This window comes from Nicotiana tabacum, chromosome 2 (genome assembly GCF_000715075.1).
Source record: "Nicotiana tabacum cultivar K326 chromosome 2, ASM71507v2, whole genome shotgun sequence".
Lineage (NCBI taxonomy): Eukaryota > Viridiplantae > Streptophyta > Magnoliopsida > Solanales > Solanaceae > Nicotiana > Nicotiana tabacum.
The window spans coordinates 74,969,773-75,041,861 of record NC_134081.1 but is presented as its reverse complement, the minus strand read 5'-3'; the positions used below and the strand labels follow the sequence as shown (position 1 = coordinate 75,041,861).

General features: G+C 37.6%; 3 protein-coding genes across 3 annotated transcripts; 1 reads left to right on the top strand and 2 right to left on the bottom strand.

Moving 5' to 3' along the window:
• Nucleotides 1–26,962: 26,962 nt before the first annotated feature.
• On the top strand, nt 26,963–39,083 carry LOC107794736 (enhancer of mRNA-decapping protein 4-like). Its single transcript, XM_075234531.1, has 12 exons — nt 26,963–28,020; nt 28,893–28,942; nt 29,017–29,173; nt 29,254–29,472; nt 30,070–30,198; nt 30,494–32,125; nt 35,529–35,888; nt 35,961–36,080; nt 36,361–36,531; nt 37,514–37,672; nt 37,805–37,930; nt 38,450–39,083. The coding sequence occupies exons 1-12, from the start codon at nt 27,208–27,210 to the stop codon at nt 38,753–38,755; spliced, it is 4,242 nt and encodes a 1,413-aa protein (XP_075090632.1). The 5' UTR covers nt 26,963–27,207; the 3' UTR covers nt 38,756–39,083.
• An 8,575-nt stretch (nt 39,084–47,658) lies between these two features.
• On the bottom strand, nt 47,659–48,156 carry LOC107794735 (chaperone protein dnaJ 11, chloroplastic-like). The gene has a single exon (XM_016617259.1). The coding sequence runs from the start codon at nt 48,154–48,156 to the stop codon at nt 47,659–47,661; it is 498 nt and encodes a 165-aa protein (XP_016472745.1).
• Nucleotides 48,157–52,534: 4,378 nt separating this feature from the next.
• LOC107794740 (chaperone protein dnaJ 11, chloroplastic-like) lies at nt 52,535–53,032 on the bottom strand. Its single transcript, XM_016617262.2, has one exon. It carries the CDS (start codon nt 53,030–53,032, stop codon nt 52,535–52,537), a length of 498 nt encoding a protein of 165 aa, XP_016472748.1.
• Between the last annotated feature and the right edge of the window lie 19,057 nt (nt 53,033–72,089).

Sequence of the window (72,089 nt, the reverse complement as noted above, 5' to 3'; positions counted from 1 at the left end):
TAAGTCTATGATAATATTTTTGAAATTTTCGAGTTAGTCACAAACTTTTTAACGGAAAGTATTTTCTGCAATCTTACCCTTTTATTAAGGCAAAAAGTTTTCCTCACTTTGTTTAAAATTGTCCTTTAGTCGATCTATTGCGACGATGCAATTTCTTAGCCTTGGACTATTTGATTAAATTAAGAGTTCTCAACTTATTTAAACATTTTCTTGTTCTCTTAACTTGAGACTCTCTAAGTGATTACTTGTATGAATTAATTCTTGGATGCATGTAAGTTACGGTCATACATTAAACCAGTTGAGAATATAGATTTTCATAAAATTTGTACGTGCTTTGGTGGAACCAACTATTCCTTGAGTTTTTCTCTAAATATGTACGAAGGTGCTTCTATACAGTTTTACTAAGTTTCCGAATTGATTATATGCATCTACTTTTATTGTGAATACTTACTTTCATAATTCCTACAAGGTTATACTACCCTTTTGATGATGACAAAAGGGGGAGAAAATATATTTTTCTCTAAATATGTACGAAGGTGCTTCTATACAGTTTTACTAAGTTTCCGAATTGATTATATGCATCTACTTTTATTGTGAATACTTACTTTCATAATTCCTACAAGGTTATACTACCCTTTTGATGATGACAAAAGGGGGAGAAAATATATGAGTATAGAAAGCTGAAAAACAGAATGCATGCAGTCAGTGAAGGATTGTGGGAGTTGTTCACAACACGCAACGGAAGACAATAACAATCCTAGTAAAATCTTTTCGTGTTTACAATTTATTTATATGTCAAAGATCGGATCTAAGACGTACCTGGTGAAGAGAGTCTCGATTCAAAAATTCTTCGATAGTGCGAATACTCTATGCGTATCCATACCGAGGCTGATCTTTATTACTATCAACTCTTTGATCAATGAAAACCGTGAATAAATTGAACGAAAAATATTGTGTTGAAATTTTCTCAAAAATCTCAACTCAAAGGTAGAATAACAAGAAATAATTTTCTCGCAATAATATTTTCTCTTAATTTTTTTGGGGCACACATACACCTTATAGGTTTTCATATATCATTCAAGTTCACAAATATATCTCTATATATAAGTGAATGAAAAAGGAAGAATTAAAATGGTGTTTTAATTCCTTTCCAAGTCAAAGTTGAACTTTAGAAAAATAATTTCAAGGAAGAATTAAAATGGTGTTTTAATCCCTTTCCAAGTCAAAGTTGAACTTTAAAAAAATAATTTCAAGGAAGAATTGAAATGGTGTTTTAATTCCTTTCCAAGTCAAAGTTGAACTTTAGAAAAATAATTCCAAGGAAGAATTAAAATGGTGTTTTGTGGACTTTGAATTAGTCACCTTATTAATATTTAATATATATTTCATATATAAATAAATATTAATTATAAGTACCAAATATATATATCACACATATATATATATTTCAATCAAGAGATATAATTTAATTTTCTATTCCAAATAGAAAACTTCAATTTGTTCACAATATTAATTATATTCTCTGTCTAGCAAAGAATATAACAATATTTCATTTGGACTAATAACCAAATTTATTTGACTAAATTAAATTCTTTAATTTAATTATCAAATAATAAAGTAATTCATCCTTTAGCAAAGATCAGAACACTCGTTAGTGTGCGACCCCATAGGTTCAATACTAAATCGGTAGTAAATTGATCATATCAATATACTAATTAAGGGTGGTGTCTAGCAACATTCCTCAACGACCGGATAGCGTGAAGTATACAATTTACTCTCAAGAACCCGTAGAATAATAATGCATTAATTTCTTCTATCCTTATAGCTCTAGGTCACCCTAGGATATGGTTCAACTTTCAAATCCTAATAGGCGATCAACTATGTGTTTATGTCAAAAATAATCGATTGTTGAATGATCTAAGAAACTCTTTTCTACTTTCATTCAATCGCCCTGGCCAAGGTCTTAATTTGGTCGGTTATAATTCATGATAACATGGAACTTAAACTCATTACCAAGAGTTGACAGATTTCATCTTGATCAATCACTAATTCTACAAGTATTTAATCGTACCCAATATTCTTTCAACTATCGCCCTAGGGCCATAAGTGTCAAGTATCAAAGTACAATAAATAACTTGTCAATTACTATGATGATATCTATAACGACCTTACCGGCCGTTTTGAGTATTTACACTCTTTTCAACTATTTGAAGTCTTGAATAACTTCCTACGAGGTATTATGACTTGTATGAATTATCGATTTTGATTTTAAGGTATTTTGGAGTTAGCTTGGAAGAATGAATTTCGTATTGGAAGCTTAAGTTAAAATAGTTAACCGGATGTTGACTTATATGTAAACAACTCGGGAATAGAGTTTTGATGATTCTAATAGCTCCGTATGGTAATTTTAGACTTAGGAACATGTCCGAAAAATTATTTGGAGGTCGGTAGAGGAATTAGGCTTGAAATGGCGAAAGTTAAATTTTTGAGAAGTTTGACCAGAGAGTTGACTTTTTGATATCGGAGTCGAAATTCAGTTCTGAAAATTTTCATAGATCTGTTATGTCATTTATGACTTGTGTGCAAAATTTGAGGTCAATCGAATTATTTGTGGCTAGATTCGAGGCGTTTGGAGGCCAATTCACGAGGCAAAGGCTTAGCGGAATAAGAATTTCACGGTTTGAGGTAAGTAACAGTTTTAAATCTGGTCATGAGGGTATGAAACCCCAGATTATTATATTATGTGAGTATTTTAGAGGTGACGCACATGCTAGGTGATGGGCGTGTGGGAATTGGGACTTGGTCCATTCCGTAAAACTGGAAAGTTGAATAAGCTTGTCGTTAGCTATGTGCCCTTTTTGTACTATAAATTTTTTATAGTGAAGCATGCTTAGGCTATGTGTTGGTGCTGTAAAGACCACAGAGGTCTTGTACATGTTGAATTATCTGCTAAATTGTTGTTTTGTACTCAGTTACAGTTTACTTGTTTATTTTATCTCAGTCTCTATTGTTCATTATTGATGCATCATATTATTGTTATTTGGGCTGAGTATCATGATTATTGAGAGCCCGAGAGACTGGAGAGATTTATGACTGAGTGAGGCCGAGAGCCTGATTGTGAGATATTATATTATAGCACGTGAGTTGTCCGTGCAATACGTGAGTTGTCCGTGTGAATTCTTATATTATACTATAGCACGTGAGTTGTCTGTGCAGCACGTGAGTTGTCCGTGCGGATCCAGATATTATACTATAGCACGTGAGTTGTCCGTGCGGATCCTTATATTATACTATAGCACGTGAGTTGTCCGTGCGAATCCAGATATTTACACTATGGCACGTGAGTTGTCCGTGCAGATTATAGCGCTTGAGCTGTAGGAGGCCCTCCGGAGTCTGTACACCCCTAGTGAGCGCGGGTACCCATTGAGTGTGAGTGCTGAGAGCCTAGTGGTTGAGTTGTTGTGACGAGTTGAGTAATTATTGCCCTGAGAGGTTGTACTTGCTTTTCATTTGTTATTACACTTAGTTGCTATTTGTCATTGTTGTGAAATTCTCTAAAAGATTTTATATCCGGATTACATGAACTTGAACTGTATAAAACTGATTTGACTTAAACTGCTGGAATTGATAGCATGTCTACTCTCTGCTGGAATTACTGAAAATGAACGGTAACGGTGTAGCTCGTCACCATCTTCAGTTCCTTATTTATTATTGTTACTTGTTGAGTTGATTGTACTCATATTATACCCTGCACTTCGTGTGTAGATCCAAGTGTTCCCGGATATAGCGGGCGTTGATTCTTTTGCACAGTTGATTTTCCAGAGATTCTGAGGTAGTTGCCGTGTTTCGCAGACCTTGCCTCTCCTTCCTTATCTTTTTATTTACTGTATTTGGTCTCAGACTGTTATGGACCGTATTTTCCAAACTTGTATTCATATTAGATGCTCATGTACTCAGTGACACCATATTTTGTGAGTGTTTGTATCGGTATTTGCGAGATATGTGGATTGTATTTAAATATTATATTTTCAAGCTTAAAAGAAATTGTGGTTTATTGAGATTGTCGGTTTGCCTAGTATCGAGATAGGCGCCATCACAACAGGTTAGAATTTTGGGTCGTGACAAGTTGGTATCAGAGCCTAGATTACATAGGTCTCACGAGTCATGAGCAAGTCTAGTAGAGTCTTGCGGATCGGTACGGAGACGTATGTACTTATCTTCGAGAGGCTACATGACTGTTATGAGCACTTCCCTTCTTGATTTTCTCATCATGCGATTTGATTCTATTGAGGCTTGTGCCTTTATTTCCTTCCTACTCAATCTTATGCGACGCGAAGAGCTTGTTATCATTTGGGCGTCGAGGAGTTGTAGTGGTATTGCAAACGTGGTGCAGGATGTTTTTCCCTGCATGTTCGGGCAGGCTTTTATCGTCGCCTTGCAGAAGAATGTTCTTTTATTCCAGCTCAGTATCTGTATTGAATGTTCTTTTATTCCAGCTCGGTATCTGTATTTTCTATGATTTCGAGACTATACACGGGTTGATACGATGGCTATGCGTTGTTATTACACAATATTGGTGTAATGGTAAGGTGCTCGTTATGTGTTGAGGTGGTGAATGGCTAGAAGAGAGGATTCCTCAGTGCATGATTAAGGGGTTCAGCAATTAATTCCAGCGGAGGAAAGGCAATCGCACTATAGATGTCCAAGTTTAGTTGTTAAAGTAACAAGACTTGGTATTTGCGAGCATGGTCGAATTTTTATCATGATGCGGTGTCGCCGTCCTTGTTTGAATGCATTATGGTCCGCCGGTGTTACGGTCTTCTTGGATTTTGCCTTCGGGGTAGGGTGTTATGAAATGGTGCATGAGGGGAGGTTGCCAGAGATAGCTGTGGGCAACGGTTCAGAATCGAATGGGTATTTCTAATATTGATGGCTCGAGAAATATGATCTTCGAAGAGGCTTAGAATCGGTAATAATTTATTGGTTCAGGTGCTACAGAGATGCATTTTGATTTGATGCAACAGTTGGGCAGCAAAGTATGAGGGAAGATATGGCGAGAAGTGTTTCGCGGTGGTTGAAGTACTAGCAGGTCAAGTAGGAGAAGTAGAGGTTGAGAAGTTGCTTAAAGGAGATGGTTTAACGGAAGTAAGAGTGGCAGATTAGCATATGGATTTTGTGGTAGGGTAGTCGTGCGCCTTGAGAAAGTGTAGAACGGTTTGGAATCGCGATAGAATGTGATTTGGCCTACGAACTTTATTTGGAGTGATGGTTACTGTACGAAGAAAGATTGAATATGGCAAAAAGGAGTTTGTTTGAAATGAAGAAGGATGTGAAGATCTGATTATCGTTTCAGGCACAATATGACTTGAGTTCGGAAGGTATTGTTGAACTTTCAGTTGATGTCAATAGGAAAAGTGCAGACTTATACAAATGGTGGGCGAGCATGAGCTCAGGAGAATTTACTGATTACGTTGTCGTTGCACCCAGTGCAGTGTCCTTGGAAGATGTCGGTAAGGAATTCCACAGGCGGGTTATCTCTTGTGAGCAGTTAGCGGTGGTATGATGTTGATGAAGCTTCTGCGAGGAATATTACTTGCTACCCGATAAGAGGTCGAGTGTGTGACTGTGGCTGGTGATTCAGAATGTTTATGAAAAGCTTAACAAAAGACTTCGAGAAGTCTGGCGGGTTAACGGTGCGAGATCATGGTAATTGAGAAGGAAAAATCCTTGCGGGTTCTAAGTTTATATAATTGCAGCTTAAAGCTAAGTGGGGAAGCCTGCTATTGACAATTTGATTTTATGGTTATGTGTTAAATTTTAGTTTTGGTCAGAAACATACTTGTGGATCAGTTATGACTTGCAGAGATGGAGATCGAGAATGACTCGAGTAAGGAAATTCCTGAATACGGGTCATATGGCACTTTATAGAAATACAAAAATCATGGAATGATTAAATTATTATTTTGAAGAACGTAGTGCGCACGAAGTATGAATTTGATTGGTGGTGTTAAGGCATGATTACTTCTTTGGGGGTTGTTGTGCTAATGGAGCTTGTGCCTTTCGGCCCGTTTGGGCTGTGCAATTTAGATTTGAGCAAAGTGGGTGACTTCCAAGAAAATTCTAATGGGTTTGAGAATTATATATAATAATTAAGAATGTTTCCGGACTTGTGTAGGGATAAAATCTGAGATTTGCATTTGAAGGTGTCGGGACTTGCAGTAATTTTGTATGACTATGGATTCTAAATTTCAGTATAAGAAAGGAATGAGGAATAATTTTAAATTCACATAAGGTATTTCCAGAGTGAGTGTTACGGTTGTGGTATTTATGGGGTAATTATGATGTTGTGAGACTTTACAGAAATTTTGGTGGCAATATTCTTGGGTTTGGTGACCTGCGTGGCTTGGTCGAGTTAGAGGGATTCGGTTCTGATAGCTTGGTTATGTGCAAATGGATTTCAAAGTATTTTTAATGGTTTCTACCATGGGTTGAACCGGATATATTCTACCGGTGTAGGGAACGTGTTGTGTATTATGAATTCCTCCTGGAAAGAAGCAAGATGAAGGTTACTGAATGACCGGGTATGTAATTTGCTGGTTACCCAAAGTTGATAATGAGATTCTCGTACTTGTCACATGATGGCATGATAGATGTGGTGTGTGGCGCGCGATTAAGATTTACATGTACAAGGTGGCAGTTTATTCTTGAAAGGAAGATCACGAATTTTGGACAGAATGATCAATTTCAGATAATTAGATGAATGTTATAACTGCTCGGTAATCCCTGAGAAGGGTGCGCATTTCAAAAGATGCATTGTGTTTTGACTTACGGATGTTCATTGGTATTGCAGTACTCACCTGGTTGATAAACTACTGATATTCAAATTATTGCTATGTGGCACGGAAGAATTATGAAAGTATTCCTTATGGGAAGATCGTGAATGAAAGATGTGTTAGTCATTCTAGTGCTGGAGTTGGGATTAGTTACGGTGATTCATGTGTTTGATGAATTTGGAGACTAGGAGTTCTCAGAAGTATATTGTTTCGGGTTGCGGCCTGTTTGAGGTGAGTATTTTATTTTAACTCAGTAGAGGCACTAGTTGCGTTAATTATTTGTGATAGCTATGTGCTATAAGTGTGCATATATGTGAGGTTTGAGCCAATGTGCGGGTATCGGGGCAAGTATTCATACTCAAAAGAATGCTTAGGCAATGATATGCCTAGAGTTGACTGTTAAGCGTAAAGTTATAATGTTTCTCATGTTTGTACCTTTGTTGAGAACTATCTGGGCTACATTTGAGGTTACAAAGAGGCTAATTCCCCTGAATAAATGGGGTAGTTACTATTTCTGCGTTAACTTGCCGATTTGAAGTGTGATAGCAGACTTTGCACATGCTTACGCTATGGCGTGTTATTTATACCAGTCCAGGAGCATGAGAATCTTATTTCATTATCATATACATGTGTACTTGTTTAATTGCTCATGTATGATATACTGGGACTGGAGGCCTGTGACCATGCCAGGCGATTTATATTATTGGCACGTGAGTTGTCTGTGCCGTGTGTGGGAATTCTATTTCTATGATAATTTATCTGATTTATTAATTTTCTTCCTCTACAATTGTGAATATGTGCCTACAGTTATCCTCTTTACGAAATTTGAGGAGTTGAATGTAACATTGCAGTTGTGGTGGTGCTTGTTGAACTTGCAATATGGTTCTCTTCCTTGAGACATCTCCCATATTTGGGTACACGGATTGCACAGTTATGGCTTGAGTTATATTGATGTGGTGTGCCTGTGGGATAGTTGTGTTTAATAATATACGGTCACTGGACCTAGAATGGGTACTATCAGGTTTGATTACGGTATACTCGGGAGGATAATATTGAAAGTTGACTTAGAAAGTGATTATGGTTCTGGTTGGGGCGAGAGATCTCCATGACTTGTTTCTTTGATAAGGGGTCATGAGATTTTTGCATGTTTCTTTTATTATCAGTAGTGTACGAAGGTTTTGGAACGAGGTTGGCTTGGTATGAGGTTTAATACTTGTACTTGGTTGGTTTGGAGTAATTATTGTGATCGGGAATGGTGTTGCGAGCCTGTGAGTTGTGTAGTATGTAATGTGATTATATCTGGGGTTATGGCTATGGCTTGATACAACTTGTTCAGATTTATACGGCGTGTGAGATTTAGATCTTGGAAAGACTTCTGGGTGTTAGAAATTGGGCTCCAAGTTTTGGACTAAGGTTAAATTAATGATTTTCAGTTGTGTTATATTGTCAGGCCTATATAGAATAGGGCGACGTGGGATCACCCCCAGGTATGTGCATGGTAAGGAGGAACAGTGATTTAAAAGCTTAGGAATAACTCTTGGCACGTTCGAGGATGAACGTATCTTTAAGTGGGGGAGATTGTAATGATCCGACCGGTCGTTTTGAGTATTTACACTCCTTTCAACTATTTGAAGTATGTGAATTATCGGTTTTGGTTTTAAGGTATTTTGGAGTTAGCTTGGAAGAATGAATTTCATGTTGGAAGCTTAAGTTGAAATAGTTGACCGTATGTTGACTTATGTGTAAACGACCCGGGAATAGAGTTTTGATGATTCCAATAGCTTTGTATGATGATTTTGGACTTAGAAGCGTGTCCGAAAAATTATTTGGAGGTCAGTATAGGAATTAGGCTTGAAATGGCGAAAGTTGAATTTTTGGAAAGTTTGATCATGGAGTTGACTTTTTGATATCGGAGTCGGAATTCAGTTCTGAAAATTTTCATAGATCCTTTATGTAATTTATGACTTGTTTGCAAAATTTGAGGTCAATCAGAAATGATTTGATATATTTCGACACAAAATATAGAAGTTGGAAGATTTGAAAACTCATAATTCGATTCGATGCGCGATTCGTAATTTCGGCGTTGTTTGGCATGGTTTGAAGCCTCAACTAAGTTCGTATTGTATTTTGGAACATGTTGGTATATTTGGTTAAGGTCCCGAGGTCTCGGGTGGATTTCGAAAGGTTAACGGAATGGATTTCGGACAAAAGGAGCTGCTGGAATTTTTCTGCTGCAAAAGCTGTTTTTGGACAGCAACTGGTGCAATCATAGAGCTGACTTTGGAAGCTTATATCTCGAAATCTATAAGGAATCTAAAAAGTTTCAAAACATGAAAGTTGTAGCTCTTTGATTATAATTTCCAAAAAGTTAAACCATTCATCATTTGAACATTTGTACAGAAAGTTATAGTCGACTGAATGAAGGTGGGTAAAGTAGTTTCGCCAGAAATTTCTGTTTTGCCAGAAATTTCTGATGCGTGGAGCCGATTTTGGAAGCTTATATCTCGAAATCTATAAGGAATCTGAAAATTATCAAAACATAAAAGTTGTAGCTCTTTGATTCTAGTTTCTAGAAAGTTAAACCATTCATCATTTGGATAATTATACAGACAGTTATGATCGACTGAATGAAGGCCGGTAGCAGTTTATATTTGCCCGAAAATCAGGCAAAGTCGCATTTCACACATGCGACTTTCCTGGGCAGAATGCTTAAAAACGGGAGTTAGCCATTTTTACTCATTTTTGAGTTTTGAGTCTCGGATTTGGGCGATTCCAAAAAGATTTTTCACGACTTCAACTTGGGTAAGTGTCCTATATCTAAAATTTATTATATTTCATAAATCCATCATTATATTCATCATTTATTTCGGATTTAAATGGAAGAAATCAAGATTTTTGCAAAACTTTTAAAGAACGAAAATTTTAGAATTGGAGGTCGAGTTGTTATCGAAATTTGATAAAATTGATATGGGTGGACTCGTAATTGAATGGATTATCGGATTTTATGAGTTTCGTCAGATTCCGAGACGTGGACCCCACATGCGATTTTTGAGTTAAATTCCAGTTTTTTATGGAAAATTTGCATTTTCTTATGGAATTAATTTCAATAAATTTTATTGGCTGAATCGAATTATTTGTGGCTAGATTCGAGGCGTTTGGAGGCCAATTCACGAGGCAAAGGCTTAGCGGAATAAGAATTTCACGGTTTGAGGTAAGTAACTATTTTAAATCTGGTCCTGAGGGTATGAAACCCCAGATTATTATATTATGTGAGTATTTTGGAGGTGACGCACATGCTATGTGATGGGCGTGTGGGCATGCACCATGGGAATTGGGACTTGGTCCATTCCGTAAAACTGGAAAGTTGAATAAGCTTGTCGTTAGCTATGTGCCCTTTCTGTGCTATAAAATTTTGACAGTGAAGCATGCTTAGGCTATGTGTTGGTGCTGTAAAGACCACAGAGGTCTTGTACATGTTGAATTATTTGCTAAATTATTGTTTTGTACTCAGTCACAGTTTACTTATTTATTTTATCTCAGTCTTTATTGTTCATTATTGATGCATCATATTATTGTTATTCGGACTGAGTATCATGACTATTGAGAGCCCGAGAAATTGGAGATATTTATGACTGAGTGAGGCCGAGGGCCTGATTGTGAGATATTATACTATAGCACGTGAGTTGTCCGTGCAGCACGTGAGTTGTCTGTGCCATCACGACAGGTTAGAATTTTGGGTCGTGACAATATCATGTCAAAGGAAACTCCTACATCACATTCTTCAAGAGAATATCCTATTGACAGTTTATGGTAATTCTAACCATTAGGAATTATCCAATGAATCTGTTCAATGATTATATTTCTATATGCATCATCTATTTATATGATTTAGTTAACGAGATCAACTAATCTTTATCCCATAAAGACGATCGCATAAATATTGATCTAACCGGATTACCAATGTCCAAATTAATAATTCTATGATCAAGAACAAATTTAGATTAAATTATTAAGAAACTTCACTCTCATTAATATGATCTCCATCACGATGACAAGTCTCAAAATTTAATCAAGGACCTTATTAAATTAATCAAGCAACTAATAATAAATATGATAAAAGAATATCAAATGCCATATATTTTTATATCAAGTAACTTTCACATAAATATGTTCAAATCATCAATTATGAGATTGGAACTAGGGTATATTTAATATATCTCTAACAATCTCCCACTTGCATTAGAGCCAATCGCTCTTGTATTTCATTTCCAATTTTCACTTGTGCTTGTCAAACTCCTTTGCTCCAAGAGCTTTAGTGAATGGGTCTGCATCATTTTCCTTTCCGTCAACTTTTTGAATCTCGACGCCTCCACGTTCAATGATCTCTCTTATCAAGTGATACCTTCGCAGAACGTGTTTGGATTTTTGGTGTAATCTTGGTTCTTTTGCTTGAGCAATGGCTCCAGTATTGTCACACAACAATGGAAGTATGGAACTGCACCTTCTATTGAAGGAACCACACCAAGTTCAGTTAAGAACTTTTTCATCCATACAGCTTCCTTAGCAGCTTCACTAGCTGCTATATATTCTGCTTCACTCACTGAATCAGCTATTGTAGCTTGTTTGGAACTTTTCCAACTCACTGTACTACCATTTAAGGTGAATACATAACCAGAAATAGATTTGCTACCATCTCTATCTGAAGAGAAACTTGCATCAGTATAACCTTCAAGTTTCAACTCAAAATCTCCATAAATGAGGAATTGGTCTTTAGTCCTTTTTAAGTACTTAAGAATGGTCTTCACCACCTTCCAATATTCCTCACCAGGATTTGCCTGATATCGGCTAGTCACTCCAAGTGCATAAGCCACATCAGGACGTGTATATGTCATGGTATACATGATAACTCCCAATGCACTAGCGTATGGGATCCTACTCATGCATTCTCTCTCTTCAGGTGTTTTAGGACAATCCTCCCTACTGAGAGTAATTTTAGTGCCTATCGGTAGATAGCCTCTTTTGGAATTATACATGTTATACTTTTCAAAATGGTATCAATGTACAAAGACTGGGAAACTCCAAGCAGCTTCCTCGATCTATCTCTATAGATCTTTATTCCTAATATATAAGCTGCTTCTCCCAAGTCTTTCATGGAGAACTGTTCAGATAGCCAAATCTTGGTACTTTGTAATGCCGGTATGTCATTCCCTATGAGCAATATATCATCAACATACAATACTAAGAATATAATTATGCTCTCATTAACCTTTTTGTACATACAAGGTTCTTCTTCGCATCTAACAAAATTGAACTTTTCAATTGTCTTGTTAAAGCGAATATTCCAACTTCGAGAAGCTTGCCTTAGTCCATAAATGGATCTTTATAGCTTGAAAATTTTATTATGATCAGACGGAGATGTGAAACCTTCAGGTTGTGTCATGTTCACATCCTCTTCTAGCTCACCATTAAGGAAAGTTGTTTTCACATCCATTTGCCATATTTCATAATCATAGTATGCTGCTATAGCAAGCAAAATCCGAATTAATTTAAGCATTGCCACGGGAGAGAAAGTCTCGTCATAGTCGACTCCTTCTTTCTAATGATATCCCTTGGCAACAAGACGGACTTTGTAGATCTCCACTTTTTCGTATGCTCCAATCTTTTTCTTAAAACCCCATTTACAACCTATAGGTTTTATATCCTTTGAAGGTTCAACTAAAGTCCATACTTTATTTTCCTTCATGAATTCCATTTCGAATTCCATGGCCTTTTGCCATTTCTCATAATCAAAACTTTGTATAGCCTTTTCATAGGTCTTAGGGTCATCATTATTATGATCAACCTCATTTGATACATCATTTTTTACCATTAGATTTAATATCGTTGGTACATGACGTTCTCATGTAGAGCTTCTAAGAGGTGTTTGTACAACTTGTTCACCTTGTGTTGGATTTGGTTATTGTTTAATTTGGTTTGGAACTGGTTCATTAACCTGTTCTTGAACTACATTTAATTCTTGAACTTCAACCGTTGAAGATGGCAACTTCCTTGTCAACTTCAAAATATCCAACAAAGGTTCTTCAACTTGTGTCTCATGATCTTGATTTTGTGTTGATTCATTAGTTTCTTGAACTTCATTAAGTTCTATTTCTCCACTATAATTTTCTTCCAAAAGAAATTCCCTTTCCAAAAAGGTTGCTCATCTAGCCGCAAACACTTTATGGTCAGAAGGGTGATAGAAATAATATCCCATTATTTCTTTGGGATACCCAATGAACCTACACTTATCAGATCTTGAGTCAAGTTTATCAGACTACAGTCTCTTAACATAAGCTGGACAACCCCAAACTTTAATATGTTTAAGGTTAGGCTTACATCCTTTCCATATCTCATATGGTGTTATAGAGACTGACTTAGTGGGAACTTTATTAAGTAAGTATGTTGCTGCTTCCAAAGCATATCCCCATAAATTTATTGGAAGATCAGTGAACCTCATTATAGATCTCACCATATCTAATAAGGTTCGATTTCTCCTTTCAGACACACCATTGTGTTGTGGTGTTCCTGGAGGTGTCCACTATGAGAAAATCCCATTCTCTTTGAGATACCTAGTAAAATCTTCACTAAGATATTATCCACCTCTATTAGACCTTAGTACTTTGATACTTTTACCAATCTGTTTCTCAACTTCACTACGGAACCTTTTGAACATTTTAAAAGATTCAGATTTATGTTTCATAAGATACAAAAATCCATATCTTGACATATCATCAGTGAAGGTGATGAAGTAAGAATATACACCTCTAGCTTGAATTTTTATGGGCCCACAAACATCTGTATGAATTAGTCCCAATAATTCAGAAGCTCTTTCTCCACTTCCAGTAAATGGAGATTTGGTCAATTTTCCTTTGAGACAAGATTCACAAGTTGGATATGATTCAAAATCATACTTGTCAAGGTACCCTTCCTTGTATAACTTATTTATTCTTTTCTCTCTAATATGACCAAGCCTACAATGCCAAAGGTATGTATAATTTACTTGATCATCTCGTTTTCTCTTAAGACTAGAAACATGCATAATCGAATTAGCATTCACATTAGGTAAGACATAAACATCATGTTAGAGATAGTCATTCACATATAAATCAACATCATAATAAATAGGGCAAATACTATTGCCTATGTTAATGTGAAACCCACGCTTGTCCAACACATAAGCTGAAATTATGTTCGAAATAAATTTAGGAACATAATAACAATCATCTAGCATAAGTACTTTGCCATAAGGCATTATTAAAGAAATTGATCCTACAGCTATGGCTGCAACTTTTGTACCATTTCCAACTTGTAGATTAACTTTTCATTTCTTTAGTCTCCTACTTATGTTGAACCCTTGCAACATATTGCAGATGGTATAACCATTGCCAGTATCTAATACCCATAATGAAGAATTAGTAGTAGCTAAATAAACCTTGAAAATATTTTTCATTAATATCTCACCTTGTTTCTTGTCCTTTAGAGTTACAAGATACTCCTTGCAGTTTCTCTTCCAATGCCCTTTCTTCTTACAGTGAAAACATTCGGTATCATGTACTAACTGCAAGATCAACTCTTCAGAAATCTCTTTACCAAGCTTGTACCCCAACTTTTCATGTCCTTTGGTAAGAACAATCACATAATTGACAAGGGGTCCAACTGGAGAGTTTTCAATATCCAACTGTGTATCAATCATCTTCTTAACATATTCAATGATTGCAGTTGGATCCATATTCTGATGTTTCCTCTAGAGTTCAAAACTCATAAAAGTGAGAATGATGTGTTTAATAGCAAGGCATTCTTCCAAGTGCTTGTGATAAACCTTGATGCCTTGAACATCATTCTCTGGTGGGATTAACTTTGCAGGATTATCGATCACATCAATGAGTTTTTCATGCATGGGAACAATTCTCAAATTTTTATACCAGTCATCAAAGTTTGGTCCTACCAGCTTGTTGGTCTCAAGTATTTCACGCAGTGATATAACAGACATATTGAGAAATCTAAAATATGAAAAAGAAAAGGCAATAATATAAGAACATATTTACATATATCATAAAGACATGGACTTTTATCTAAATTATATTTTCACTAATTATTTTAAACTACTTACCCTCATTATAGTTTAAGAAATTTCTATTTCTTTTAGTGGAGTAAAGGAATCCTTTAACAATATGTCTGAGCCCCTTGGATGTCAAGTCGTTTCTCACATATATTTTAAAGATAGGTACTCTTATCAATTGTAACCCCATACGATATCCTTAAATAGCTCTATGTCAAATAGTCCCCTGGTAATCAGGTCGATCCTATTGGCATAGTTGAGTTCAACCATCATGAAAGCAAAGAACTTATTAAATTTTATACTCCCATGGGTAGTCCAAGCGTCTAGTGTAAAATTAAATAATTCTTCCAATCCATGCATCTAATGCAATAAATAATTTTAACATATTCTTGAACTATAAGTCTCATAGTTGTCAGGCCACTCCTTATAAACAAGAAATAAATAAAATTATTTATTTTGATAGATACCTTTACAATAAAATATCTTATATGTTATTATTTAAGAACTCAAATTTTAGTATAAGGGAATTGTTACTAAAATAATCTTTAATAACATAAAGATCAAATCTTTTATAACATGTGAATTTAGTTCAAGTTGTCTACATGCTTAGTCCTAAATTAATTTACATCACATGTAATAAATAATTCAAAATTATGTAATGAACAAGCACGTGACATAAAAACGAAATTCAACATCTTCTAATATGTTTATCTTATATATCATTAAAAAATAATTCATGCCAGAAAACTATTATTAATTAACATCTCATGAACTAATAATAATTAAACTAATAGTAGAATCCAATAATCTATTATAGATTACCGTCGTATCTAATACAAAAAATTTCAAATTCAAGTTACGAACTATCTCAATAGTTTAACTTATATGTATACATATTTTATTCATAATAAAATTATATCAATCCATATACATTCAAACAATTTGACTATTGCACAAGACACAAGTATTATGGTTTGAACTCTTCAAATATAATCTTAAAATATTTCGTAAATAAATTTTAGATACAATAAATCACGGCTCTGATAACACTGTAGGATTGGGTAGAGGTGTTCATAATACGCAGCGGAAGACAATAATAATCCTAGGAAGATCTTTTTGTGTTTAAAATTTATTTACATGTCAAAGATTGGATCTAAGACGTACCTGGTGAAGAGAGTCTCGATTCAAAAATTCTTCGATAGTGTGAATACTCTATGCGTATCCACACTGAGGCCGATCTTTACTATCAACTCTTTGATCAATGAAAATCACGAACAAATTGAACGAAAAATATTGTGTTGAAATTTTCTCAAAAATCTCAACTCAAAAGTAGAAGAACAAGAAATAATTTTCTCGCAATAATATTTTCTCTTGATTTTTTGGGGCACACATACACCTTATAAGTTTTCATATGTTCTTCAAGTTCACAAATATATCTCTATATATAAGTGAATAGAAAAGGAAGAATTAAAATGGTGTTTTAATTCCTTTCCAAGTCAAAGTTGAACTTTAGAAAATAATTCTAAGGAAGAATTATAATGGTGTTTTAAATCCTTTCCAAGTCAAAGTTGAACTTTAGAAAATAATTCTAAGGAAGAATTATAATGGTGTTTTAAATCCTTTCCTAAGTCAAAGTTGAACTTTAAAAAAATAATTCCAAGGAAGAATTAAAATGGTGTTTTAATTCCTTTCCAAGTCAAAGTTGAACTTTAGAAAAATAATTCCAAGGAAGAATTAAAATGGTATTATGTGGACTTTGAATTAGTCTCCTTATTAATTTTTTATATATATTCCATATATAAATAAATATTAATTATAAGTACCATATATATATATATATATATATATATATATATTAATCCATATTAATTATATATATGCATATATTTCAATCAAGAGATATAATTTAATTTTCTATTCCAAATAGAAAACTTCAATTTGTTCACAATATTAATTATATTCTCGGTGCTAGCAAAGAATATAATAATATTTCATTTGGACTAATAACTAAATTAATTTGACTAAATTAAATTCTTTAATTTAATTATCAAATAATAAAGTAATTCATCCTTTAGCAAAGATCAGAACACTCGTTAGTGTGCGACCCCATAGGTTCAATACTAAATCGGTAGTAAATTGATCACATCAATATACTAATCAAGGGCGGCGTCTAGCAACACTCCTCAACGACCGGATAGCATAAAGTATACAATTTACTCTCAAGAACCCGCAGAAGAATAATGCATTAATTCCTTCTGTCCTTATAGCTCTAGGTCACCCTAGGATATGGTTCAACTGTCAAATCCTAATAGGCGACCAATTATGTGTTTATATCAAAAATAATCGACCGTTGGATGACCTAAGAAACTCTTTTCTACTTTTATTCAATCGCCCAGGCCAAGGTCTTAATTTGGTCGGTTATAATTCATGACAACATGGAGCTTAAACTCATTACCAAGAGTTGACAGATTCCATCTTGATCAATCACTAATTCTATAAGTATTTAATTGTACCCAATATCCTTTCAACTATCGCCCTAGGGTCATAGGTGTCTAGTATCAAAGCACAATAAATAACTTGTCAATTACTATAATGATATCAGGTCAAAGAAAACTCTTACATCATATTATTCAAGAGAATATCTTATTGACAGTTTATGGTAATTCTAACCATTAAGAACTATCCAATGAATCGGTTCAATGATCATATCTCTATATGCATCATCTATTTATGTGATTTAGTTAATGAGATCAACTAATCTTTATCCTATAAAGACGATCACATAAATATTGATCTAACCGGATTACTAATGTCCAAATTAATAATCCTATGATCAAGAACAAATTTAGATTAAATTATAAGAAACTTCACTCTCATTATCATGATCTCCATCACGATGACAAGTCTCAAAATTTAATCAAGGACCTTATCAAATTAATCAAGCAATTAATAATAACTATGATAAAAGAATATCAAATGTCATATATTTTTATATCAAATAGTATTCACATAAATATGTTTAAATCATCAAATATGAGATTGAATTTAGGACATATTTAATATATCCCTAACAGTCAAGGGGAGTATAACTAACACATAGAGTGAGGGGGAGCTCTAATTTGTCCCATTACTTATACATTGAAGAGATAACTCCAGGAAAGTAACTAGTTTACTAACTTGTCGCTTTACAGTATTTCAATTAAGTCTTTGATTAAATTTCTGCGTTTTGTACTCAATGGTTTGCCATCATCAAAAAGGGGGAGATTGTTAGCCGTGAGGTTTCACCTATTGATTTTGATGATAATAAACCAACATAAGCTTTAATCAAAGAACAATTTACTTCCCGTATATTATTTCTGTACAGGTTGGTTGAGCGAAGAATGATTTGGTGAAGATCTAAGCAAACATGGAAAAGAAAATATTACATGATGACTTTATAGAAAATGTATATTCAAAGAAGATGTTATATGCATAAAGGCAACAGACGTGTCCAGTTTAGTGAAGCTACAAAAGAGATCAACTCACTTATTGAAGAAAAGATTTTGTCCCAAGTACGTACAACAAACAATAACATTGAGATGGAAAGGAAATCAGTACAAGGAAGACCAAAGAAAAGAATCTCAAGGTTTGGTTGATGAAAGATTCAGTAAAGATTCAGATTAATTTGGAAAAGAAGATATTATGAAATAGAATTATGGGTGGATATATGGAAGAAAAAGACATGCAAATGTAAAGGTACAAAAATCACGGAAAGAATAGTTACTAGGATACAGATCTTATGGAAGGAAGATATACTACAAAAGAGAAAGAGATGCTCTAGTTTGAAGGAAAGATTTAAGACTAGATTTTTCCTTAAGGAAAGTCCAAAATATATGGAGTATCAAGATCTGCCCAGAAGTCTCAAGTTTACAAAGGATTCCTCATTCAGAGTGATCAAAGTAATTTTAAGAAGATGGATCTTACGAGATTCAAAGTAATACAAATCTCCATATCCAAAGTCAAATGAAGAGAATCTTGAAATTCTCTTGGGGAAAAGTTCTAAGAGATTTTATCTATCAAGCAAAGGATCTGGAAAATCAATTGACAAGGTGATGCAGCAAGAAAGAGTCAAAAGAATTATTTGATCAAGGTAGAACAAAGTTATAGTGGGAAAAAGATGTCCTTGAAATTCTATAAGGTAACAAAGTTGTCCAAAGAGAACTCTTCTACAAGGAAAGAATTAAGTATTTCCTTACTATGGAAAGAACAGTTATGCAGTACAAAGAAAATAATCTGGTGGAAAGAATCGTAAAATACTCCACTGAAGGAAAAGGAGGATTACTGATTGACTTTGGTCATGCAAAAATATTCTATTACGTACAAGACTTATGGAAGGTCAATCAAAAGATTTAAATAAGCGCACAAAGAAGGATTTGTAATATTGAGTGGGAATAACTAGTAAAAATTTAGAGATCAAGGAAGGAAAGCATTAATTATGGGAGACAATCTTTTTAAAGTGGTTCTACGTTAGAAGAAAATATGCTACTCACACAATTTGTGGAAATAATATATGAAAGAAGATTCCTCAAAATTCCTTAAAGAAGGAAAAGCTATTTTCGAATTCAAGGAGATTTATATCTCAGAGAAGTACCATATGGAGCAACGGTCATGGATTCAAGAATACTACTAGTAGTATAAAAAGAGCTTTTTGATAATTAAGAATGTACCAATTTCGCAGACAACATTCCTACTCTTTCTATACCTTGGTAAAGCACTGTACTCTTAAGTTTACAAGTGTCATAAAAGATAGAGAGAAAAAGAAAAACACTGAGAGATTGTGACATTGTTCTTTTTTTGGTGAGCGAGTAAAAACCAAAGTGTCGTTGTTGGTGAGCGAGTAAAAACCAAAGTGTCGTTGTTGGTGAGCGAGTAAAAACCAAAGTGTCGTTGTTGGTGAGCGAGTAAAAATCAACCATTGTAAACGTTGGTGGTGAATGCAAGAAATCAAAAAAGTTGTACTCAACCCAATTTACAAAGAGCTCTGTAAGATAACACTCTTTGCAACCCAAGTGGACTAGATTAGGATACCACATTAATTCCGAACCAGTATAAAAATTATTGGTGTCATTTACTTTATCGCTCTCATATTATATTCTGCCCCTTTGTTGTTTCTTATAATTTGCACTTGGTTAAATCAAAGGACTAACGATTTTGTGCAGACTGTCTCCGCACCAGTCAACTAAGTGTATATTATAGTCGACTAAATTTTTAATAGGCGTATAATTCACCCTCCTAGTACATATCCTTTTTACATTTTATCAAACTTTTGATACTTCCTTTGCTTTCTTCTTTTTGGTTGCGGAGCTCTTCCCCTTCTATCCGAAAAAATATTCTCAGTACACAAAAAGTGATATTCACTTTTTGCCTAAACTTTTCCAGTTTGGTCCCACTGCTGCACTAGGAGTATGGGTGTTTAACGGACGGGCTGGGACCGGCTGGACACAAAAAAATCAGCCCATTCGTTTAACGTTGCGGGCTGAGTTAGCGGGCTGTACTTTTTTGAATTTTTTTTTGTCCATCCGGGTTCGGGCTTAGCGGGCTGGACCGGGCCGTGTAATTTTTTTTATTTTTTTAAAGTAAATTTTATTTTTCTTATTCAATGTTATTGATACTTAAGTGTTTGCAAACTTTTAAGGTTTAGAATTAAACTTTGAAGTTTAAAGTTTTAAATTTGAAATTTGAATTTTATAATTTTAAAATTGAAATTTGAAAGTAAGTGACTATAAAAAATTATTTAATAAGACCAATAGGCAATATGTAAGGATCAAGCTCCGAAAACTTTCATTTGATATTTTTATTGAATAATATATAATACTTCAAATTAAGTTGCAAGTTCTTTTTTGATTTTGTTATTTTTGAACTAGCAAATTAAAAGTTTACAATAATTATAATAAATAAAATAGTACATTACATACTTTGCATCATTTTTGTAAGTTCATCCATGTCAACATGAGGTTCTTGATTTCCGGCATTGGTTGAATCAGAATCATAAACCATTATATCTCCAATTTCTTGGTCCTCCGCTTTATCTACCTCGTCACGCCCTTGATTTCGCCGTTCTGATCTTATCCAATCTCTGAAGCACACTAGAATTTCCAAAGTATTGCTGCCCAATGAATGACGGGTATCTCCTAGTTGTTGTCTTGCTTGGCTAAATACGTTCTCTGATGCGACTGTTGAAATCGGCACATTTAGCACGTCTCGAGCCATGGCCGAAAGAACAGGAAATTGATTTGAGTTGCTCCTCCACCAACCCAGTGGTAGAAATTTCTTTGTGCGGTGCTCTGCTGACTTTTGCAATTAGAATTGAAGTTCATCAATATTCCTGCTACTGGTTTGTTGATGCTCCCCTAGTGTAGATCAAATCAAATAATCTTCAACACCATCATTATCATCCAAAGCACTGGTCCCAGATGTTGAAACTGAACTTGAAGGAATATTTGCATCTACAGCAGAAGAAGCATCAACAATGTTAGCATAATAATTATATAATGTTTCTAAATATTTGTGTAGATCAGAAATACAAGTGTCAATATCAGGAGTTTCAGTTGGTCCAATATCCATATAAGAATATAAAGCAGTGATTAATTGGCGACAAGTGGCCAGTTTGATAGAAGGGTTTAAAATAGCACCAATCAGGTAAATAGGGAGAATTGGGTAGAAATATTTTTTAAACTTATCTAGTATAGATTCAACAACAGAAGTATATCCTTCTTTCTTCTTCAAATTATGTAGTAAAAGAGAAATTTCACCAATATGAACTAAATCATTTGCAATAGTAGGATAATTTGTAATATTTGAATTTGACCGTTGGCAACGGTCTAAAAAAAAACGGGTTGAACCGGGCTGTAACCCGTTAAAAATCCGTTAACGAGCTTAGCGGGTTCCGGTGTACCGGTATCAAAAAACTGTTCGTTTGAAATCCGCTACCCGCCCAACCCGTCCCAACCCGTCCCCCACGCTACAGTACCGAGCTTAACCGGATTGTAAACGGATCAGCCCGGCCCGATTAACATGTATAACTAGGAGCCCATTTGTTGTTTGAAATAATGGACGGATGAATAAGGATTTATGGATTAGGAAGATTAGTTTATCTAACCCCCAATCCAATGTGGATTTTGATATCGTCTTCCTGTAAATTCTTGAGTTTAGATATTTGTAAATGGAGGTCAATATTTATGTCTATCTTTCCCATTTTATCAACTATACACATTTACAAAAGTAGGAAAATATCACGTTATTTTTGTAAATTTGACTATGTAATTTTAATCTAAGTTAAGCTATAATATAGTCTCCGGAATAACTAGTTACATTATCCTCTTAGCAATCATGCTGCTTTATTTTTTTTGTACATCTTTATAATCAAGCTGTATATAAATTATAATTTTTTTGATCGAATTTGTATGTACTTCATAAAAAAATTTAGTTAATTTCTATAAATAGGAAAACCTAGCTAAAACCGAGTAAATAAGTGTAACTAGTATCCGGTGTATAGGTAACGTTTGACAAAATTGTTTCTTTTATGTTATTTTCTTCTTCTTCTTCTTGGGTAAATCTTCCTTTTCTTCTTTTTTTTTTTTGTAGTAAATCTTCTTCTTCTTTTTCTTAGTTGTTGTACAATACTAATATTTTTAAAATTATAAAAATTGAAGTATAATACTTTGAAGAAGTGAGTCTTGACTTCGAATTATGAAAAGTGAGTTCAAATCAAGTGGTGTCGTTGAAAAAACTTGAAAATATTGATAAATCACTATTGTTGCAAAATTAGCTTGTTAGATTTGTTGTTGTTTTTATGAATTGATGATTGACATTTATTCTTTATTATATTTAGAACGTATGTTTCAAAATTGAGTCCATTTGGAATAGATTTGAACGTTGAATAGTGTGTTAAATTGTTGAAATTCTTCGGGCGAAATTATCAACGTAGACCAGCTAATCAGGTGGTGGTGCGTATATAACACCATAATATTTTCCTATAACCCATTTACATATACTATACGCGTATATAACGTCATCTGGTCATGAGTCAATATACATGTATAAATGAATGCAATGTATAATGAAATAAGTCAATAAGATCTTTCGAAATGTCATGAGATCAATATGCCTTCGGTTAATATCATGAAATAAACTTTATCAACTAACGTATTTTCTGAGACCTATGAACAAACGATAGAATAATAGGACTCGTGGAGAATCAAAAACATATACACCCCTAGTACTTCTAAGAATAAAATCATTTGTGAAAGTTGCGTGCTTGCTCGTTTTATTACATCATATGGATCATGCCAAAAGGAAAAAAGGGATAGCCTTAACATACCTTAACTACATTGAGTCCTTAATACCTTCCAATAAATTCTTCAAACAACTCAACTCAATCTACCATATCATAAAGAGATTCAAAATCAGTGTTGAGTAAAGGCTAAGTCCACAACTTAAACTAGTAGCTCGCTTACGTAAATTTGGGCAGCATCTCCCCGTAACAAGAGTCTCCTCCAATACAATATACCAACAAAAATGACCAGAGCAATTTAACAATACATAATTATCAATAACAAGACACCATATAACAACAACAAGTCACAACTACTTCATGACGAGCGGCAAGCTTCGATTGAAACTTGTATACCCCATATCACCCCTTATAGACTCCTTAATTTAACTTAACAGTATCATTAACATGATAATGAAGTCATTCATCAATAATTCTAGCCTTATATCATATATTTATAACCAAGAAAATAATCCATAACTCCAACTATCCTCAATTAGCAACTTTATTTACTAGTTCATATCTAGCCAATCCATTTAACTTAATCAACATCAAGATAACCTTAAGCACATACAAGAACACAATATAATTACCTCCTACAGTGGATTCAAGTCGAAATCCATGTTATATTTAGCTTACAACAGCCCAACACACCCCAATCACTTCATACCCAAAACGACAACTATAGTAGTGTCAAACACCCCGAAAATATTATAAATACCGACTAATCTACCATTTCGACATTATGTGGTGTTTTTCCATACTATTTCTCCTCAAAAACTCCATTAAACAGTAGCAAAATAGACAATCCAAAAACAACACGAAACAGCCCACAAAACAGTCCACTACAAATCGAATAACTCGAACTCACGATTTTCGATCACCGTCCCGTGAGTTCTAACTATTAGAAAAATTTATCAACCTTCCTTGATATTTAAAATCTTAAATACATAAAGTAGGCATTTTCTTAACTATTAAATACCTTCCAAAACTCAAACTACAAAGAAAAAGAGAGGCGATATAGCGATACTTACGTCGTAGGGATCATTCTAGTGTTATCGCTTCTTGATTACGTACCCGGGATGTTAATCTTCTTTGAAACCCTTGTAGAGAGCTTAAGGATAAGTTTATGGGTCTTATTTGGTCGTGGTTTCTGAAAAAATAAAGAAAGAGACGACATAAGGGATATAAATATCCAATTTGTTGAAAAGTCAAAACGGTGCTACTTGGCACCCTAGCATTGGCCCTTCTTCCAACACTTATATCTTTTTATCCGTATGTCGTATGAACGAAGGTTAAACACTCTAGAAACTACATTCCAATACCTTCAATTTGTTATATAATATGTCCCAAAAAGACCTCATATAACACACGAAAGGTATTGCAAAAAAATCTTTAGTGACCCACCTACTTGTCACTTATGCAGTCTGCGCAGTCTCGCAAAACTGTAAATATCTCTCTACTCTGATATCGTATCGATGAAAGGTTTAATACGTTAGAAACTAGACTCGTAGATATTCAATTTGATATATGGATCATCCTGTAATTCTAAGTATATTAGGAGAAAAGCTCTGCTGCATTTGACCTAATATTCAACACATTATGAATGTAACTTGTGACGACCTTTGCCAATTTTTGTTCCAAAACTCCGCTTGACTTCAAAATGTAACACACAACTATCATACGACTAAAATAACTCAAAACATAACCTCCTTATCATGTTAAGAACTCTAGTATCACCCCAAAAGTACATGTTATAACATTCCCAACTTGTCGACATTCGACGAAACTTATTTTCTTTAATTTGCTTAGCTCCTAAGCCTTTCAACCCTCTTGGTAGTTGTTATCCAGGATCTTAAAGATTTGTAACCTCCAAGGTAACATGATTAACTTACTTTATGTACTTTCAAAGACGATCTCATTTCTGAGCTTACATCAATTGACTTATGATGTACTCTCACGTACGAAAATATGGGGTATAACAGATTCGTCGTTCGAGGTTGTTATGTGTAATTTGAGGCCTCGAGTAAGTCTACATTATATTATAGGGCTATACAATGTCATTTTACTTATCTCTCTTCTCTTATAGCCTATACTCTGTTCGAGCTAGTTAACCAATATATTGTCTTTTATAAACTTATGCCTGGGTGAAAAGAGGTAACCAAATTATTATCATATACTATACAATTTAAAAAGGTTATTTTCCCTTATGGCTCAAGGACTCATTTGTTGACATTTAATGGAGGTATGAATCTTAATTATTCAGATCTTAATCATTAAGTGAGTTTGTTTTTTAGATCTGAATCTTAATATTTCATATTTTAACCATTAAGACTGTTTGTTTTTTTAATTTTACGACTACTTAATAGGTCTGAATAGATCTTAATGATTAAGATCTATAACAGAGTCTTAATATCATTAAGATGTTGTGCATTCAAGAATTTTGTAAAAATGATATTTCACTATTGCTCCTATACTTTCACCACTAATCACCATCACCATTCTATCATTGTCCCCTACCATTATAGACTATCACCACTCAATACCCAATACCCAATACCCACCACCCATTACCACCATCCTCAGCAATAACCACCACCATTGCCAAGCATGAATGTTAGTTGCCACTTCTACTGGCCATCGTTTATAACCATCACCACCAACCACCATTACCACAACAATCACCAATCACCGCTGTAAACTACCACTATATATTCATCATTATTATCAATCACCACTACCATCAAATACCATTGTTAGATAATATTGTCATTCACCATCTACTGCCCATAATCACCACTATCAACCAACACCACCACTAGCTACTATCCTATCGACACTCACAACCGCCACTGTTAGCCATCACCACAACCAACCATCATATTTTTTTTTAAAAATATTTATTAATATAATATTAAATTATTAGTACTATTTAATTTGAATTTATACTTATTAAATTTTAAATAAAGATAAACTCTACACACTCAGATATAGAGAAAACAAGCAGTCTTAATTATTCACTATTAAGATCTTAATATAACATCTTAATATTTAGATGTGTATTCATATTCAGATATTTTAATCTTAGTATACATACTAATATTCAAATGTGTATTTAGATTCAGACGTTTTAATCTTAATAATAACAAATGATGCCTAAATCCCCCTTTTTAAAACTTAACTTTGATGGAAATTACAAGAATGGTAACCGGGAAGGATGTAATGTTTGATTGAACACGAAATTTTATTGTTTCATTTTATGAGTTGATGTTTGACCGAACACGAAATTTGAGAAATACATAATTTTAAAATATGTGATACATATCAAGTCATAGACATTTGTGATAGTTATAAATCAAACCTGTTAAGAATAAATAAAAAATTATAAAGTTAAATTATTTTAAATATATAAAAGAATATCAAAAAATATTTGTGAATTTAAATTCTCAAAAATTATAACGTCCCAAGATGAAAAAGTTGAAAATTTTATTTTGTGCCTCACACAACTGACACTAGTTATATGAGATTTCTTTTTTGTCTCACAGTTTTGTGGTCACAGAATTTTATGAACCCAGATGTATAAAATATGAGTTCACAAATATTTAAGATAAAAAAAAGATTCACACCACTATTGTCAATTGTGTGAGTCACACCGTAAAATCGCTCAAAAAGTTACTCCATAATCCATCATCTTCACTAAATTATTAAAGTCCCAAAAATATACTCGTAAGAAAGTACTAGGAATACTAAACTACTCATCTGTAGCGGCTCTGCTCCCAAGTCTGCATCTCTTTCCCTTAATCGGACGGATCTCAAAAGTATCCCCACACCGATTCCTCCCTCCTCCTCCTTCTTGATTCATCCAAATCCCTTCAAATCTATACGTACAGTATTCCTGTATCTATTATCTATCCATTTCCCCCCCACAACTAAATCTCTCCCTCTAGTTGAGTTGTCACTGTCTCATGGCTTCTTCTCCTGGCAATCCAAACCAGCCAGGTGGTTCAGGACCATTCGATATGCACAAATTCTTCAAACCAAACCCTAATTCACCAAACCCTATTCCCAATCAAAACCCTAATTTAATTTCCTCCCCTTTCCCACCTCCTAACGCTTCTTACCCTCCACCCACCGTTGCCGGCGCCGGTGCCGGAGGGGTGTACCCTTATCCACCTCAAACAACAGCAGCCCCATTTCACCACCACCACCCTCAATTCAATCACCCCCACCTAGCCCCCCAATACACCACCCCACTACCTCAACATGATACCACCCAGTTTGCTCATCAGCAAAGATCCATGTCTTTCCCCACCCCCCCTCTTCAACCACCCCCACCCCAACCTACTAGTCCTCACCAATTCCCTAATCCTAATCCTAACCCTGGTGCTAGGCTTATGGCTTTATTGAGTGCTCCCCCTTCTACTCTTGAAATCCCTCCTATACAACCTACCACTTCTGGGTCAGAGCTCTCTGAATTTTCCTCTGGCCCAAATGTCCCGGGCGCGGGACCTATGAGAATGGCGAGCAGCAAGTTGCCTAAAGGCCGGCATTTGAATGGTGATCACATTATGTATGATATTGATGTTAAGTTGCCCAGCGAGGTGCAGCCTCAGCTCGAGGTTACTCCTATTACAAAGTATGGGTCGGATCCGGGTCTTGTATTGGGTCGGCAAATTGCAGTTAACAAAACTTACATATGTTATGGATTGAAATTGGGGGCTATTCGGGTTCTTAACATTAATACTGCCTTGAGATCGTTGCTTAAAGGCCTTGCGCAGGTTGGATTTCTTAGCTTAAATACACAGTGCAAAGACATTTTTACATTAACCTGTTGTAGTAGATAAATTATCATATATACTAAATTACCAATTAATCCTTACCAAGAGATTTACCTGTAATTACTTAATAAATGCGGGATAATCATTTTAATCTGTTGTATGAACCTTATAGGAAGAATGTTACAGCTTATGCTAGTTGCCGGGCGCAATATCTTAAGATTGGTGTTTTATCTGACATGCATTTCAATTATGGAAAAACAATAATTTTGTCGAAGGACATTGGTCTTATGCAGAAGTTTTGATAATCACAATTTCATTCATAGTCAATGTGCCAGTTGCGTGTGAGATAGGAATATGCTTTATTTCGTCAGTTCGTAGGATTTGACAATAAGCTTAATACTAACACGTGGCATTTAGATTGAACTTTGTCAAGAAAAAGAAAAAGAAGCAGAAACAGAAAAAGGATTCAACTTTATCGCCACTCTCTGATATCAGGTATAAAGTTGTAGTCCGCACGTGTTTGGGGTTCTATGGCTTTCAACTGGAAGACTTCCATTGTACTTTCAAGTTAAGAATTTAAGACCATCCTATCATACTTGGAGCTGCTAAAAATAGTTGTCCTTGACTTCTGGTTAGATAAACAATAGTTATTCATGACTTCGGCATTTGTTTATTACGTGGTATATATCTTGAAGTGAGTGTTATTTTATCGATTGATAATGTATAAATCCGTTGGTACTAGATCTTGTTTGGTTCAAATAGATCTAATTGATCTTGTGAGAATTATAGAAATATGATCTTTATAATCTGCTTTCTCCTTCCCTTAAAAAGACTATATTTTATTCATCTGGGGACCTTGTTTGTTCTTTCAGAGGGTCACAGACATGGCTTTCTTTGCAGAGGATGTTCATCTCTTGGCTAGGTAGGGGCTCCGTACTTTTGTACTTTATACTTATGCAGTATGTAGTTTACGTTTCTAATTTGGTTTTGTCTCAGTGCGAGTATTGATGGCCGGGTTTATGTATGGAAAATTACCGAAGGACCAGATGAAGAAGATAAGCCACAAATTACAGGAAAGATTGTCATTGCTGTTCAAATTGTGGGTGAAGGGGAATCTGTGCACCCACGTGTTTGTTGGCATTGTCATAAACAAGTATCTACCTCTCTCTCTATTTGGGTATTGTTTTCTTCTGTTGATGTTGTGCTTAACTTTTCTTATGTTCTCTTCAATAGGAAATTCTCGTGGTTGGAATCGGGAGACACATTTTGAAAATTGATACCACTAAAGTGGGAAAAGGTTCAGTTTTTTCAGCTGAGGAACCTCTCAGGTGTCCTGTTGACAAGTTGGTTGATGGGGTACAACTTGTTGGTACCCACGATAGAGAAGTGACTGATTTATCAATGTGCCAGTGGATGACCACGCGTTTGGTATCTGCTTCAGTGGATGGCACGGTTCGTGAGGGTTTTGCTCTTTGTTGTCTTTTAATCTATTTGATGCAATGTATGTGTATGTGTGTATATATGTTTATATTTTACTTCAAAAAAAAAAACTGCTTGATGTAATGTTTCTTGGCATAACCTCTATGTAACTGTTCATATAAGTCCACATGTTTTCGCTGTGAAAATGATAACTCAACCAAAAACTCGGACGCCAACGTGTTATTCACTAAATTTTTAGAGTCAAGTTGCTTGTGTTTGATGACTGATCATAAAAAGACAAAAGTTTGCTTGTATTTGATGAGATGGTACTCAGGGATATTTTAAAAAACTACTTACTCCTAATTGACGTTTAGAAGTTTCTAAGAATAGCATGTAAAATCCTTTGGTTTCTGAGGTGTTGTTCTTTTCAAGGATACTTGCATGTATTAGTTCCTTGGGTTATATGCATTTTTTATCTTTTATGTTTTGGACCCATTTAAAACTCTGAAAATGAAACAAACAGGATAAAGTATGATCTTGATTGCAAAAGGTTGATTTGTTGTATTGCTATTTGGCAAAATTTGGATGCTCTCTATTGACTGGTGCATGTGGATTTTATCGTGATTCCAGATAAAGATATGGGAAGACCGGAAGTCACTTCCTATAGCAGTTCTCAGGCCTCATGATGGTCACCCTGTTAATTCTGTTACCTTCTTGGCTGCTCCACACCGTCCAGATCACATCGTACTCATCACTGGGGTATGTGCTAATGCATTTTGTGTTGGTCACCTTTTGTCAGAACATCAACCGTTTTTTCTGACTAGTAGTTTTGTTTCTTAGAAAATAACATATTCTCAGATGCCATTTACTTGCCGTCCATGCTAATTTGCTCAAAACTGTTTCTCAAATGCCATTTATTGCCCTAAACAAAATCATATTCTTGGAGACCAGTTATTCTTTGTTCAGAATTTCAATCGCAACTCTATTTTTTCTTCCCCATGAGTTTGCCTCGTGGTGGTTCTTGAGTTTGAGTTGACCATTTAAAGGTGTTCAGGGTCCTCTTAATCGGGAGGTAAAGATATGGGCATCAGCAAGTGAAGAGGGCTGGTTGCTTCCTAGTGATGCTGAGTCATGGCGCTGTACACAGACATTGGAGCTGAAGAGTTCAGCTGAAGCTCAAGCTGGAGAGGCATTTTTTAACCAAGTTGTAGCCTTATCTCAAGCAGGTTTGCTTCTACTAGCAAACGCAAAAAAGAATGCTATATATGCTGTGCATCTGGAGTATGGCCCAAACCCGGTGGCAACCCGGATGGATTACATAGCAGGATTTACAGTTACCATGCCAATTTTGAGTTTCACTGGGACGAGTGATCTATTGCCCAATGGTGAACAGATTGTTCAGGTGTATTGTGTACAGACGCAGGCCATTCAGCAGTATGCTTTGGACTTATCCCAATGCTTGCCACCTCCAACAGAGAATGTGGTTTTCGAAAGGACGGAATCCGGTGTTTCGCGTGATGCTGCTAGCATTGAAGGATCTGCTCCTGTTGACCCCCCTAGAAGTAAACAGCAGGAGCTTCCTTTATCTAGTTCTGCACTTAAATCATCTGTACATGAAGGTGGCTCTGAGATATCACCAACAGCTCGACATCCTACAAGTACTGCACCTACTGAATCGGCCACCTCTCAAGAATTAGCTTCCTCCATTATAGAAACTAAATCGTCTACTTTTCCCACTGTAACTAGTGATTGTGATATTGCCCCCATTGCATCACCTCCGCCTCCTTTGAGTCCTACATTGTCTCGAAAACTATCTGGTTTTAGAGGTCCATCAAACAGCTTTGAGCGTGGCACCTCTGATAATGAGCAAGTTGGGGATCCAAAAGTTGTTGAATATTCAGTTGATCGGCAAAAGGAGGGCACAACTCCAAATGTGTCTGATGTTACTTCCTTGGATGATGAACCTAAAAATGATGAATCTAAACTGTCACAGAATGATGTTCCCTCGGGTATCAGTCCCCCTGTTAAGTTCAAGCACCCAACTCATTTGGTGACTCCTTCAGAAATATTGATGGCTAGATCATCCTCTGAGGTTAACATTGTTAACGAGCAGAAAAGTGAGTCAGAATTGACTATACAGGATGTTGTAATTAACAATGACGCCCGTAATGTAGAGGTGGATGTTAAAGTTGTTGGTGAAGCAAGATTCAGTCAGAAAACTGATGTTGGCTCTCAAGAAGAACTTCATTCTTTTGTGTCAGAAAATAAGGAGAAAGCCTTTTGCTCTCAAGCATCTGATCTTGGAATAGAAATGGCTCGAGAATGTCGCGCTTTATCTCCTGAAACCTATACTGTGGAGGAATCTAGGCAGTTTGATGGGGCTGGCAGAAGTGAGGGACCGTTGCAACCTTCAAGTACACTGGAGGAAGATCGTGACTCTGCAAAGGAGACCTCTGAAAAGGATCTGGACTCAACAATGTCAGTCACTGTTCATCAAGCACCAGCTCCCACTGCAAAAGGGAAAAAGCAAAAGGGGAGGAATACTCAAGTATCTGGGCCGTCATCATCATCGCCTAGTGTTTTCAATTCAACAGATTCTTTGAATGAGGCTGGTCTCAGCTCAAGTACCCCTTCTGTGGAAGCTGCTTTCTCACAAATTCTGTCCATGCGTGAGATGCTAAATCAGGTGCTTCTTTTAGTCCTAAGAGCATATGTATTTGGATATCTGAAGTTTAGTGTTTTCCTCATTTTGTTTTTCCTTTTATTGAAGGTATCTATTTTCATATATATATATATATATATATATATATATATATATATATTTTGTGTTTTGTTACTTAGTCATGCATTAGCTTTTAGATTGTTTCATGTTACTAAGTAATTGATTTCATCATTTTTATCATTCATTCTTTGCTTGATATGCCACCTGTAGCTGTATTTCTACTTTCTGTTAGGGTTGTTTTCCCATCTACTAATTAACAGTTTTTTTGCAATGGTCCTTGCCCTGGCTGATCATCCTCCTGAAATTTGTTGAACAATTGTTTCAAGTTTCAAACTTTTGGTGTTTTTTTTTTTGTGTGTTCACCTTCTGGAACTACTTTATCAGAATATTCATTATCAAATCTTCAACAGCTTAAATGGTTAAAGCTGAACTTTTTGTATATTCTTCTCCGTATGAGAAAAACATTCATGCTATTCAAAAAACTAGTATCTATAAACGTGCGTTGCACGTCAATAATGACACATGATGGTTTAAATATTTATTTATATGAAGAAACAATAAAATTTAATTAAATAAATGATCAATTTTAGTCATGTTAAGTAGATAATTAAGTATTGTAGTTTAAAGGTATCTAATGTGATGGTATCTTACTGAACACTTCTTTATAGACAGTGTTTTTTTGTATATGTTTCCTTCTAATGCTTTGGTTACTGTTGTGGTAAATATAGTTCAATATTTAGGATATTTGTCCTTGTGCTTTATTTATTATAACTGCAAAATATAAACATACTGAAAATTATTTTCACACAAATTTAAAAGGATATTCTTTAGTTTCGGAAGACGAAAGTTGAATTCGGGGATAAACACATACTTAGAAGCATATTGACCAGTATCATAAGTTCTGCATGTATGACGTTATTGTCAAAACTTCTATATACCATATGTGTACTATTACATAAGCTATTCGGCGGATCTAAGTTTTCAGTAGCATGACGGGCATAAACCTATATGCAATGGAAGATCAATTTTAACTTAGTCTATTATATATATGGTGATACTAACATACGAAAGAAATAATAAACTTGACAACAAACATGTACGGTAGAAGGCCAATTGGTATTAAAGTATTTAAGTATTCTTCTTGGTAGTTATTGTTGGTATCATCTTCTGTTGAGTCAAAACTGAATAATATTTTGTTTTTACCATAAAACTTAGCAATCAACCTTTTATTTAGCTGATCAACATATTCATTTCTGCTAGCTAAGATAGCTCTTTAATTTCTATCATGTAATTTGCACAAATTGTCTTTTAATCTAGTGATGAAAATATTTCCCTTATTAAATGTACTACTATTACCATTGGGGTTGATAACCAAGTGTTCTAGAAGAACCAAATCATCTTTTATTGGATGTTCTTCTTCATTTCCGACACGAAGCAAGAAGTCACTAAGTGTTGGATCTTTTCTTACTTTTACATTTCTTGTCATTTAAATATTTTTCATTTGAGGTCATAAGTATAATTTTGGTAAGCTAGCTTTTACAGTTTTTGCTTTGGTCATTTTTGGAACTACCGATCGTACTTGACAGAAATCACTTTCCAAACTATTACTTTTCTACTAAACGGTTCATCGATATCCAATATATCTCTAAAACTCTGGGCGATTGTTTCGATCGTCTGACGCTTAGCCAAAAGCACTTCATCCCATATTATCACTTTTTCTTTCCTTATAAATTTAGTACTATTGATCTGATGTGATATATTTGTGATGGTTATTTCAGTTATTTGAAGAGGTATATCAAATCTAAAGTGAGTTGCACGACCTCATAATAAAATCGTTGTTGGTACACCACTTGTTCTTATTGCTAACAATATCATGCCTCTTGATATGACATTTGCAAGTAATGCATGACATAGGAATATTATTTCGATTCCGCCGGAGGCATCTACAAAGGATAATCCCGCTATACCAGGATCGATTTTTTATAATATAGTCTTGAAAGCTTATTCTTTTCAGGATTTAGTTTTGTTTGTGCTTCCTCAAAGACTTGTATGTCCTTCTTAATATTATATATTTTTTTCAATTTGAAAAATAATTTTACTCGTATGATGAATTTAAAAAATAATTTAATTGGATTCCCTTGCTAAATAATTAATTGAAAGATTTAATTATTTGGTTTTAACATAAAATATAATTTATTTTCTGTTGATTTAGATTCTTAATATTAGTTCATCTCATGTTTGAATATTTAACCGTGATTATAATTTTATCCACCATAAATTTTATTTTCAAAGAGTAAAAAGATCGATGACATTCCACTTTTAGATCTTTATATTTTCAAAATCATTAGTGGTATTGGCTCTTACCAACATTTTTCTTTCTTTTCTCTCACATTTATGTTCTTAAATATTTTCTTAGTTGTTCTTTAATAACTTGGTATATTTTTCTATATTACACGAAAAATTAATAATAAAAAAAATTATTTGAGTAGGAAAGCAGTTCAAATATAATATAATAATATATTATTGTGGGAATTTTTTTCTCAATTTCAACGCTTTATGCAGTCCGTTTAGCATTACTTTTTTTGTTTATATTGAATATTATAAAGTGGTAATGTATTACCAATATGGAGTATTCTTATGAAATTGATTTTATTAAACCTTCCTACATATTTTTAATAAGAATTCAATAGACCAGATTGTATTAATTTTAAAATCTTAAATATTTAAAAAATTAACATAGAAGTTATTGTAGTCCAAAAAATTAAGTTATTACATCTATGTCCTTTCCCTATGAGTTCTTCTGTTTAATATTTTAGGGGTATTTTGGTCTATCAATATTATATTCGTACTTTTATAATAATATAGGCTCTCCTGTTTCTAAATGGATTTGGACAATATAACACGTTTTCAAATTAAATTAGTAATAGGAATTTTTTAAGAAGTATATCCCAAAAGTAATAGGATTACAAGGCTAATATCTATGCCCGAAAATAATTATACTAATAGGATTCCTAAAAGTAATCATGTAGATTTCTAACGTGAAGTATTATGTCCTAAAACTAATAGGATTACAAAGCTAATGTCTAGAATTCCGATTATGTCCTTTTATTGTGAGTTATTATGCTTAATATAAAAATGTTATTTTTGTAATCCAATATTTTATTCATGCTTTTATAATAATATAGATTATGTTTTGCTAAGCTATTCGAGGATGCTGACAATTTCATCCTTACTGCAGTTACACGTTATCAAAAAAATATTGAGTTAATTACGTTACTAATCCAACAAAAAACCTCATTTTAATTATGTTCTGTCAAGATCTTATTCTTATGTGTTCTCTTTTTTCTCTGTTTGCTATTTCATGTAGCTTCTGACTATGCAAAAAGATACACAAAAGCAGATGGAAATGATGGTTGCTGTCCCAGTGACCAAAGAAGGAAGAAGACTTGAGGCTGCTCTGGGACGGAGCATGGAGAAATCTGTCAAGGCCAATTCTGATGCTTTATGGGCTCGTTTACAAGAAGAGTGTGCAAAACAGGAGAAGTCTCTTCGTGATCGTACACAACAAATGGCCAATTTGATCTCTAACTGCTTAAACAAGGACATGCCAGGGCTGATTGAAAAATTAATGAAGAAAGAACTAGCAGCTGTTGGACAAGCTGTGGCACGCAGTATTACCCCTACTATTGAGAAAACTGTATCAGTTGCAATTTCAGAAGCATTCCAGGTTAATAATATGAAAATCTGAACCTTTGCTTGTATGGATTTGTTTGTGGTGTGACCGAATGTTATGGTGCAGAGAGGAGTTGGTGACAAGGCAGTGAACCAACTGGAGAAAGCAGTAAACTCCAAACTTGAAGCTACTGTAGCTAGACAAATCCAAGCTCAATTCCAGACCTCTGGCAAGCAAGCTCTGCAGGTAAGCATGGGTAGCTTTTTATTGAGCTAATGCCACTAATGTGGGTATAAAAACATTTTCCTCGCATTGTCTTGCTCATTTTTTTCCTAATGACTTTATAATGCCGGATTCTAGCTTATCTTTCCATCTAGCATAATGGACCTAAGAGTTTAACTTCCTGATCCTCTCAACTTGCTGCCCTTCCTGCTGCCTCTGTGCCACCCCAGAAATTCAGAGATATTGTACATTTCAAATCAGTGTTGGATGTGTCTTATTTAATGGCATTGGAACTGTCATGCAGGAAACACTGAAATCTACTTTGGAAGCTTCAGTGATCCCTGCCTTCGAGATGTCATGCAAGGCAATGTTTGAGCAAGTAGATTTAACATTCCAGAAAGGCATTGCTGACCACTCGGCTGCTGCGCAACAGCAATTCGAGTCCATGCATTCCCCGTTGGCACTTGCTCTAAGAGTATGTATATTTTCTAATTTTATTTATCCTTGTGTTTTCTTGCTAATCTTTGTTAGACTGCCATTTCTCTGCTTCTAGTTTATCTATACTACATCAAGTATATTATGCCTTCACATGCAAGGTTGGTTGTATCCAAGGGTATAATCCCTCCACTTCTTGTGTTGACTTATTTTTTATCCCTTACTGTGTTTTGAATTCAGCAAAATACTTTTTCTTCGTTTGATCTCTTTCATACCATCTTTCGGTTCAGTTTGGTATAGTGGGTTCAGGGGTGCCCGTGTTTAGTTGTTTAAATCTTGTAATGCTCTACAATGATATTCTTGGCCCAAGGTTTTCATGTTTTTGCTCAATTTTATCTTTGATTAACAACTTATTGAATGACGACTCACTGATTACTAGCTATACACTGATCTCCGGAAATGATTGCCTTTCTTTCCACCATGCAGTCCGAAAGTGGTTAAGGAAAGTTTCAATACAAATTAATATAACATAAAAAAAAAGCCATGCTCTCTTTTTAGTTTTTACCATCCTCATTTGTCAATACAACATCACTATCATATTCTCCAAAAAGGTGAAAACACAGGATTGAATATAATACACCGCATCTTACTCTATCCTCATTTCTCAATACAACTTTTTCTAATATTATATTCTCCAAAAGCACGTCATTAAACTTAATACACCACATGTTCCGCTCCACAAATAAGACAACTCATATTAGTTATTACAGTGTATGTTCCGCAAACAAGATGAATCACTTTTTTCAATCGCCTTAATAGACGTGCAGAGTTAAATTAAAATAGTTAAAATGGAAAGAGGGAAGTGGTTCTATCTTTGTTTATGTTCTTCTTTCCTCGACCTACTTTGTAACCTGGTGGATGTGTTGATATAAAAGATAAAAAATTGATTAAATGATGAAGTCTGGAAACTAGTGAGCTCTTGTCCTCTTTGGAATTAGACACTCATTGGACTCAATTTTCAGGATGCCATAAATTCAGCGTCGTCAATGACTCAGACATTGAGCGGAGAGCTGGCTGATAGTCAGAGAAAGTTGCTTGCTCTCGCAGTTTCTGGAGCAAATCCCCAGTCAGCAAATCCGCTGGTTAGCCACATGAATAATGGATCATTGCTGCATGAGAAGGTTCGTCCTATATTCCTTGGTGGAGCAAAGAATTAACTGCTCATATTTTGCTATTAAGAATTTGTTGATTAAGTTTTCCTGTCTTTTTGTCTTGCTTTACTGTACTCATTCATATTTTTATGTCTGCAATAGATTGAGACACCTCCAGATCCAACCAAAGAGTTATCTAGACTGTTAGCGGAGCACAAGTATGAAGAAGCATTCACTGCAGCGTTACAAAGAAGTGACGTATCAATTGTCTCGTGGTTATGCTCTCAGGTATGCTGTTTACATTGGCATTTACTTACTGATAGGATTATCATGTACTTTAAGGTCAGTTGCTGAGGAATATTTTTTAATGGGAAAAAGGGAGATTAATAGGGTCCAGGAGAAGAGAAACAGTTAGGGAAGGGAGAAGGAAGAGGGGGCATCATAACGTTGACAGTGTTCTTGTACAAAACAAACAACTCGGTTCTGCCATTACTTTTGGAGCATATTATTGGCTTGTTTATTAAAAGTTCTTACCTCGAACCTGGCTGTACATTGACATCCAATAAATTGGGACGATACTGAGAAGAAAGTTCTTATCTCGAACCTATCCAAAGAAAAAGTTTGTAGCTCGAAATGAAGCATTTCAAATTTCTGTTAATGGTAATAAATTCATATGTGCTTGCATTCAATTGTTAGAGATATGTACACAATTGGGGGGGGGGGAGGGGGGAATGGTATTCTTCACTAACAAATTGAGGACGGCATTCTGTAGTGGAGTCTTGATCATTTCTTGGTGTCTTGTACCAGGTTGATTTGCCAGGGATTTTGTCCTTGAATCCTCTTCCTCTGAGTCAAGGAGTGCTCCTTTCACTTCTTCAGCAGTTGGCGTGTGATATTAGCAAAGAGACGGTCCAAAAACTATCCTGGATGAGGGATGTGTTAACTGCCATAAATCCAACTGATCCGATGATCGCAGTGCATGTGCGGCCCATCTTTGAACAAGTATATCAAATATTACACCACCGCAGAAGTATTGCTACAACCCCCGCTGCTGAGCTTTCAAACATTCGGCTGATTTTGCATGTAATCAATTCGATGTTGATGAGTAAATGATAAAAAATATGAACATGTGTGGTGAATATACAAGCCTGTACAAATCCTAGGAATATCCATGGAAAGGCAAGTCGTACGGTAGAATTGAAGTCTGCACCAACCTCCTATTATCTCTTTTTGTTTTACCTTTTCTAGGTAAAACTGTAATCAGTTGGGTGAATTTTCCTGTTGTAGAGACTTAGCACAAAAAAAAAACGAATACAATTTTCAAGTTGTAGAGTTAGTATTTTAGGGTGAGTTTTCCGTATATACAGAATTTTGACTTGTACATTGTTATTATACTCCAATTTTAAGCGGGAACTCAGAAGTGTTGTTTTTATTACTCTTCTAATGATCTTATATGTGCGAGGAAAACTCCTTTTTTATTTTTATTTACTTTTGTAGTTGAAGTCTGGTCCTTTATGTTGGACTGTCATTTTGAAGTCTGGTTCCTTTCTATTCTCCCGTGGGAAAAAATTGAACTGGAGTTCCGTTTTATCTTTTGGAATTTGGACTCCCATTAGTACTTTATGCTTGCTTGTACTGTCAAATTTTATCTACATATTATTAGTTTTTATTATGATGTGCTATTCTTAGCTAATGTGATGTGCTATTGCACTTGGTATGTTGTTGTATTCTTAGCTAATATATCCTTCTGTATGAGCTAAGTTAGAAAGCTCTTATGTATGAACCAAAATTTCTAAAGTGATGTGCTATTCTTAAGCAATATACCAATTTTGCACGAGCAAAGTAAGAATGCCCTTCCTTATCTATAAAACAAAGTTTCTTGTTACTTACCAAGTACCATATCTAGACGAGAGCTAGAGGGTTCTTTTTATTTAAGTAAATATGAATAAGTAAATGATATTGTAAAAATAACTCTACAGGAGAACTCAAGCTTGCAATCATGAATTTGAGTTTAAGTTTTGCTTATTTCATTTACAGATAAAAACCTTCGTCCTTTACTTTAATAGTCACCTGAAGAGAGGATGGGATTGGGGAGTATCATCTTCAAACATATGTCAAGACCTTAACCCACAATTTGATTTTCATTACATAGGAGGAGTTTTTTCTCCTGATTTGTAAAGGTTATTAGAGCTTTCGCTGAAATGTGAATTTATTTAGTTTTAGATGATACATCTCGCAAACCCTAAAATCAAATAGAAATTAAGATGAACAAAACCAAATTACCTTGTTGTTCGTTATAAAAAAATTACTAGTAGCATATTTTGTTTAGCTAACTCCACAATCTAATGGAGACATCCTACTTCAACAGTTCAACCCACATTATCCAAAATACTACGTAGTAACAATAAATAGTGAAATAACATACTATATCTTCCCCACTTTCTTTTTAACCCCCCACTCCCGCGCTGCGCCCCCGAAAACTTAAATAGTCCCACACTTCGAAAACCAAAAATTACAATAATTTTCGTACTGCTAATATTGTATACGGCCGAAATAGATTTCGGCCTTCGTACGATTGATCGAGGTCAAAACATAATGGATCAGAGAAAGACTTCGTAATATCGAAATGGGTTCCGAAGGTGGTACAAACAAAGCCTCAGATTTCGGGTATAGATTGAACGCCGAGTTCGAATTCATTATCGAGCTCGGGTCCGAATCGAACTATGATGAAATGATTTCGAGCTTAAGGGGCAGAGGCCAACCGAGATCGAGTTCGAATCATCACTTGATTCCGAGTCCATATTGAGCTCTAAAAGCAATACCGACCGGCATCAAGGCCGATCAAGCTCGAGCTCACAAACAAGAGCCGTTGCAACCGCACTAAGGGAGAGAATCTTGGCAGGAATTGGGGAAAAGATAATTCATCATGGGTTCTCCACTATATATTTTTTATTATAGATAAAGTAGGATCCCTCTACTATAAAGAGGGGGATCCTTGTAAGCATAAGGGACATTCACATATTATAACAAAGACAACTTTAGAGAGATTAATATCTTTGAGCTCATTTACTTTACTTTGTTCATCAATACTTCTTTTTCTCTGCCTTATATTTCATTCCATTTGTCAAAAATATATATTTCTATTTCACTCTATAATTTGTACAAAATTATATCACGTATCCTTAGAACCATACACAAATTTAACTCTATCCGATTTTTCGAGTAAACAGTTTGGCGCCCACCGTGGGGCTAAGGATAACAGTGGTTATTTGATACGAATCCGCAAAAATACACCATTTTGCGCTTGTTTCCGAAAGTATTTTTGATTTCGGATTAGCAACAATTAACTATCAATCAAATGGCCTTACCTAGCGACAACGAAGCTGGTCTTCAAAATCAGAACAACAACTTGACACCCAGTACCGAAAGACCACTTGTCAACGCCGCTGGAGCTCGAATCGAAGTACCGATGGATATCAATTCGCATGTGGCCATTGAGACGAACCTACATTCTGAACCTGAAAATAGCAATCATGGCGGCGTCGATCTACACCTCGAGACACCCATAATATTGAGGAAAGCGGAATTAGCTTGCGTATGATTTTTGAAATGTTGCAAGCTCAACAGGTAGCGATAGCTTAGTTGCAGAGTCAAACACAGGTACCGAGCAGATCGGAACCCACTCCACCCCGAGAGATCACCCGCAGAACAGAACCAGTTGTAGCAAGGTCAAACGAGCAAGAATCGGGGACTAATCCCAGAGTTATTAAGATGTTCGAAGAACTGACAAAACGGATCGAAGAAAACAACAAAAAGGTGGAAACGTACAACTCCAGGGTTGATCAAATCCTGGGGGCACCCCCCAATATTGAAAGGCCTAGATTCCAAAAAATTCGTACAGAAGCCTTCCCCCCGAGCGCGACCCCTAAACCAATCCCAAAGAAGTTTCACATGCCCGAAATTCCTAAATATAATGGGACGACCGACCCCAATGAACATGTCACCTCTTACACATGTGCCATTAAAGGAAACAATCTAGAAAATGGTGAGATCGAATTTGTATTATTGAAAAAATTCGGTGAAACCCTGTCAAAGGGGGCAATGATATGGTATAATAATTTACCATCTAACTCTATTGATTCTTTTGCTATGCTTGCAGATTGCTTTGTAAAAGCACATGCCGGGGCCATAAAGGTCGAGACCAGAAAGTCGGACCTGTTCAAGGTAATACAAAAGGATAACGAGATGTTAAAGGAGTTCGTATCTTATTTTCAAATGGAACGAATGGATCTTCCACCAGTCAGAGACGATTGGGTTGTTCAAGCTTTCACTCAAGGTCTAAACGAACGAAGCTCGATGGCTTCACGGCGGCTGAAGCATAATCTGATCGAGTACCCAGCTATTACTTGGACCGATGTGCACAATCGATATCAATCCAAAATAAGAGTCGAAGACGACCAGTTGGTTTCTAGGTCCGTTACTAAAAGAACTACCAATCAAAGTTCGACCATAGACCGATCCCGTCCATATAGCGAAAATCCTACAAGCTCAGTCTGATAAAATGGCAATCAACTACCAAGCAATTGGAACGTGTAATGCCTAAAATGATACTACTGCTAAGTATCCGAGGCCTCCTTAAAATCAACCTCGAATACTAGGGGGCATTGTCATTGAACATATCTGCGATGATTATCAAGTTCGGTGCAAATGAAGTTACTTCGTTATTTCATGGCTATATTGTTTCAACAGGAAAAATTGTAAGGGCCAAATGATCAAACGAGCCATGCCCATGTAGTTGGCCCAAGCCCTGACACAAAACATGAACACATATATAATAACTTACAAACGAAAATTTCTTCTTTACCGATATCCAAGAAAAAATCCTCTATTTTCGAGATCTATTATACAAAGCCTAAGGGCTACCCCGACTCGAGTTCGAGGAACCATTCTTACTTAGGTACTATCTACTAAGCCTACGGGCTACTCTTATTTCGAGTTCGAGCAAGCACTCACCCGACCATTATGCCTACGGGCTACATTACTTTGAGTTCGAATCATTCACTCGACTACTAAGCCTACGGGCTACTCTTATTTCGAGTTCGAGAAAGCACTCACTCGACCATTACGCCTACGAGCTACATTACTTCGAGTTCGAATTATTCACTTGACTACTAAGCCTACGGGCTACTCTTATTTAGAGTTCGAGCAAGCACTCACTCGACCATTACGCCTATGGGCTACATTACTTCGAGTTCGAATCATTCACTCGACTACTAAGCCTACATACTACTCTTATTTCGAGTTCGAGAAAGCACTCACTCGACCATTATGCCTACGGGCTACATTACTTCGAGTTCGAATCATTCACTCGACTACTAATCCTACGGGATACTCTTATTTCGAGTTCGAGCAAGCACTCGCTCAACCATTACGCCTACGAGCTACATTACTTCGAGTTCGAATCATTCACTCGACTACTAAACCTACGGGTTACTCCTATTTCAAGTTCGAGCAAGCACTCACTCGACCATCACGCCTACGGGCTACATTACTTCGAGTAAGTTACTCATTATTTCGAGTTCAAACGAACACTCGACTATTTAAAGCTGAAGACTATTCAAGCAAAGGGGACTACCCATAGAGCCCGTAGGCAACAATGATTAAAATTAAAACTATCTATTTAGCTTAAAAGACCGTTTTGCTTCAAAAGGAAGAAAGATTTATATTTATAAATTTTTGTACAAAGGCAACTCAGCCAAAGGGAAGTTCTTTATACAAAGACAGAAAGCGGTATCAAAAGAACGCAACAAACTACCTAAGGCCTTAAATGGCTCAATCTTCATCGGAGGCCGTGTTCTCGGCATCTTCCTCATCTTCAGACTTACCCGAGTCATCGGAGTCCTCCTCAGGAAAGGCCAACCTTCGAGCTTTGTTCTCTTCCGCCTTGACGACTTTAATCTCGGCCCCAATATCGAAGCCCTGAGCTCTGACCTCTCGAGAGCTTCTCTCCGAGCTTTCCATTTTGCATGTTCGACCATGCTCTTAGCTTTGGCTTGGTTAACCTCAACATCGATCCTGAACTGAGCCACTTTGGCATCGGCTCTTTTATTGGCCTCGATCACCTCAGATTTGGCCACTTCAAGTTCATTAGCCAAATCTGCTTTATTTGAAGTGGCCAAATCCAACTGATGCCGAAGCTCTTTCATCTTCTCGATCAGCCCCGAAGCATTTTCTTTCGCATATCGAAGTTGGGCATCAGACAACTCCAACTGAGCTTGGATGACTTCCTTTTTCGAGGCAAGGATATCCATACTCTTTTTAAATTCTTCTGCCTCGGCCAGTAGCGCATCTACCTCTAAGTTAAGCCATCCAATCTGCTCGATCCTCTGCCGAACCTGCAGAATCGGATCGTTAGTGGTTATCTCTTTTTCATCTTCATCGTCATGGAACATTCGGAATACATGCTCAGCCATCTCCTCGTGCTCTTCCCGAGCTGCTGTCAAATATGCTCTAAGTTTTTCACTATGGAGCTTGTACGAGTCACTCTTCTCAGTGAGGCTCCGAACCTCGGCATCATGCTCCTCCCGGATTCGAAGAAAGGCCTCGTGATGCAACACTGAAGCCTACAAACAGAAGGAGAAACATTAGAATTACCTACAATTCTAAGTGTAAAAGAAGCGGCAAAAACGCCACCAGAGTTACCCGATTCAAAGCATGTTGGGCCTCGTTGAAGAGACAGGCGGGCCCAACCACATTCATCACTGATTGATCTTCTTCGGTCACCAAGGATCGAAGGTAACTGGTAATCCCCACAAGGGGAGAAAAAATTCGGGTATCCTTAGGTACGGATAGCACTATCTTCCGCCTAAGGTCGGGATCAACACTCGGGGCTGGGAATCGGTCCACTAGTTTGTGAACCGATGAAGGCTCGGTACAACCCGACCACGATGCTTTTTTGGGTACCGACATTCTACTAAAATTGGTAACCCCCTCCGAGGCACCTGACTCAAGCCCATCCAGAAAACCGTGGATATCGGCCGACTCCTGAATGCCCTCATAGCACCGATCCTCCAACATGCTGGCCTCTCGAATCATGGCATCCGAAATCTGAGGGGATCCGCTAATATCAACTATCCCAAACTCATCCCTTGAAATATCTTCTACTGCCTGAGAAGACCCACCCTCTGTATCCCCTTCAATCATCTTAGCTCGAGAAGGGATAATCTCGACTTCTTCTTGTTCTCGGATTATGGTCAAGGTTCCCTCATTTGCTTCCGGCAAATTGGAAGACTGCTGAATCACAACATTAGCCCGTACACAGGCTAAATTCTCCTCTCCTTCTTTGGGCTCGTCCTTTAAATGGCAGACCACTTCCGAAGGCATAACACCAGAGCCCCCTTCAGCTTTCGAGATCTCTTAGCTGATTTCTTCTTTTCTGAGCTCGGGGAGCTCGGTACGTCTTTTCTCTTCCTTTCTTTTACCTGCTTCAGGGCAGGAACTTCTTCACTACCAGATGAGGGCCTCATGACTACATCTTTCCCGAGTCCTACAAAGGGGAAAATGGGAGATTTACCAGATAAACCGATACAGAGACAAATCGATAAAAAGATTTACCATGACTACGGGCCTCCCATCGACCCTTTGATAGTTCGACCCAAGCACGCTCGGAGTACGGTCTCTGCAAGACTGCAACACCAGACCTTCGACCCATTGTTTAAGATTCGGGATCGGTTCCGGCATCCGAGCTACGGCTGTGATAAGAAAAAAAAAGGATCAGCACAATGGAAGGCAATCACAAAATCAAAACGGGCAAAAAGAAACGTTTACTCACGGCTCATATTCCATTTCTCGGGAAATGGCAAGTCATCGGTAGGGATCAGGTCCGAGGTTTTGATATGAACAAAACGGCCCATCCAACCCCAATCCCGAGTCTCGTCTATGCTCGAGAATGGCGCTTTGGTTGCTCGGCGAGCAAGCTTGATCAACCCACCTCGATAATGTCGGGGACTATAAAGGCGCATGAGATGATCGAGGGTGAAGATACGCCCCTCGACCTTGCTCGAGAAAAATCGAAGAAGAATCACTATCCTCCAAAAGGAAGGGTGGATCTGGCCAAGGGTCACATCGTACCTCTTACAGAAGGTAACGATGAGGGGGTCTAGAGGGCCCAACGTGAAAGGATAAGTGTAAACACTTAAGAACCCTTCGACGTGGGTAGTAATTGATTCATCAGGCGATGGAATTACTACGAGTTTATTATCCCAGTTGCATTCTTGTATGACTTTCTCGAGAACTTTCTCAGTAATTGAACATTGGTACCTCAACATCGGCTCATACCGACCCGGTATCGGAGAAGGCTTTTCAATTTTAAAATTGCCTAGAGTCGAGCGCCCTACCGGAACGAATTCCTCAGGGCGGGGCTCCTCCACATCTTCGCCACCGGCAGGTCGAGATGAAGAAGCGATCTCTTTTTGCGGAATAGTTTAAGACGTTTTTGCCATCTAAAATTCACAGATTTGCAAACGAAAAACTCAGAAAAGATGAAAAGGAGCTTAGAAAATTTGGAAGATTGAAGGCGTAAAAGTGATAAATGGTGGAAGGAAGGCTATTTATAGATTGAAGCAATGACAGTTCAATATCAGCGGTGGCCGACCACCGTCTGACACACATTAAATTCCTTGGTAAACTGAACCGATGGGACAGCTATCACGTACATCATGGTCGGGATCGATGCAAACGTCAACGTATATCTGATCGAGCTATTGGAAAATCATATCGTTTCTCGCCACATCCTTTCCCGAGAAACGAGGGGACTATCTGTATACGGTCGAAATAGATTTCGGCTTTCGTACAATTGATCGAGGTCAAAACATAATGGATCAGAGAAAGACTTCGTAATATCGAAATGGGTTCCGAATGTGGTACAAACAAAGCCTTAGATTTCGGGTATAGATCTAACGCCGAGTTCAAACTCATTATCGAGCTCGGGTTCGAATCGAACTATGATGAGATGATTTCGAGCTTAAGGGGCAGAGTCCACCCGAGATCGAGTCCGAATCATCACTTGATTCCGAGTCCACATCGAGCTCTAGAAGCAATACCGACCGGCATCGAGGCCGATCGAGGCCGATCAAGCTCAAGCTCACAGACAAGAGCCGTTGCAACCGCACTAAGGGAGAGAATCTTGGCAGGAATTGAGGAAAAGATAATTTATCATGGATTTTTCACTATATAGTTTTTATTATAGATAAAGTAGGATCTCTGTATAGGGGATCCTTGTAAGCATAAGGGACATTCACATATTATAACAAAGACAACTTTAGAGAGATTAATATCTTTGAGCTCATTTACTTTACCTTGTTCATCAATACTTCTTTTTCTCTGCCTTATATTTTATTCATTCGTCAAGAATATATATATTTCTATTTTACTCTACAGTTTATACAAAATGATATCACGTATCCTTAGAACCATATATAAATTTAGAACCTGTTTGGTCATAGATTTTGACAAAATAAACTTGAATTTTATTTGGCAAACATATATTTGGCCATAGATTTTACCTATATTTTGGCAAAATAATAGCTGGTTTTGGGCCAAATCCCTAATAATACACATGTTTTTCCAAAATAAATTTGAAAAATATGTTTTGAAAATATATGTTCAAACACATTTTCATCTTGAAGTCAAACTTCACCCAAAACTGATTTTTCAAAACAAATTTGAAAATTTATGACCAAACGCTAGCTTAACTCTATCCGATTTTCCCGATAAACAAATATTTTCGCGACTTTTCTAAAGGAAGCCATGAAATTGTGAAATATGTATTTCCTCAAAGAAGACATTTTTTTTTTCTTTTTCATTTCTGGCCAATTGGCTCAAGTAGAAGGAGCGGAAATGAGATTGAAAAAAATGAACAAGACGCAGGATGTACACTAGCTAATAAATCTCCATCCAAAGGCACTTGACAAAATACAGTGTGAAGGCGGAGAAATGTGGGCCCTAATTATCTGACGTCACCAGCATTGATCCGTTTCCCATCTCCGGGTCGGATAAAACTCCGACCTATTGATGCGAAATCCATCGGAAGAGTGCCCAAAATCTCGCCGGCGAGAGACTACGCTTAACTTGAGGTCGTACAGCGCCCTGGCAGAAGGATCAGAGAGCGTGGCATAAGCATCGTGAATTTCAATGAAATTCCGGTCGTTGGAGGATTCCTCCGGCAGAGAAGCAGCATCGGGATGGTACAGTTTAGCCAAATTCCGGTAAGCAACCTTAATCTCTTTCGCTGAAGCGTCTCTTTTAACCCTTAACACCTCATAGAGACTCGCCGGTCTTGTCCTCTCCAACGCCGGCGGAGCCTCGGCAACGACGGCAGCACATATCGACAATCTCTTAGTACTCTTCACGGTGTACGAAACACGGACGTGATCTCCAAACGCGGCGGAGGAAGAGGAGTTATGAACGGAAAAGGGGAAGGAAGTTGGGGAAATTAGGGTTAGGGATTGGACCATTGGAGAATTATGATTTTCTCAATTTGTAACGAAAATGCGGAAAGCGGAGTGAGATATAGAAAGTTTTTTGTGGGTATAATTTAAAGAAAAGCTGAAAAAAGAGCTTTTTATTTTATATAGAAAAAATGAAAAAGTCTAAGGAGGGAATCTTTAAACCCGAGGACGGCGTACCCACCGTTTTTTAAGATTACAGTTGCAAAATGGAAGACTGTGTGCTGACGAGGCATTTTTTCGTAGTTTTCTTATGTCTTCTAGAAGATTGGGAATAGTAGATTTAAAACTACTACTACATCAGTCATCAGATGAAAAACACTTTATATTTTAAGTGTTAAAATTAATTTAATAAATAAGTAGTTATATGTTTGTATATAAATGCTGAGATTGATAATAAGTTGTTGTAGTATTTGATATAAAAAGTGCTGATAAATTTTTTTCTGTTAAAATAACTTAAATAATCTTAGAACTATTTATAAGTTTTACACTTATAAGGGAGTAATTTCTTCAAAATTTTAGGTTCCAGATCGATTCAAATACAAAATATTCTATTTGTCATTTTATTTTAAATACAACAATGCTTAGATAAGATAATTTTTATGATAAATATAATTTATTTTATGATAACCATATAATCATAAGTTATAATAATTAATAAATTGACAAAAGTTTCTCACTAAAAAATAAATCTAAATAGGATAAAATATTTGAAGAGAAACAACCACCGTTTTCATCACCACAACACTTAGAAAGCAATACACCAAAGTTTTTATATGTCCTAATTTATTATATACAATTCAAAGATTAATACACAATCACATAGATACAAATATGCAAAAGGAATAGAGAATTTGCTTATTTTAAATAGTCAATAAAAATTGCACACTTGAAGAGGCGGGGAGAGGGGGGTAGGTTGTAAAAATACTTGAGGCAGTGAGTATCGATGTAATAGTTTTGTTATAATAAAGGAATATTTTAAGGATAAAATAGTAAAAATCTTGGTCAAACGTAAAGTGCTTATAAGCTAAAAATTCATAAGTTGGGGGTGACCAGACTAGATCAACTTATGACTTTTGGCTTATTTTTGACTTATAAATACTTTTAACTTTAACAAACGCGTTGATAAGCCAAAAAATGCTTATAAACTAGTTTGACCAGCTTATAAGCTTAGCCAAACACCCTCCTAATCTTGTTATTTTATACTACCCGTTCCAATTAATGTGAAGGTATTTGACAAAATTTATGAAATAAAGGAAGATTTGATTTTTGAAACTTGTGTAATAGAAATTTATGTGATTATAAATTATTTCATTAAAGGTAGATAAAAAATTTAAAATTAAATTGTTACTAAATATAAAAAGTATTATTCTTTTTTTAACCTATTAAAAAAGAAGTGGCAAATTAAAACGGAGGAAGTATTATATACGCCGTAGTACTCCCAAACTACTATCTATTCGCTTGACAACAATTTTTTTTATATCTAGGACCTTACTTTAAAGGTAAGTCTTTTTAGAGTGGTAAACGGAAGTGAGCTAAGATTGGATCGGTACAAGTCTGATAGGTAGTATTTTGTCCCTTTAATTGATCAATTGAGTGCAACTTCAAAGTTATTTCAGATTCCAAATGTCTAAATTAAAAAATAGTTAGGATTAACGGGTCAAAGTATACCAACTGAAATTGTATAATCAAATGTGATCAGCTCAAACCATTTCTTAAACAATATCTTATTGTAACTGGGTTACAATTTTCTCTCAATCGATTGAAACTTTGTTTTTATTTTTTATTAGGATACACAGCAAGCTATTTGTCTTTTAAGTTTTAACTATACTTGCAAATAACTAGTTGACTGGTCATTACAAATTTTGACCATGTTAAGCTAAAATTTGACCGAACAATTTGGAATTAGCCTGTTTTGAACTATCTTAGCTATATCTCTCATTCAATCGTCAAACTTTGACATGATTCATAACTAAAGGGGTGGGAAGTGAGTCTGTTCAAGGGTGGAGGGCTAGAAAAAGAACAGCCACACTTCTGTCTCCCATTTTCAAGAATAATGTAGTGTAAAATCTCTCTATAACAGTCTTGTTTGTTCCGAACATATGTTATAACATAACATGAAAATTAGTTTCGGAAAAATTTGACTTTTATAGTGAAATGTTGTTATATAGAGATGGTGAGAGGTCTGACTGTTGTATTGAAATGCATACTCCACGGACCATAGTCCCCCTCAATCCGGTCTATGTGAATTTTTTTATCCAAAAGTTTTTGTAGCTGCACAAATTTCAAGGTTTTATAACTCTATAAATATTATAGAGTAACATATTTACTACAAGTTTCAAAAGTTTTTTTCTCTTAAAATTCGTATTCACATAAAATAAAACAAATAGAATATTGTTGGAAAACTCATTTAAAATTGTAGTAGAAAACCTTAATTGGTTAGGATTTGATTTATTTAATTCATGTGTCAATAGAATTTGTAGTCAGAATAAATATAAGAATGAGCTTTTTCTATTTCTAATTAAAATAGGTTTCGTACTATTATAAATATGAGTATTACTAGCTTATTTTAATATGTGGAGGAAATAAAAAAGTGTAGAGAGCTTTCAGAGAATTTATAATAAAATATTTTCCTTCAAATATTAATTAATAAATATATAATCATAATTAATTAAGTAATAATTAGAAGTTTATATGTAAATATAAATTATGAATGTGATAATTTAGCGTAAAAATTAAATGGGGATAGATCATAGATTTATCCTCCATTTTTGTTGGTCTGGCCTGCGGTCTATACTCTTTAAAAACAGAGGGAATGGTTCAAAACTGTTTGTAAGTAGAAAACTGTGGTCACAAATCACAAGCTCCCCGTAAAGGTGGTCATTTCTCACGTGGCTATGCTTCTAGAAGCCCTTCTCTTCCACTCCACACTAATTTGGAGAAAAGTCACTGTCGTTCTTCATTGATTGTTGACGTCCCCTTCGATTTTTATGCAAACAAAAGTCTCCGTTGGGTTTGATTTTTGAACGTTGGACCCTAATTTTATATTTAGCTTTGTAGGATAAGGCTTCTAGAAACTTTTCCCTTTAAACCATTTCTATATGAAAAACAAGAATTAATATATAAGAGTCCAACAAAATATAGCAGTGATGAATTATCTAATATGTCTCTGATAGTCATGCTTTACCACTACCTCAAATCTTCTTTACTTTTCCTTAATTTAGATGAAAGTGATCCATTATTTATATTTGATTGATGACGCCTTACTTGAATAAAGTACCATCATGGGTCGCATTTCTACTCTTAAGAAATACATTTAAACTCTTTGCACGTCTTGAATGGTTCTACTTAGCCGTGGTAAAATGGATTAAAAAATAATTATTTATTTATATTATTCATTAAAAAATATGTTAGATAATTAATTTTTTAAAAATTGATCAAATATGGATAAGATCTATATTATCCACTTAAAAAGTGAATAACCAATGTGTTTAATTTTTTTAGGTTGAAATTGAAAATTTCTAAGTTTGGGAGACTAGTAATTATCCCAATATTCAAGAAGCCATGGATATTATGAATATCCATATTATCCGTCGACTAACTCATTTTTTGTCCGTATCGAATATGGATTGGGTCAGATAATTTATTAATTTTTTTTGCATTACCCATTTTCAACTTGTCTATATACGACTAGACTCGCCCATTTGGCACACCTAGTTGGACTTGTCATGTTTGCTCATATTACTCTCTTATATCTTCCCTTTACGAACTAAATTACTAGTAAATATGTGACATTTCATGAATCGCCTTAGTTATTATTAAAAAAATCTGGGCAGTGGATTCAATTTAACCTAATCATTTTTATACAAAATACAATGTATGTAAAAAGTAATTAAAAACCTATTGATTTCGACAAATATTATTTTTGAAAACAAACTTAAAAGCAAAATAAGTTGAATGCTAATTATCTTAAATGTTAAATCCATGAAGTTTAAAATTTAAATTTGTCTGTGATAGTCACAATTATACTCTAAGAAATACATAGAAATTGTTTGTTGGTCTTTGATTGTTGGATTTGTCATGTCGTACTGAAATTAGTCTCTTATTTCTTCCCTTTTGAAATTAAATTAAGTAAATATATAACATTTCATGACTCAACTCAATTTTTTTAAAAATCTTATCACTTTGAGATGCCTATGAGATGAAATTGTTAAATATGTATTTACTGATATCCTTAAAGGAAACTTAAAAAATTTCCAATTGGCTCATCGGAATTCGGAAGGGAGCAGAAAAGGAAACAAAAAACGGATACTCCTATAAATACTAAATGCCATTTGATAGATTACAGTGTTCACGCGGCAAAATGTGGGTCCCTAATCATCTGACATCACCAACACTGATCTGTTTCCCATCTTCGGGTCGGGTAAAACTCAGACACATTGATCCGAACTCCATCGTCGGAGCTCCCAAAACCTCGACGAGGGAAGACCGCGCTTAATTTCACGTCGTATAGAGCCCGAGACACAGGGTCGGATAGCGTCACATAAGCGTCGTGTATCTCAATGAAATGCCGGTCGTCGGAAGATTCCTCCGGCCGAGAAGCAGCGTCGGGATGGTATAGCTTAGCCAAATTCCGGTAAGCTGCCTTAATCTCTTTCGCTGATGCATTTTCTTTTACTCTTAGCACCTCGTAAAGACTCGCTGGTGTTCTCCTCTTCAATACCGGTGGAGCCTCCGCAACGGCGGCAGCATATATCGATGCTCTGCGTGTATTCCTTCGGAGAAATGAGACACGGCGGTCGGAGAAGCCGGCGGCGGAAGTAGAAGTATTCTGAAGAGCAAAAGAGAAGGAGATTCCGGCAGGTAGGGCTAGGGATTGAACCATCGGAGAATTATTGATACAATTCTTCAAACAAATATGTGGAAAACGGAGCAAGATATAGAAAGTTGTGTATAATTTAAAGAGAAGGTGAGGGAGAGGTTTTTATATGTAAAATGGAAGTTTGGGAGGGGAATCTTGAGTACCCACCGTTTCTATCGGTTTACAGTTGGAGCAAAGAAGACTGTGTGCTGACGAGGCATCTTTTCCTTCTCAATAATTGGATTTTATTACTTTTCTGCTGTTGTTTATTTCTCATTGTTGGTAGTATTTGTATTGGGTCCTATTAAAGTATTAATCCGAATTTATAAAGTACTTTTTACCGAATACTACTTTATATTGGGAGCTTCAATATGAAACTTTCAATTGAATTTGAGTATCTACCACTTCATCTAACTTTTCGTCATTTATTTTGTACTACTAGTAATTCCTTGGTTAGCGTAGTACCTTTTTATAACTTTGAACAACAGTAGAACTTCTATCATGTGATAGCTATTGTACATAGTGTTATAATGAAGATTTTGGCCTCCAAATGCTTGGCGTACAAGGCCTAATACTGGTAGTTTGTATTATACTCCTATGAGATTACTAACTGTTTTAGTGATGATTTATTATATCTGTTTACCATCAAAATCGGATAACAATTAAATTTATAAGTGGTTTTAAGGATACGCGGATTAATTTGATGCAAAACAATAAATTAAATAGAATTGAAGAAACAAAGGTAAATTAAATTCAAACCACACGAGAAAGATAGTTCCAGCCTTAGTGAAGTATTTACACTCGATCTGGGCTCGCTGTGGCCAACACTAGTGAACTAAGAGAGAGAGAGAGTGAGTGAGAGCTGATGACAGAGAAAATAATAATGTATTGCTTTGGAATGCGTGTTACAATGTGTTTCATGAATTATCACACCCCTTTATATAGTAAGAGAGTCATACTTTAAGTACAACTCTATAAAAGGTAAAAAAATCTTCTGATTAACTGAATAGTCGGTTCCTTATCGATACGTGCCGAGATCCCCACCGTTATATCCGCCCGGTCACGGATATTTCGGCCTCCTGTTGGCTATGCTTAATTGTCCGACAATGTTCTTTGAAGTCGTTCGAGGCTAGGACCGATTCCGGAATCATGACCTCAAAATTCTCGATGAGAGGCGTCGTGCCCCCGGATTCTAGCTCGGTGGAGTCTTTGGCTCGATTTCGGTCCCTTGCCACCATGTCTCGAGCCTGACTTATCTTGTCGGAGGCCGGGATGCACCATGAGCTTGATTTAACCTGTATACAGATAGTCCCCTCGTTTTTTGGAGTGTAAATGACGAGAAACAACATGATCTTCCGATTCTTACTTCGACACATCGCGACAGAAAAGACAAAACATCTGAAACGTCTCGTCAATCAAGTCATAATGGTATTAAATGCATGTCAGCCGCCGGTCGACCGTCCTTGGACGTGAAAACGTCGCTGAACTAATATAAATACCCCCTCTTTTATTCATTTTTACTTTACATCAAACCTACTACCCTCGTACCCTCTGGATTTCAATACTCTTTAACACTTTTACCCCGGTTACTCGAGGTCCTTTGCAAGAATATTTACCCAACTTCTTCTCAAACCAACAAGTCTAATCCTTCAACGTCCTTTCTTTCTTCATCTTTCCCAGATTTTCGTCCATTTTTACTTTCTAAAAGAATGACAAAGACTTCCAAAATCGTTCCCAGAAAAAAGCTCCTTCTACTTCGCAGCCGATTACTAAGGTCGAGGAGACCGCTCCGAGCATGGTCGCTGATGAACCAGTACCCGAACCCCCTTGAAAATGTTCGTCCCCTGGGTATGCTCGGTCAATGACGATTTCAAGGTTGAAAAGCCTTCCTCCGTACATGGTCGGTGTGAGGAGGTCTCGAGATACATCTGCTCGATTACCGAAGAGGTCCTCCCTACGATCCGAAAATACTGCAACTGGACGATAAAGACATAGTAGTCCCCGACCGCGAAGAGGCCATTACCACCTATGTCGAGGGATATCTAAGTGTTTACAGTTATCCTTTTATATTAGACCCGGTCATTTTAGATTTTTGCAAGAGGTACAACGTGTGACTAGGCCAGATTCACCCATCACTCTGGAGGATCGTGATCCTCCTCGGGTTTTTTGTGAACAAAATCGATGGGTGCTCGTTCACTATTGATCATCTACTCCGCATATACAGTCCCCAAATCTTCGGTGGGGAGCGGGAGGGGGAAGGAGGGGCTGATAAAGCTTGTGCGTCGGGCCAGTAAAGCCCCGTTCTCAAGTATCGATGAGGACAGGGATCGAGGCTGACATGACCGTTTTGTCCGAGTGAGGACTTCAGACTTGATTCCGGCTGAATGCAGGCCATTCCCCGAGAAGTGGAATACGTCACGTAAGTAGACCTTTCCTTTGAATGTTGATCTCATGTTTACTTTTCTTTTCCTTATCGGTATTTGTGGTGGTGCAACCATCACTCGGGTCCCAAATGTTGTCCCTTGACTCAAGGAGTGAGTCGGGGGTATCGTTTCAAAGATGCCCTACTCCGAGCGCTCATGGCGCAAACTGTTGAAGGGCCGTTGGGAGGCCCGTTCCCATGGTGAGACTTCTTTCCCGAGTAGGTTGTTTTAGGCTTCTTCTTTTAATATTAAGCCTTTATTTCCTTTACTTGCTTTTTAAGGCTTGCCTAAGGATGCCGAGCTTAGGCCTCCAGTCGATGGCGAGGGCTTACCTATTGAGTCTCCTACTCTGAGACATGCCGGCGAGAGGAAAATGAGAAGGGCTCCGAGTTCCCCGATCTCGGAAAAAAAAAAGAAAATAAGGAGAAGGCTCGTGCGCAAGCCAAAGGAAAGCACCATCTCCCGAGCACCAGCTTCAGACTTGCTCTATCAACTGAGGGATGAGTCCGAGGGAGAAGAGCCTTTCATTTTTGTGGCCCGCGAGCTGTCGGCCCTCGGAGAGCAGGGGGCTGTTGAACCAAAGATCCGTGAGGCCGATCTATCTCAAGCCAGGGAGGTCGGTGAGTAGGCCGGGGTTGAGGCTTCTCGGGATGCGGACAGTGCCCCAAATGAGTCACTTGGCATGATAGACATCACCGAGTCACCATCGTTTACCGAGTCCATCTACAATGAGGCCCAAACGGTGAAAGAACTCCCCAACGAGGGGGCCCACGGAGCAGACGATCCCCTCCGCTGCTTTTGTGATGGCGTGGATTCCACCACCACGGAGGACGTCACCGGGTTAGGTGACTTAGAGGTATCGAGGAAAGGTCCGTCCTCGGGGGCAGGTGGGCCTAACTCGAGCCCGACACTGGTCAATCGGTTCCCTTCCCCGAGCGCGGATCCTGGTCGGAAGCAGTCAATTATCATCACCGTTTTGGAGGATGCCCGTGTTCTTTCTGCTCCCGTGGGGATATCTAGTTACCTCCGGTGCCTGCTTACGGAGGAAGATCAAGCCAAAATGAACGAGGTAGATTCGCCATGCCCGTTCAACGAAGCGCAACAGGCGCTGAACCAGTAATTCTCGATAACCCCTGATAATTCTAATTTTTCTTTTGATATTTGAACTAAGTTTTTGATAACTCTAATATCTTTCCTCGTGTTTGCAGGCCTCGGTGCTCCACCACGAGACCTTCCTCCGGTACCGAGATGAGTTGATCCAACTTGAGGAAGAAACCAAAGAGCTTGTTGAGAAGAGAGACACATACAAACGTCTCAGCGAGCAGCGAGAATGAGAGGCTGAAGGCCTTCGAGCTGAGTTGGACTTGGCTCGGAAAGAACACGCCAACCTAGTTGAACAGGTAAAAATCTTTGAGGTTAGTGACGATGAGCTAGACACGGTGACTAATGGTCAGAACCCGCAGGTCAATCAGAAGATTGATCAGATCGACCAACTCCGGACTGAGATAGATGCAATCAAGGTGGAGGCATAAGAGTGGAAAGGCAAGATGGACCGCTTGGCCTCGGAAACGTATACTACCCGAGCGCAATTGGTCTAGGCGGAGGCTCAACTTTGAGCGATGAGGGAGAAGGCTGAGGCACGGTCCCAGAAAATTGAGGAGCTTCAGTCTCTGCTGAGCTCGGCTATTTCCGATCGAGATACCCTCTCCAAGGAGCTTAAAGCGGCAAAGTCGGTGGTTGAAATAACCAAGTCAGATGCCGATGAGATGGTGTCCCAGTAAAGAGCCGATGACGAGGCAGCCCAGGATCGCGTGAAAGACATAATCGAATATGTGAAGTGGCAGTCCCGAAGGGAGGCCCTCGAGAAGGTTCATGCTCGGGGTTTTGACTTATTGGCCAAGATAGAAAGTGCTAAAGGGCTTGAGGCCGAGGCCAAGAAGTTGGTGTATCCCGAGGACAAAGGAGACTCCGAGGGTTCGGGCGGATCCGGTAATGAGGTGGGCTCCGGTGAAGACTAGGCTGTTTAGGTGCCTTGTAGGGTTTTCTTTGTTTTTGCACCTTTGTACTTTTGTTGAGGCCGTTTTGTAAAGATCTTTTTTTTAATATATAAGGCTATTTTTCCCTTCGATAACTTTTAAGCTTGTTTCCTTTTGCTCTTTTCTTTATGATCGTAAAGATATCGAATGCCTTAGGACGTAATAATTAGGTCTTGTTCAGAGGTTCGAACATGCCTTGTTCTCGATATTATTTTGCTTAAAACTTGTGGGAGGCTTGGTATGACTGGAATCTTTCCCCAAAGTACTTAGAATATTTTAGATTACAATTTGCCGAGGGTAGCCTTTTGAACTGGTTTAGAAATCTTGAAGGCCTTATGTTTTGGTTACGGGCCTCGCACATCTCTGAGCCGTTCTAGGTTGGCCGTAGCCTTTCTAGTTCGGGTGTTGCCTAGTGGGCTATTTACCCCGAGTTGTCCGGGCTTACCCAAGACAATAATCCTCGAATGGGGATGGCTGTAGCCTTTAGAGTTCGGGCACTGCCTAATAAGCTTTGTGCCACAGAGTTTTGTTATCCCGAGCCGTCCGAATCTACCTTAGGCGGCAGTCCCTGAGCGAGGTGGCCCTTGGGCTTGATGTTTTTAGGGGAGAAAATGTAAGAAAGAAAATTTTTAAGGGGCAAAATATTTATCCGCAAGGTAGAAACTTCCTTTCATTTCTGTGCGTAATATACAAGGTTACACATGTGTACCGGCTTTGTGCCAAGGCTCGGGCGATCTATGTTGGGCACAGTTCATTTGACCATTTGGCCCTTACAGTAAATTCTACCAATCGAGCCTAGACTATTCGAGCACTAAGTTTCTTTCCTTATTAAAATCATTATCCGAGGTGATGCCCCCCAGTGTTCGAGGCCGATCATAGAGAAGCCTCGGATACTGTTGATGTGATCCTTGACACCAGTGCCTAACCGGTCTTCGATTCTGAGTTAGCACGATCCACCGTTGCCTCGTTATAAACCTTGCCGGAAAACCCATTTGGGACAAAACGCTTCAAGGAAAAAAAAGTGCAACGCATGCTTTCAGGCCTAAAAATTATATCGTTCTTTGGCGGTCACCTGCAAGTGTTAGTCCAAAAACTAAAAGAAAATGAATGAGGTCGTACCTCAGCAGTAGTATCGTTTCAAGTGAGTTATGTTTCAGTTGTTCGGTAGTCGCTCACCATTCATTGCTCGAAGTTTGTACAATCCTTTTCCGATGATCTCGATAATTTGATACGGACCTTCCCAGTTTGGCCCCAGCTTCCCTTCGTTCGGGTTTCGGGTGCTTAGTGTGATACCTCCCTTCAAGTCCCAGACATTGAAGTGTCGAAGGTTAGATATTCTATTGTAATACCTCTCGATCTATTGTTTTTGGGCGTCCATCTGGACGAGGGCGGCTTCGCGCCTTTCATCTAATAGTTCCAAGCTCGTATTCATGGCCTCGTCGTTTGACTCTTCGGTCACATATCGGAACCTGATACTTGGTTCTCTCACTTCGACCGGTATTAGAGCTTCGGCGCCGTAAAATAACGAGAACGGGGTGGCCTCGGTACTGGACTTCGAGGTCGTACGGTATGCCCATAGGACTTCGGGCAAGATTTCTTTCCATTTTCCTTTGTCGTCGGTCAATCTCTTTCTGAGGTTTTGGAGTATGGTTTTGTTCGTGGACTCCGCTTGCCCGTTCCCACTAGGGTGAATAGATAGGATCCTTTTGATCTTATGATCTTCGAAAAACTTGCTTACTTTGCTGCCGATGAACTGCTTCCCATTGTCGCACACGATCTCAGCCGGCATTCCGAATCGGCATAGTATGTGTTCCCAGATGAAATCAATGACTTCCTTCTCCCTGAGTTTCTCAAATTCCTGGGCTTTCACCCATTTAGCCTTATCGGGTGCCCATAGAAGGGGACCTACAATGTCCATCCCCATTTAATGAACGGCCAAGGTGACAAGACCGAATGTAGCAGCTCCCCGGGCTGGTGAATCATCGGAGCATGCCTTTGACACTCGTCGTATTTTTTGTACAAGCTTCTTCACGTCCTTTTCCATGTCGATCCAGTAGTGTACTTTGATTATTTTCCGAACTATTGATTCGGTGCCCGAATGGTTTCCTCAAGTGCCTATGTGGACTTCCCTCAGAACATACTCGGTATCTTCCGGTCCTAGACATATTGCGAGTGGGCCATCGAATGTTTTTTTGAATAGGGTACCGTCTCCGGATAAGCTGAACTGAGCCGCCTTCGTACGTAGAGCCCTCGATTCTTTAGGGTTTGAGGGCAGTTTTTCGGTCTTCAGATACTCTATGTATTTGTTTCTCCAGACCCAAGTTAGGCTTGTTTATGTTTATCTCGGCGTGATCTTCTTCCACTACCGATCTCATGAGTTGCACGACCGCCCCCGAGTTGAACTCATCATTATCAACTGACGATCCCAAATTAGCAAGGGCATCAGCCTCACTATTTTGATCCCGAGGTACATGTTGTAGAGTCCACTCCTTGAACCGATATAATGTTACTTGCAGCTTATCCAGGTATCTTTGCATTTGTTCCTCTCTAACCTCGAAAGTCCCATTAACTTGGTTCACTACAAGGAGGGAGTTGCACTTAGCTTCTGTCACGACCCAAAATTCTTACCTTCGGACCGTGATGACGCCTAACATTTCACTTGCTAGGCAATCCAACGTTAGAATAATATTAACAAAATTTTAAACAATTTTTTTAAATTATTAATAATCCAAGAACAAATGCGGAAGCAAGTTTGAAATATAGTGAATAATCCATAAAAATAACGGTGTCTAAATACCATCCTAGAATTGGTATCACAAGTGCACGAGCTTCTAGAATAAATACATATAAGGTTTGAATAAAATAAAGCTGTCTCGAAATAAACACACATCTAAAGTAAAATAAACGGGGACTTCAGAACTGCGGACGCCATGCAGTTATACCTCAAGTCTCCTCTGAATAGCTGAAATCCGAGCAAGTCTACGGTACGCCGCTGGGACCAACTCCAAAATATGCACAAGAAGTGCAGAGTGTAGTATCAGTACAACCGACCCCATGTACTGGTAAGTGCTGAGCCTAACCTCAATGAAGTACTGACGAGACTAAGGCGGTTCACTTACATTAACCTGTACACAATATTGATAACAACAACAAATAATAAAAATAAATCAGGTAACTCATTTATAATAATTGAAGCCAACTTAGCAGTCATAATCCATTATTATTTCAACCAATTTTGTTGCAGCGTGCAACCCGCTCTCACAATATATTCACTTTCGATTCTGTTGCGGCGTGCCACCCGCTCCTCTAATATATTCATTTTTAATCAAGTCTGTCATATATTTATTTTAACAAGTCTATTGCGGCGTGCAACCCGATCCTCCAATGCGGCGTGCAACCCGATCCTCCAATATTGACTTTTAATATGTTTGTTGCGGCGTGCAACCCGATCCTCCAATATAGACTTTTAATAAGTCTGTTGCGGCGTGCAACCCGATCCTCCAATATAGACTTTTAATAAGTCTGTTGCGGCGTGCAACCCGATCCTCCAATATAGACTCTTAATAAGTCTGTTGCGGCGTGCAACCCGATCCTCCAATATATTCATTATAATCAATTCTATTAGAAGAAATTTCCCCAATAAATGCAATAATTAATATGAAATTATAAGACAACAAACATACAATAATTATGATTTATTCATGAAACAGACAATGTCAAATAGTAAATGATTATAAAAATCAGGGAGAAAATAAGCAGTTTAATATTTAATATGCTAAATGTCAAATAACAATTAAGTCACATAATTCAAGTAGCATGTAACAATTAATGCAAGAATTCAAGAATTAATATTTAACAAAGAATAAGAGAGAAATAATTATTATAATAATTAATTTATGATTAAAAATAATTTATGATTTTTCAAGTAAGCAGGTAAACAGTTAATTTGACGACGTATAGACACTCGTCACCTCGCCTATACGTCGTTCACATGCATTTCACATAACAAATAATTTAAGGTTTCTACTCCCTCAAGTCAAGGTTAACCCCGACACTTACCTCGCTTTGCGAATTCTAATTAATTATTTAACCACAACTTTTTCTTTTAAATTTGCCTACGAAAGCTTCAAATCTATTCACAAACAATTCGATATATTCAATACGAATCATAGGAATTAATTCCATATGAATTTACAAATTTTCCAGACAAAAATCCGAAATTCATTAAAATATTCGGCACTGGGACCCACGTCTCAAATCTCGAAAAAACTCGCAAAATCCGAACACCCGTTCCGATACGAGTTTAACCATACAAAATTTTTCCAATTCCAATATCAAATGAACCTTCAAATCTTAATTTTTCCTTTTTGGAAGATTTTATAAAAATCTGATTTTTCTTCCAAAATTTCACGAATTCATGATAAAAATGAGTATGAAATCATAAAATATAATCAATATAGGATAAGGAACACTTACCCCAATGTTTTCCCGTGAAAATCGCCCAAAAATCGCCTTACCCGAGCTAAAAAATGGGAAAGAATTGAAAATGGGTCGAACGCGGTTAGTGCCTCGCGTTCACGAAGCACATTTTTGTGCTGCCAAAACTTTTCTCTTCGCGAACGCTAAGGCAATGTCACGAACGCGAAGCCTTGCCAAATTTTGCCTTCGCGAATGCGATACACCCTACGCGAACGCGAAGCTTTAACGCTTGGTGCCCGACCAGGCCTTGCCTTCTACGCGAATGCGAATGGTTCCACACGTTCGCGATGAACACTGCCCTCTTTCCTTCGCGAACGCGTCCCCCTCTTCGCGAATGCGAAGGGTAAATTTCACCTGCCTCCAGTTTCATCTTCGCGAACGCGAAGAAGGATACCAGAAACAGATTTCTGCAGTTTTTTCCAAGTCCAAAAATGGTTCGTTAACCACCCGAAATCAACCCTAGCCCTCGGGGCTCCAAACCAAACATGCACCCAAGTCCTAAAATATCATAGGAACTTGCTCGCGTGATCAAATTGCCAAAATAACACCTAGAACTACGAATCAGACACCAAATCAAAGGAAGTTTTCAAGAAAACTTTAAAACTTATATTTTTACAACCGGAAGTCCGAATCACGTCAAATCAACTCCGATTCTCATCAAATTTGGTAGAAAAGTCATAAATATTATATTGGACCTATACCAGGCTCCGGAACCAAAATACGGACCCGAGTTCAAAAAATCCAACATCAGAAATTTCTTAAAACTCATTAAGCTTTCAAACTTTTAATTTTTCATCAAAATTCCATATCTCGAGCTAGGGACCTCAGAATTCGATTCTGGGCATACGCCCAAGTCCCAAATAACGATACGGACCTACCGGAATTGTCAAAACACTGATCCAGGTCCATTTACTTAAAATGTTAACTAAAGTCAACTTAGTTGAGTTTTAAAACTCTATTTCACATTTTAATTCATTTTTCACATGAAAACTTTTCGGAAAATTTTACGGACTGCGCACGCAAGTTGAGGAATGATAAATGGTTCCTTTCGAGGTCTTAGAATATAAAATTACTTATTAAATTTAAAGATGACATTTTGGGTCATCACAACTTCGATCACCTCTAAAACAACCGTTCGTCCTTGAACGGAGTTAGGAAAAAGTACCTGAGCTGGTGAATAAGTGTGGATATTTACTCCGCATGTCCGACTCAGACTCCCAGATAGATGCTTCTACCGGCTGACCTCTCCATTGCACCCGAACTGAAGGATAACTCTATGATCTCAACTGTCGGACCTGCCGGGCTAGAGTAGCCACCGGCTCCTCCTCGTAAGTCAAATCTTTATCCAATTGGACTGAGCTGAAATCTAACACATGGGACGGATCACCATGATATTTCCGGAGCATAGGCACATGGAACACCGGATGAACCGCTGATAAACTAGGTGGTAATGCAAGCCTGGGGCTCAACTTGACCTTCTTTCCGAACCTCATTACACCTTTCATAGGTGAAACTCAGAGTAATATTCTTTCTCCAACCATGAATGAAATATCACGAACTTTACGGTCGGCATAATTCTTTTGCCTAGACTGAGCTGTGCGAAGTCGATCTTGAATAACTTTGACCTTATCCAAGGCATCATGTACCAAATCGGTACCCAAAAACCGAGCCTCTCCCGATTCAAACCAACCAACTGGCGATCGGCATCGCCTTCCGTATAACGCCTCATATGGAGCCATTTGAATGCTAGATTAGTAGCTATTATTATAAGCAAACTCCACAAGTGGCAAGAATTGATCCCAAGAAGCTCCAAAGTCTATAACACAAGCGCGAAACATATCTTCCAATATCTGAATAGTGTACTCTGACTGTCCGTCTGTCTGTGGATGAAATGTTGTACTCAACTCCACCCGCGTGCCTAACTCACGTTGTACAACCCTCCAGAAATATGAGGTAAACTGCGTACCTCGATCTGAAATAATAGACACGGGCACACCGTGAAGGCGGACAATCTCACGAATGTAAATTTAAGCTAACCTCTCTGAAGAATAGGTAACTGCCACTGGAATGAAATGTGCTGACTTGGTCAACCTGTCCACAATGACCCAAACTGCATCAAATCTTCTCTGAGTTCGTGGGAGCTCAACAACAAAATCCATAGTGATACGCTCCCACTTCCACTCAGGAATTTCTAACTTCTGAAGCAAACCATCAGGTCTCTGATGCTCGTACTTAACTTGCTGACAATTCAGACACCGAGCTACATGTGCAACTATATACTTTTTCATTCTCCTCCACCAATAATGTTGCCGCAAATCTTGAGACATTTTGGCGGTACCTGGATGAATAGAATACCTGGAAATGTGTGCTTCTTCAAGAATTAATTCACGAAGCCTATCCACATTAGGCACACAAATACGACCCTACATTCGCAGAAACCCATCTTCCCCTACAACAACCTATTTGGCATCACCGTGCCACACTGTGTCCTTAAGGACAAGTAAGTGAGGATCATCATACTGCCTCTCTCTGATGCGCTCATATAAAAAAGACCGAGCGACTGTGCAAGCTAGAATCCGGCAGGGTTCTGAAATATCTAACCTCACGAACTGATTAGCCAAAGTATGAACATCTGCAGCTAATGGCCTCTCATCAACCGGAATATACGCAAGACTGCCCATACTCACAGCCTTTCTACTCAAGGCATCGGCCACCACATTGGCCTTTCCGGGGTGATACAAAATAATGATATAATAGTCTTTCAACAACTCCATCCATCTTCTTTGCCTCAAATTAAGATACTTTTGTTTGAACAGATATTGGAGGCTACGATGATCAGTAAATACCTCACACGAGACACCGTAGAGGTAATGCCTCCAAATCTTTATTGTATGAACAATGGCTGCCAATTCTAAGTCATGAACAGGATAATTATTCTCGTGAACTTTCAACTGCAGTGACGTATATGCAATTACCTTGCCATCTTGCATTAACACTGCACCAAGCCCAATGTGAGATGCGTCACAATATACCGTATACAATCCTGAACCTGTGGGTAATACCAATACTAGCGCCGTAGTCAAAGCGGTTTTGAGCTTCTGAAAGCTCAACTCACATTCGTCTGACCATCTGAATGGGACACCCTTCTGGGTTAGTCTGGTCAATGTGCTTGCTATAGATGAAAACCCTTCCACGAACCGACGATAATAACCTGTCAAACCTAGGAAACTCCGGATCTCTGTAACCGAAGTAGGTCTAGGCCAATTCTGAACAGCCTCAATCTTCTCAGGATCCACCTTTATGCCTTCAGCCAATACGACATATCCCAAAAAGGCAACTGAGTCTAACCAAAACTCACAATTTGAAAATTTGGCATATAACTGATTATTCTTCAAGGTGTGAAGCACTCTTCGAAGATGCTGATCATGCTCCTCTCGACTGCCGGAGTAAATCAATATATCATCAATGAATACAATCACAAAAGAATCCAAATAAGGCTTGAACACCCGATTCATCAAATCTATAAATGCTGCTGGAGCATTTGTCAACCCAAATGACATCACTAGGCACTCGTAATGCCCATACCAAGTCCGAAAAGCTGTCTTAGGGACATCAGCTACCCTAACCTTCAACTGATGGTAACCATATCTCAAATCAATCTTCGAAAATACCTTGGCACCCTGAAGCTGATCAAATAAGTTATCAATTCTTGGCAGCGGATATTTGTTTTTGATAGTGGCCTTGTTCAACTGCCGATAGTTTATACACATCCACATCGAGCCATCTTTCTTCTTTACAAATAATACTGGTGCACCCCAGGGTGAGACACTGGGTCTAATGAATACCTGATCAAACAAGTCTTGTAACTGCTCTTTCAATTCTTTCAACTATTACGGGGCCATACGGTATGGTGGAATAGAAATGGGCTGAGTGCCCGGAGCCAAATCAATACAGAAGTCAATATCTCTGTCGGGTGGCATCCCCGATAGATCTGCAGGAAATACTTCTGAAAATTCACGAACAACTGGTACTGAGTCCATAGAAGGGACATCCGCACTGGGATCGCAAATATAAGCCAAATAAGCTAGACACCCTTTCTCTACCATACGCCGAGCTTTCATATAAGAAATAACCCTGCTGGTAGAATGGCCAGGGGTTACTTTCCACTCTAATCGAGGTAACACCTGCATAGCTAGGGTCACTATCTTGGCATGACAGTCCAATATAGCATGATAAGGAGACAGCCAATCCATACCCAAGATGATATCAAAATCTACCATATCAAGAAGTAGAAGATCCACACTAGTCTCAAGGTTACCAATAGTAACCACAAACGAACGATAGACATGATCTACTACAATAGAGTCTCCCACTGGTGTAGATACACACACAGAAGCACTCAGAGAATCACAAGGCACAGCCAAATATGAAGCAAAATAGGAGGACACATAGGAATAAGTAGATCTTGGATCAAATAGAACTAAAGCATCTCTATGGAAAACTGGAATAATACCTGTGATAACAACATCAGATGACTCGGCCTCAGGCCTAGCTGGAAAAGAATAAAATCGGGGCTGGGCCCCACCACTCTGAACTGCATCTCTAGGACTGCCTCTAACTGGCTGGCCTCCACCTCTAACTGTCCGACCTCTACCTCTAACTGTCCGACCTCCACCTCTAATGGCATGACCTCCACTTCTAGCTACCTGACCCCTACCTTTAGCTGGCTGAGCAGGCGGTGAAGCAACCGATGCCGGTATGATAGCAAGAGAATCCTGTCGAGATCTGTTACTCGCCAATCGAGGGCAATACCTCCTGATGTGACCAATGTTCCCACACTCATAACACTCATCCTGATGTCGTGGCTGCTGAAGCTGAAGCTGACCCAAATGGGCCGGATAACTACTATAGTAACTCTGGAGTGGTGGTGCACTGATAGGAGCTGAATGTGCACTGAATACTGGCTGCCCAGAGTAAGGCATAATAGGACCGTGACTGCCTAAAGCACCAGGAGATGCATGAAGTATTGAATGAAATGGTCTGGGAGGATGACCCCTACCAAAATTACCCCTGCCTCCAGACGAGGCACCACTGAAACCATCAAACTGACGAGGCCTCTTATCATACCTCTGCCCTTTCTCCTGTGCAAGAACCATCTCGATACTCCTGGCGACATTAGCAGCCGCCTGAAAATAAATCTCACTTCCGATTTTCTTGGCCATCTGAAGTCTGATAGGGTGAGTGAGTCCCTCAATAAACCTCTTCACTCTCTCTCCCTCCGTAGGTAGTAAAAGGAGAGCATGACAGGTCAAATCCACAAAACGGGACTGATACTGAGTAACAATCATACTGCCCTGCTGTTTATGCTCAAATTGCTTGCGAAATTCCTCTCCACCACCTCCCAGTGTGATAGGGAGGAACTTCTCCAGAAATAGCTGAGAGAACTGCTCCCAGGTAAGTGCAGGTGTTCTGACTGGTCGGGTCAATATGTAATCTCTCCACCACCTCTTGGCGGAACCCGTAATCTGAAATACAACAAAATCAACCCCATTGGTCTCAACTATACCCATGTTCCGCAGCACCTCATGGCAGCGTTCAAGATAATCTTGTAGGTCCTTAGAAGGTGTACCACTGAAGTGAACTGGAAAGAGATTGGTAAACTTATCCAATATCAATAAGGCCTCAAAAGACATGGCGGGCCTATCACCGATCTATGCCGCAACAACTAGCTGAACTACCCCAACTGGCGGGGCTGCTGGAGCCTGATTCTGGGGAGCCATCTGCTCCGGAGCGGGAGTAGTGGGAGTTTGTGCTCCTCCCCCAGCCTGTGAGACGGCTGGTGCCACTGGAAATGTACCATTCTGGGCCACGCCCTCCATAAGACTTACCAAACGGACTAGAGCGTCTTGAAGTACTGGAGTGGCTATAAATCCTTCCGGGACCTGAACTGGTCCAACTGGTACATTCTGAACTGGAACCTCCTCCTGAAGGTCCACCTGAGGTTCTACAACAGGTGCAGCTGCTCGAGCTCTCGACTGAGCTCTACCTCGGCCTCTAGCACGACCTCGACCTCTACCCCTGGCCATAGTTGCTACCGGGGGTTCTGGTCCCTGTCCATCGGTAGAGGTATTATGTGTTCTCACCATCTGCGAGAGAATAAGAGTAGAATAATTCAATCATTGATGATAGAATAAAATCGCACGACAGAATAAGAAAGAAGTGATATTGTTCCTAAGCTTCATAGCCTCTGAGAGATAAGTACAGACGTCTCCGTACCTATCCTTCAGACTCTACTAAGCTTGCTCGTGACTCATGAGACCTATGTAACCTAGTGCTCTGATACCAACTGTCACGACCCGAAATTCCCACCTTCGGACCGTGATGGCACCTAACATTTCACTTGCTAGGCAAGCCAACGTTAGAATAATATTAACAAAATTTTAAATAATTTTTTTAAATTATTAATAATCCAAGAACAAATGCGGAAGCAAGTTTGAAATATAGTGAATAATCCATAAAGACAACGATGTCTAAATACCATCCCAGAATTGGTGTCACAAGTGCAGGAGCTTCTAGAATAAATACATATAAGGTCTAAATAAAATAAAGCTGTCTGGAAATAAACACACATCTAAAGTAAAATAGACGGGGATTCAGAACTGCGGACGCCATGCAGTTATACCTCAAGTCTCCTCTGGTAGCTGAAATCCGAGCAAGTCTACGGTATGCCGCTGGGACCAACTCCAAAATCTGCACAAGAAGTGCAGAGTGTAGTATCAGTACAACCGACCCCATGTACTGGTAAGTGCTGAGCCTAACCTCAACGAAGTAGTGATGAGGCTAAGGCGGTTCACTTACATTAACCTGTATGCAATATTGATAACAACAACAAATAATAGAAATAAATTAGGTAACTCATTTATAATAATTGAAGCTAACTCAACAGTCATAATCCATTATTATTTCAACTAATTTTTGTTGCAGCGTGCAACCCGCTCTCACAATATATTCACTTTCGGTTACATTTTGCGGCGTGACACCCGCTCCTCCAATATATTCATTTTTAATCAAGTCTGTCATATATTTATTTCAATCAGTATATATATAGACTTTTAAATAAGTCTGTTGCGGTGTGCAATCCGATCCCCCAATATTGACTTTTCATTAAGTCTATTGCGGCGTGCAATCCGATCCTCCAATATTGACTTTTAATAAGTCTGTTGCGGCGTGCAACCCGATCCTCCAATATAGACTTTTAATAAATCTGTTGCGGCGTGCAACCCGATACTCCAATATATTCATGTTGCGGCGTGCAACCCGATCCTCCAATATAGACTCTTAATAAGTCTGTTGCGGCGTGCAACCCGATCCTCCAATATATTCATTATAATCAATTCTATTAGAAGAAATTTCCCCAATAAATTCAATAATTAATATGAAATTATAAGACAACAAGCATACAATAATTATGATTTATTCATGAAACAGACAATGTCAAATAGCAAATTATTATAGAAATCAGGGAAAAAATAGGCAGTTTAATATTTAATATGCTAAATGTCAAATAACAATTAAGTCACATAATTCAAGTAGCATGTAACAATTAATGCAGGAATTCAAGAATTAATATTAAACAAAGAATAAGAGAGAAATAATTATTATAATAATTAATTTATGATTAAAAATAATTTATGATTTTTCAAGTAAGCAGGTAAACAATTAATTTGATGACGTATAGACACTCGTCACCTCGCCTATACATCGTTCACATGCATTTCACATAACAAATAATTTAAGGGTTCTACTCCCTCAAGTCAAGGTTAACCCTGACACTTACCTCGTTTTGCGAATTCCAATCAATTATTCAACCACATCTTTTTCTTTTAAATTTGCCTCCGAAAGCTTCAAATCTATTCACAAATAATTCGATATATTCAATACGAATCATAGGAATTAATTTCATATGAATTTATAAATTTTTCGGATAAAAATCCGAAATTTATTAAAATATTAAGCAGTGGGACCCACGTCTAAAATTCAATAAAAACTCACGAAATCCGAACATCCGTTCCGATACGAGTTCAACCATACAAAATTTGTCCAATTCCGATATCAAATGGACCTTCAAATCTTAATTTTTCGTTTTTGGAAGATTTTATAAAAAGCTGATTTTTCTTCAAAAATTTTACGGATTCATGATAAAAATGAGTATGAAATCATGAAATATAATCAATATAGGATAAGGAACACTTACCCCAATGTTTTCCCGTGAAAATCACCCAAACATCGACTTACCCGAGCTCAAAAATGGGAAAGAATTGAAAATGAGTCGAAACCCCATTTTGAGAACTTAAGTTCTGTTTCTGGGATTGTTACCCTTCGAGAACGCGGTCAGTGCCTCGCATTCGCGAAATACATTTTTGTGCTGCCAAAACTTTGCTCTTCGCGAACGCGAAGGCAATGTCGCGAACGCGAAGCCTTGCCAAGTTTAGCCTTCGCGAACGCGATACACCCTACGCGAATGCGAAGCTTTAACGCTTGGTACCCCGTCAGGCCTCGCCTTCTACGCGAACGCGAACGCTTCCACGCATTCGCGATGAACACTGCCCTCTTACCTTCGCGAACGCGTCCCCCTATTCGTGAATGCGAAGAGTTAATTTCACCTGCCTCCAGTTTCTTGTTCGCGAACGCGAGCCACCTCTCGCGAACGCGTAGAAGGATACCAGAAGCAGATTTCTGCAGTTTTTCCCAAGTCCAAAAATGGTCCGTTAACCACCCGAAATCAACCCGAGCCGTCGGGGCTCCAAACCAAACATGCACCCAAGTCCTAAAATATCATACGAACTTGCTCGCGTGATCAAATCGCCAAAATAACACCTAGAACTACGAATCGGACACCAAATCAAAGGAAGTTTTCAAGAAAACTTTAAAACTTATATTTTTACAACCGGACGTCCGAATCATGTCAAATCAACTCCGATTCTCATCAAATTTGGCAGACAAGTCATAAATATTATATTAGACCTATACTGGGCTCCGGAACTAAAATACGGATCCGAGGTCAATAAATCCAACATCAGTAATTTTTTAAAACTCATTAAGCTTTCAAGCTTTTAATTTTTCATCAAAATTCTATATCTCAAGCTAGGGACCTCGGAATTCTATTTCGGGCATACGCCCAAGTCCCAAATCATGATACAAACCTACCGAAATTGTCAAAATACTGATCCGGTTCCGTTTGATCAAAATGTTGACTAAAGTCAACTTAGTTGAGTTTTAAAGCTCTATTTCACATTTTAATTCATTTTTCACATGAAAACTTTTCGGAAAATTTTACGGACTACGCACCTAGTCGAGGAATAATAAATGGTGACTTTCGAGGTCTTAGAACATAGAATTACTTATTAAATTTAAAGATGATATTTTGGATCATCACAACTTCGATCACATTTGCCCCAATGCTTTTGGCCAGTTCGAGACCTGCAATCATGGCCTCATATTCGTCCTCGTTGTTAGTCAATTTTACAGTCCTAATGGATTGGCTTACTACATTTCCTGTTGATGGCTTCAATACGTGTCACACCCCAACCTCGGGATACGCGACTGGCACTCAACCGAGTGAACCCAGCCGAGCAAGCCTGTTAGATACTATCTACCCAATTAACCCATGATCAAGAAAAGACGTGATTTCATTAATTAGACGGAAGAAAGTTCATACATATGACATTAATCCGTTTTATTAGTTATTTCTCCTTTAAGTCTCAAAATACACTGATTCTTATAGTCTGAGAGGAATACGTGATCAAACACAACATAACTTGTTTAGCATTCCCAACACCCATATACAACCCGCATAGTGTCTACGGAGCCTCTAAAGATACAAAAGAGAGTAAAGATGGTGCCGGCAATAAGGTATCGGCTATACCTCAAAAAGTGACCATAATATAAATAAAAGGTACAATACATGACCCCGAAATGAAATGGGGCTCTCCGAGTCCGCTGAGAAGAGGATGCAATACTATCTGTGATCAACATTATCTGCTAAGTAACCACCTGCATCCATTTAAAGATGCAGCGTCCTCGATAAAAGGGATGTTAGTACCGTCGAATAGCACTAGTATGTAAATCTAAACACCAACTCAA

Bases quoted from the DNA above. Each gene is read 5' to 3' on its own strand.
- LOC107794736 (XM_075234531.1), top strand. From the start codon at position 27,208: ATGGCTTCTTCTCCTGGCAATCCAAACCAGCCAGGTGGTTCAGGACCA. The intron at 30,199-30,493 runs GTATGTGCTAAT...AAAGGTGTTCAG, and splicing joins ACATCGTACTCATCACTGGG to GGTCCTCTTAATCGGGAGGT. The intron at 35,889-35,960 runs GTTAATAATATG...GTTATGGTGCAG, and splicing joins CAATTTCAGAAGCATTCCAG to AGAGGAGTTGGTGACAAGGC.
- LOC107794735 (XM_016617259.1), bottom strand. From the start codon at position 48,156: ATGGTCCAATCCCTAACCCTAATTTCCCCAACTTCCTTCCCCTTTTCC.
- LOC107794740 (XM_016617262.2), bottom strand. From the start codon at position 53,032: ATGGTTCAATCCCTAGCCCTACCTGCCGGAATCTCCTTCTCTTTTGCT.